General features: G+C 38.2%; 3 protein-coding genes across 4 annotated transcripts; 2 read left to right on the top strand and 1 right to left on the bottom strand.

The window, feature by feature from the left end:
- Nucleotides 1-3,167: 3,167 nt before the first annotated feature.
- On the bottom strand, nt 3,168-8,841 carry Tfpi2 (tissue factor pathway inhibitor 2). Of its 2 annotated transcripts, none has more exons than XM_076913060.1 (5): nt 8,546-8,841; nt 8,151-8,333; nt 6,592-6,636; nt 4,380-4,550; nt 3,168-4,026 (listed from the first exon to the last, which is right to left on the bottom strand). In XM_076913060.1, the coding sequence occupies exons 1-5, from the start codon at nt 8,631-8,633 to the stop codon at nt 3,959-3,961; spliced, it is 555 nt and encodes a 184-aa protein (XP_076769175.1). In that variant the 5' UTR covers nt 8,634-8,841; the 3' UTR covers nt 3,168-3,958. The 2 variants fall into 2 exon arrangements, with proteins under 2 accessions (XP_076769175.1, XP_034375266.1); XM_034519375.2 differs by having other exon boundaries at nt 6,454-6,636; nt 8,546-8,831.
- Nucleotides 8,842-29,899: 21,058 nt separating this feature from the next.
- Nucleotides 29,900-33,145, top strand: Gngt1 (G protein subunit gamma transducin 1). The gene is made up of 3 exons (XM_034518770.2): nt 29,900-30,046; nt 30,181-30,283; nt 32,887-33,145. The coding sequence occupies exons 2-3, from the start codon at nt 30,188-30,190 to the stop codon at nt 33,013-33,015; spliced, it is 225 nt and encodes a 74-aa protein (XP_034374661.1). The 5' UTR covers nt 29,900-30,046; nt 30,181-30,187; the 3' UTR covers nt 33,016-33,145.
- A 7,425-nt stretch (nt 33,146-40,570) lies between these two features.
- On the top strand, nt 40,571-45,200 carry Gng11 (G protein subunit gamma 11). Its single transcript, XM_034518804.2, has 2 exons — nt 40,571-41,085; nt 44,791-45,200. Exons 1-2 carry the CDS (start codon nt 40,990-40,992, stop codon nt 44,914-44,916), a joined length of 222 nt encoding a protein of 73 aa, XP_034374695.1. The 5' UTR covers nt 40,571-40,989; the 3' UTR covers nt 44,917-45,200.
- Nucleotides 45,201-72,089: the final 26,889 nt, after the last annotated feature.

Here is a 72,089-nt window from a genome sequence, read left to right as displayed (position 1 = left end):
ACCAAGTAGCCCTTCACCCAGTGATTTCTACCTCAAGAAAACAGAATGTGCATCTTAATCACTTGGGAAGATTCTATAATGCTTCATTTTTATTTTTGTCCTTTATTTTCTACAAACTATGCCAGGAATATGATAATACATTTGAAAACTTTAAAAGAAATCTATTAATTTCCTGTGTAAAACACATTCCTTAATAGAATTGTTAGGAAAATAATTCAAAGCAGTATTAGTGTAACTAGAAATTTGCCCTGTTAGCCAAGTTCTTGGGACAGATGATTATTGGCACTTTTGTATGTTTCCTCATTTTTTTTTCAAGAGACACATTTTCAAAGAAGCACAAGCTTGTAAAGATCAAGTCTTGCCACTATAATGGAGTTCAGCTGGGAGAAAGAGGATTAACAGACACCATTCAGGTAATTTTGTTTTATATCTACTTTTCAGGGTCATTCTACAGATTTGACCCTGTTGCACCATCTCAGGGATTTTTACAGCCCAAGTCCCTTACTGGATAAGATCATTAGCTAACGGTCTACAAGGCTTGGAGGCAAGATGGAGACCTGGAAATAACACAGCACAGGGAATTTGAAACCCTGTTTCAGTTTCCACGGTTCTCACAATGCTTGTGATAAAGGAGATAGGAGTCCTATCACAGAATATTTTAAATAAACACATAACACCTTCTGTTTGTGTGTGTCTAAGTGTGTATACGTGTGTGTGTGTGTGTGTGTGTGTGTGTGTGTGTGTGTGTGTGTGTGTGTTACAGAAGGAGACAGTCATCTATTCCATCTGTCTGCTGAAAACACTAACAGGGAATTTTTCTCAGGCTGACAGTGGTAAGAAGGAATTTCCCTTTGTCTGGAAGATGTTCCATGACTAATTTAACTATTTGTTTCTCATTTTCAAATTTAAAATTACTTTACTCTTAGTGTTTAATTGGCAAACAGCAGTTGTGCTTGACATGTTTTTAATGAAATGACAGGTGCCTGAGCTTTTAGAATGGCTGTGTGTGGAAGTTCTACTTCTGTCCAATGCTGAACAGATGTGTGTACATAGGCTCTGTTGGGCCCATGATCTCCTAAGGATTTTGCCTATAGGGGGATGTCTTAGTAGGGTTTTTATTGCTGTGAAGAGACACCATGGCCAAGGCAACTCTTATAAGGACAACATTTAATTAGGGCTGGTTTACAAGTCAGAGGTTCAGTCCATTATCATCAAGGTGGGACATGGCAGTGTCTAGGTAGATAAAGAGATGGAGGAGCTGAGAGTTCTACATCTTCATCTGAAGTCTGCCAGGAGAAAACTGGCTTCCTCACGCAGCTAGGAGGAATCCTACAGTTACACACTTCTTCTACAAGGCCACACCCACTCCAACAGGGCACACCTCCATATAGTGCCACTTCCTGCATCAAGCATATTCAAACCACCACAGGTAACAATGACCACAATGCATTAATTTTTCTATGGAGAATCTATGAGCTTCTGGAATTTCTAAAGACTCTGCATTACTCAGTCTACAATCCCAAAGCACAAATAACTCCTCTGTTTATCTTCACTTCTGAGGAGTTCCAAACACGGGCTTTTTATTCAAACATAACTTTTTAATAGCATGTTACTTTTTCTTGTTGGTGTGGCACAGACTGTATTTCCTAGCCCTGAAAAAACAAATGTGACCAACGGACGAAACCAGAGCATTTCATAAAACACTGGATTTGGTTTAATACTTTCCCTGGCTTCTGATGACTTGCTCATCATATTTCCTTCCAATATGGAAATTTGGCTGCAATCTTGACTAAAGGCCTCATTGTGTGTGTGTGTGTGTGTGTGTGTGTGTGTGTGTGTGTTGTATATGTGAGTGTGTGTATGATAGATATGCAGGTCCAATACATTTATATATGTCTATGTACTGAGATCTTTACTGTGATGCTCACATAGTCTCCTTTTGTGTTAGTGTGAGCTACTTAACGCTACTCTCCTGTGTATCTAACATGATTCATCAGCCTTCGATTGCTTCTTGAATTTTAGTATAATGCAGTCCAGGTTCCTCTGAATCGTTCTTGTGTCAGACTTGGGCTTGGGGACTTGTAAGGGAGCTGATTCTTGTTAATAACATACATGACTTGGAGAACATGAGCAAAGATCAATTGTACTTAGTGGAAAGCAGCTGTCATGGCTCTAGGGAGTTCTAGTGGAAGAAGGGACTAACATATCCTGAGAAACACATGGTCTGTGCTCATGCTAATATTTCTAATTCAAGCTTAAGCTTAAGGTTTTAAAGATTTCTGTTGTTTTTTTTTTTCAAAAAAATGTATGTTTCTACCTATTATTTCTCTTGGAACTAAAATTCTTGACTCCAGAGATGTCTCTAATTTTATTAAATCTATAATGCCATAAAATATCCTGTACATTGTAGGTTCAGAATAGTAACAGTGGCTGAGCAATAACCAATCACAGTTAGAGTACCTTTTAATACTTTCTCTGATTTCTTTAGAATTTTTAGACTCTTAGGTTGTATGTTGCTGAAGATTTATTGTCACATACTAGCTCTGAAAGCCACTGAAATTAAGACTCTATATTTGTGTACATATTCTACTATTCAATACCTTCTTGGATCCCCAGCTCCATTTGGTTCAGCGTTTTAAAACTGCCTAACTTTCTTTCTTTTAACTTGTTTAAAGTTATGCAAAACATAATAACATCTTCAAGATCTAGAGTCCTTTACAAAACTCGTTTCATAGCCCGTAACTCTTTGTTGCCTCCAACCTGTTCCAAGTTTATATCAGTGAAATATGTCAACGTTGTTCATAATGTCTGAGAGTGTGTGTGTTTATTCTTGTTGCTCTAGTCCGTTTCCTCACTGTCTTCCTGGGTCTGGTTATACACACACAAACACTCTGCTCACGCCCACGTGTCACTTCCTTAGCTGGTCTCATTCCCACATCCGGTTTGTTTCCAGTTTTCTGCATCAGTCAATGTCCTCAGGCATACCCATGTTTTTGAAATAACCATGCTAGGTTTTCAGATGAGTATCTTCTCAGGCAAAGAGTGGATGGACTTGCAATTTTGTTAAAGAGTTACTTTTAAATGTTGAATTTACTAAAATGATATGTACAGTTCTTTTCTTCATTTTCCTTTCACAGAGGGAAAAAACACTATTTTATTGCAATAACCACTTTTAAAAAGAATTTATTGGTGAAATTCAAGTCAAATCCTACATGCCTTTCAGTGCAGGATACTTCTTACATAGTACAAAAGATCCAGTAATTTCTGTTCTGCAAAACATTTTGTCTGAGGGAATAATGCAACACATAGGGTCAAAGAAGATTTCACTTGTCAAATATGGAAAAATGAAGAAACACAGAATTGAATATAAATGTTTTTTTCTAGGAAAAAAGTCTTTCTTTTCATAAATCACCAACAGTCTAAATCCATCCAATAATAATTATACCTTTGAAATAACTCCCCTTCTTCATAATATTACAATCTGGCAAGAAAGGGATGCAAGGGCACTTGGCAAGGTATAAGTAATACCCCAGCTGAATGATTGAAAACAGTGTTCATAGACTGGCTACTTGTGTCCTATAGCCTAAAATTTAATCCAAACTTTTAAGTTCATAATGAAATGGTTCTGCCATTCCCGTCGATGCTCATATAGGTTAAATCTGCACACTTAGCTTGTCTTCTGTTATTTTAGTAACCATTGTCTTCTGAAGTTAGTACTAGCTACCCCGTGAAGTTGGCTGAGTCATGTTCACATTCATATCTGATACACTGCAATGATTCAGTCTCTTAAACATTTGAACAGTACATTGAACAGTACATTGAACAGTACATGATAATTTCACATTTGGAAAGCAGCTTGGTATGAATAAAAACATACAGGTTAAAAATGAAGTAGCAAATCAGTAAAGTCAGAGGAGCAAATTCCTAATGATTTGTTTCCTTAAGTATGAGAAAATGCTTAAGGATGAAGCTTCCAAAATTTGGGCAGAAAATCACCTATCTTCCTTCTCTTGGGCTTCTTCCAGCCTAAAGACAACAAAAGAACAATTATCATAATGGCTTCAGTCTGATGTTCACTTTAAACCAACTTTTCTAGCATACTTCTGATCTTACCTCAGTTCATCTAACTTGATTCATTAGGCTCTCAGTTCTACTGTTCTGCATGTGAAACTGAAGCTGTGACCACTGTCTCCTACAGCTAGACAGTATATGCCTGCTGTCTGAGAAACCAAGGCAGCACACACCAAGGCGCTATATGTGTAGGATTATCAGAGAAGTGGCCATTTGGCACTAATAAAATGGATAAGGAAAATAGTATTTGCCTTTGGAATTATATTCCTTTTCTTTGCTTGATGACTGAATAAGAAAAGCTTTACTACCTTTAATGCAGGTTTGGTTGCAAGCATCCAGGTAATAAAAGTTATTTTCATTCCCACCGCAGCCAGTATAGGTGAAGGTCTCACAGGTTTTGTTTCTTGAATTAAAATAATAGCGGGTCACATTGGCAGAACACAGGCCTTCATCTTTTGGACTGGAGCAAAATGATGGAACTTTATGAAGAAGAAGAAAAAAGAAATTAGAAATACTGTAATGCCAAACTAAGAGACTGTGGTGCTCAGTGGTGTCTAGCTGGAGAAAATCCCACAGAGACCTCATTCTGAATCCAAAATACTGAACCATTCAAAACAGGTCTGTCTTAGGTTACAGGGAAGCTTACTTGCTGTATTGTTATTGTTCTATTTTTTATAAAATTAAGAATTTAAACTATATATATATATATGTATATATACACACATACATACATATGCATATGTGTGTGTACATGTGTGTATATGTGTGTGTGCAAGCATGTGTGTGTATGCATGTGTGTATGTATGAGTGCATGTCCTATGTTCTATGTTTACATCATTCCCCTCTCCAGTCAACACCTCCCATACCCCTCCTTCTCAATTTCATAAGCTAAAATAATGCCTTCTAATCCTGCGTATTTACACACTTTTCTATGTAAAAAGAAATTAAGCCTCCAATTAGACATACTGAATTGGGCTTAAGTTTCAAAGAACAGTTCGTGGCATGCTTTGACATTCTTGGGCTAGTGACATCACCTGAAACATTTACATACGTTCAGGATTTGATCATGTATACTCAACACAGTACAGCAACACAACGCTACCAAACTCTTAGCCAAAGAAGATGCTACGATTCAGTATTTAAAAAATCTGTGTGTCTCTGCTATATCTGATGGAAATGGCTGAAGAGATGGAGAAAAGCGAGACAGACAGAATATTTTTTTGTGATATAAGTACCAAAAAAATACGGAAATTTAACCAAGGTCTTAACCCCACATATTGCAATAACTCATAAACAACACTACTTTCATACGTTTCTGAAGTCTCGGCATTTATTGATGTATGCTATATTTTTATCAGTTACTTTAATTGGTATGAAAATGGGTTCCATTATATCAATTACTTGAAAATGGATTCCATTATGACATCTTCATCTATCATTGTGCATGACCCCTCCCCCATTACATTCCTCACCTCTCATTCCCAAAGCTACTTGTACATTTACTTTTCTCAAGAGTTTCTGCTCCCTATTTCACACACACACACACACACACACACACACACGAAAATACGAGAAAAAGCATTATGTCCCTCTCTATTCATTAGATCCCTTCCTCTATATTTTATGTATAAATTGAAGACATGGATAATAAAATATGAATATCACTGATCTAAACAGTACTTGGGACCAGAAATGTTTTCACATTTCAGGGTTTTCCAAATTCTGGAACATCTGAAGATGTGTAATGAGATATCTTGCAGATGGTGGGTGCTGGCATGCAATTCTAAATAAGTTCATAGTGTTCCATATCTACCTTCTATGCAGGGTTTGAAGATGGTGTAACGCAGTAATAGTAGCCTGCCTGCTTGTTTTTTACTGTTATCCGTCAGCTGAGGTCAAGCGTGGCGACTTTCATTTGGGAAGCAAAGACAGTGTTTGGAAGTTTCTGATTTCGAGGTTTCATATTACAGAGTTTCTAATTAGAGATGCTCAATTGATGTTCTCCAGGAACAAGAGAAAAAGTAGCAACTTTTTCTTAACAGGTTTGTCACAGTCCACCCTTAAGAATTTTGCACATCATTAACCTCCAGCTTGTACCCACACATGGAAAAATAAGGACATAATGCTTCCTGTAGGGCAGAAGTTGTTAAAGTCAACACACACACACACACACACACACAGAGAGAGAGAGAGAGAGAGAGAGAGAGAGAGAGAGAGAGAGAGAGAGAGAGAGAGACATGCTGTCATGCAGGCATGCAGGACATCACATAATTGTGTAATCACCAGCATACAAACTATTAATTTCAAAGCAAATTATTGATCTCCATGTAAAAAATTTTAAATGAAAACCTGAAATAGAAGTACTACAAGTAAAGTACTTACTAATTTTCCTTGGTTCACATAAGTCCTTACACATAGCTTCCTCTGGGAATACGTTCATTGTCCTGCTACACACACCAGGCCTGAGGGGCTCACACCTCATGGTGTTCAAGTTGAAGAAAAACTGTATATTGGGCTTACCACATGGATACGTTCTGAGTTGTAGTCGACAAATTGGAAGAACTTCTGGGGAAGGGAAAAGCAATAAAACATGTTATTCAAAGTAATTTTCTTTGGCTATTATGAAGAACAGAAACAATTGCAGTGAGGAGTTGGGGGCAAGAAGAACAAACCCTTATTCACACCCTGATGAGAGTAAATGGCTGTAAGTGAGTGTAGCCACTATGGCAGTCATCAGGGAAGGACTTCCAAAAGTAGAATGGTTCGATCACATGACCCAATTCTATCCAAGTCAAGAGTGTAGCTAGCAAGCTTTGAGTGTACACATCACAGAAATATCTGCATGTGCTTCTTTCTCCCTGTAAACAACAGCTGAAGAACGAAGACACCTTAATTGTCCAATAACATGGATTTTAAGATAAATTTGGCTGAATGTACAAAGAATGTTTTTTAGGCGAAGGTAGAGATGAAGTTGCAGTGTTTCTAGGAAAACGAATGAAACTGGAGAGTGTCATGAAAAACAAAACATGTAACACTCAGAAGGACAAGCAGCACATATTTCCTCTCATGTAAACAATCTAGTTTGAAGTGTATGTGCGATGGAAGTAGAAAGGTGAACGGGTGAGACGAGGGAGGAAATGGACGCAGGGAGAGAGGCAAAGAGAGTGCACAATGCGCATGCGTTATGAGAGCTGAGGCGTGACTACCTGAGGATAAGGACCAGCAAAAAGGGACAGAGGATGAGGAAGGTGCGGAGGGAAGGCAAGAAAGAACAGTGGTGTGTGTTTGGTATGCTAACACAAGAAACTAATAAGATGCTAATAAACATCCAAACAGCCTTCTCAGTAGTACATGCCTATAATTTCTGAAACTATTGGGGGATGATAACCTCATTTCATAATGGAATAGTGAACTCTGAAAATCTGACCAGTCATCTGAAGGTAAGATTTTGATAGACAGTGAGCATGTTTGACCTGGCTGTGATAAAGCTTCCAAGTTCCATAGTAAGACCGCTCTCCGATTGTTTCTGTATGAAAAGTTATTCCCACCAACACCCATTTCTTCTTAGCCGAGTTCTTCGGTAGCCAAAACCCCATATCATCTTTAATATATATAAGTATAAAATGACAAAGTAAAAGAAAACGGACTCTGGTGAAGCTTGGGTATCCATTCGTCTACACGAACCCAAGTGCCAGGTAACAAAAGTAAAGTCGGATAATGAGCTAAATCACACTTCAAAAAAATAAGAACCGATAAAAAAAATATTTCCTATGGATGGGTAATCAACAGGAGGTAACAGCGGTCTCAACAGCCATATTTCTGGAACTAAGGACAGATGCAGAAAAGAACTCAAGTCTTCTTCCTTATGGCCTAAGATGGGTTCCTTGCTTCTTTCCCACAGTTCACACAGGCACTGAGTTGCAATGGAATCTGGTAGTGAGAGGAACTGTGTTAGTGGTTGTAGATTTGCAGTTTCTTGGGAGAAACTTCAAAGCAACAATGTAGAAGGTGGACACAAACTCTGACACGCCCCTTGGTGCAGATGCTAGCCAGTTCTGTGCACCCCCGGGAACACTTACTCTGGATATTCCCACAAGTGTGATCGCAGAGTTCCCGACTGTGGAAATTGTTTGCATTGCCCAGGCAGCCTCCATACTTGAATCTGCGGCACTTCTGCTGGTTCCTGTCATAGTAGAACCTGGGGATGACGGCCTGACAAGGTCCCTTGTCCAAGGGCAAGAGGCAGGTCTCTAAGTTATTCCCTGTAAGCGGGTCAGAAGGGAAGAAACAAGGGAGACTGTCAGATTTGGTGCCTGGGAGGGACCGGAAGATCTGACCCCCAAAGCTCACCAGAGAAATTTCTGAACTTCTAGGGACTTGCCCTCGGCGGAGGCAGGGACCTAAAGACAGCCTAGCAAGGAAGCGGGTGCCTGGGAGACAACAAAAAATGGCAAGGGGGATCCTGGGAGGATACCTTGGGCAGATACTGAAGCGAGACCAAGAGCGGAGCCCACCAGGAGCAGCGGCAGATTCCACAGTCGCAGGGGCGTAGCGGGGTCCATAGTGCTGGGTGGTGGGTGCTGTGGTTCTCTGGACGGACGCCGGGAGGGAGCTCGCTTGCTCGCAGGAGAGCAGCTTTTAAGCTACTCCTGGACCCCCCACAGGGCGGAGCTGATTCACTCCTGAGGCCCGTCCCGCCCCCACGCCCAAAGTGTCCCAAGAGGAATTTCCCGGGAGTTGAGAAGTTGAGCCTGGTTCCCAAAGTTTTGCCCGCAGCCAAGGAGTGATGCCTGTGGAGCGCCTGTGTGTCAGTACTGGGAAATGGGCTAGCCAGAGGGAAATGACCCACGGAGGATTGCTCAAGCCTCCAATTTGCACCTACACCGCAAAGAAACCTGAAACCCAGAGCAGAAATATGAGAGATAGCGGAAAGACAGATCCATTGTTCTTATGGACTTTTGCTCAATCAGAAATCTATTCAAAAAGGATTCCACTCAGTAGTTTTAAGGTAGAGCTGATGGATTCTCCCTGTAAGAAGACAGCACCCTAATCAAGAATTACAACACAGTTGTTTCTTTTCGTTTTTCTTTTCTTTCTTTTGAGACAGTCCAATGGATCCTAGGCTGGCTTTGAATTCACTATATAGTCAAGGATTACCTTGAAATTTTACCCACCCCCCACCCCCCCCCGCCTCCACCTCCTCCTCCTTGCTGAAGAATTAGGCAGCTATCATCATTCCGCAGTTGATTTCTGTGTAGATACATACATTTTCGGCCATTCTTAAGTTTCATACGCATGAGATTTTAAATAAAGTACTATTTAGGTTTATGCTTTTGTTCTTTTAATTTTTTTAAACTTTAATTTTACTTATTTACTTTTTTTTTTTTTTTTTTTTTTTTTTTTTGCTTTTGGAAACAAGATCTAATGTAGGCCAGGCTGATTTCCAATTGGCTCTGTAGCAAAGGATAAACGTCAACAAATGTCTGCTCCCCCTTACTTCCCATCCCCCGAGGGGCCTGTGTCACCTGACTGCCTGATGGTTTGTGTTTTTTCTCAACTACTTTTTTGGTAATATGTTGAGTTGTCCGTAGTTCAAATTTTAAATCTAACATACAACTACCACAAAGTTTCTAGCTCGTACATATGAATGAAGGTGTGGAATGTGACTTTCACTATTCTTGCATAAATAAGTATTAGAAACTGCCATATGATTGTCGGAATGGTCATTACATGGTTTTACATCCTGGCTGCAATGATGACCTTTGCAAATGGAACATAGAAGTCCAGAGAGATCTGCCTGGCAAAGTTTGACGCTTTGGTCAACCCCTTCCTGAATATCCTAATCAGCACAGCTAATAAAGCCCACTATTTGGATATAGATTAGATTAGATTAGATTAGATTAGATTAGATTAGATTATGGCCAGCCTTTTGTGTATATGACATCAAAATCAACATTGAAATTTTACAGGAGATTTTTAGGGGAAATTGAGGGAACTTTTAAACTACTCTCTTGCTAAATGTGTCTTCCCTTCTGCCCTGTTTCATCTTGTTTATTTGACATTCTTCAATGAATAACTATCCTTGATTTTTCCTGAAAATGCTAGGAGTTTAAAGATCTCTTTTCAAGCTTCTGGAAGATTCTGAAGATTCAGCATACTGGTTCACAGTAGGTCAGTACTCTGGGATATTTTGTACATTACAACTTGTCCTGTTTTCAAGGCAAAGGGTGGAGTCAGATGCTGTTGGAGACTAGCCTGGTCTCAAACTGCTGTTAGCGTGACTAGATAGTGATGATAGAGGACATTCAGAGCTCCCCAAGCTTATCCACCAACTGGGTGGGAGAGAGATTAGAAAAAAGAATGGGGGCAAGGCAGTTGTCTCACTGATTACAAGTGCCATACATTGAAGGTGGCCAGTTTCCAGCCAGGCCTGAAGCTTCACCTAATGAAGAGTTGGGAAGAAGTAAATATAACCCATGAGCCAGAGCCAGCTCAGTGTATAAATCACTGAGATAGCCAGCAGGTTCTAGAAGTCAACCAACTCCCTCCCACATTCTAGGGAAAACAGGATTACTCTGATACTACATTCCATGCAGTATCAGAGAAGGGGAATTTTAGAGATATTTCACCAGGATCATGTTCAGAAAAAAAGTTAGCTCCAAATTTACATATTTACGCATTTCCTTTTGGAATACAGTGACATATCTCTGCAAACTGGGCTATGATAAGTTTCAAAACAGAGAGTTTTACTTCAGAGCCGATGACTGTTATTTTGTTGCCTTAATTTGAACTAGTGGACATGCTTTAGCCTGCTGCTCCTGGTTATTAAAAAAAAAAAAAAAAAAAAAAAAAAAGAAACCTTTTGCATGAGGGCAGCTATTTTTTTTTTTTTCTTTTTTGAAACTTAGATGCTGCGTTCGGGAGATAGACTTGGAAAAAATCCAAGATCAGAACTTTATTTCTCATTTTCTTAAACTCTCTGAGCCTCAAAGACTAATTCAGTAAGAAAGCTCAGTGCTGGGTCTGGATGTGTGACGCAGGTTAGATGAGAAGGGTCAAGTGTATGAAGAGGTTGTCAACTTCTTGCGCAGAGACCATTCACATCAGACCTTGCCAGGAGCCCACTGACAGCCTTGACAGACTACTTTAACCTTGTGGGTTAGCCTGGGTCAGAAAGCAGCAGTAGGGAATTGCCTTGAGGGACTGAAAGTTAGTCTTCTTCCCATCAGCTCTCTCCTTGGGGTTAAAGAGGGCACCTCTGTGCATAGAAGGAGTTACACTTGTCAGGTATCACTGTGCAGTGGTTCTTAGGGTATGAGCTTCTCAGCCAAGGGAAGCTCATTCCAACAGTCAGGACCCTCGGAGCAACTTCCAGGCTGGGGTGGAACTTTGACGTAAGAGACGGCTTCTTTATCAGTGATGTAGCATTCCCTTAGGCACAGGATAGAGATACACCACTGAGTGTGTTCATTTCTGTCCTATTTTCTGTGCCAAATGAGGTGCATACTGAAGGCTGCTGTGACCTGTGACTGAGGGAAGAAAGCCACATAAGAGGGGGAGGAACAATCTTGAGAGCACCAAGCCAGGCTGTCAGGGAGTCTCACTCCTTATCATCGAAGAACACTTGAGTGTTTTATATTCTTGAGAAGGACATCTCCTAATGTAAAGGAATTTAATTTCTGAGAGAGAGTCTGGCTTCACAGAACAGTTTGTGGGAGGAGAAAGGTGACTTTCACAGCCAGGTGGCATGTCACGTCCTCATCCTTAAACCTGTATCTTAGGTCAAAGGTTTCCACAAGCCTAAGGACTGTTCCTCTGCCAAAGTCAACAGGAAGAGAAAAGCTATGAGGAAACCGAGAAAATGTCTTCCTGATTGACTCATTCTTACCACAACAAGTGACAGTCATGGTGGCTGTGACTAAAGAGACACTCACAGTAGTTTAATGTCCTGTAAAATATATGTTACCGGGTTCTTATGTCTTCAATATCACATGAAACTAGAAGTATGTGTATTTTTCAGAGGTATATACTGAGATCTAGAATTTTAAAATACTGGCCCATGTTTATAAGCTGTCATTGCATGAAGAGCTCAGATTAAAACCTAACACGCTGGAGTCCCAGACCTGCATTCTTTCTAACTCTCAGGTTTGAACTAGGTGTCAAGCACTAAGTACTGAAATTCACTACGAAAGCTCTGCCGAGTCCTGAGCCCCTCTAGGCATACCTAATATTTGCTCTGGTTCTTCTCACATCTACCTTGGCCATAACAAATGATCCCAGAGGAAATCTGCATTGTATTAACATCTACAGTTTGCAGTCCTTCAGTGCATTGCTCAGTCCTCTAGCAGTCAAACAGGCTTTACAGTTGCCTGAGAACTTACAGGAAGAAGTGAGACAAAACAGTCTTCATTGTTGTTAGTCTTAGTCACCTTGGAGAAAAGCAACATGTCTAGGTCTCTAGTAAATAATTGGAATTAGTTGAACTGTGTGACTTGGCAAGGTTACATTTTATAGCTTCATTTTTAAGGAGTTAGATCGATGATTTAATTATCAAAAGGTCTTACTACCTGTTAGTGAACACTGTCAAAGGAAGATTGGAAGGAAGTCCAGCAAGCAGTAAGGACTATACACATCTGCTAAGAAGGGCTGATAATCTTCTTTGAAAGATGGGAGTCAAAAGGATTTTCTTAGATACAGCTTAGTCAGTTACACATTTTCCTAGTGAGTTGGGACACTTGGAATGTAGTTTCTCTAATGCACCCTCTTTGAGACTGCAAGTATATTTGAGAATACAGTGCTACCTGGATCTACCCATAATGATGTACAGACTCCATAACTAGTGTTTATCACTCTCTGCTTTCTCTCCAGAGCAGGAGATAACGGAGTGTATGTCTCCAACTGTGCTCACTGTTACAATTACTGAATAAAAATAAAATCGTAGTGTTTAAAATGTACCAAACTTTTACCTAGTTGTTTGGGATAAAGATTCAGAAGAAGCACTTTAGAGATTCCATGGCATAACAAGGCACAGAGATGATAACTATATAAGCAAGTTCAGTAGAGTTCTTTTCATAAAAATTTAAGAATATTAATGTATTCTAGGTTCCCTCATCAGTGAGTTGATTTTGTTACCTGTTTCAAGGGCTTTATCTGGGTATATAATGAAGTGTCTTGGGAATTGAACTAAAATGTAAACCCAAAATTTATTTTTTCATATGTAATTTGCATACATAGTAAGAAAGTAATTTCATACAATATTTTAGCATACCTGCATTCTAATTGTGTGTGTGTGTGTGTGTGTGTGTGTGTGTGAAGACTTTTTCACTCAGTTGAAATCACATAAGAGTTCTCAAGGTTGAGTGTTAAGTCATTCCAACTTTTATTCTTTGACCAGAGGAAATGGAACAGACTGATTAAGAAAGAGTTGTCAACTAAGCAAGGACAAATATGAAAATGTGACATCAAGAAAAATAAGAGAGATGATTCAACAATGAGAGGAATTTAATGTTATCAAACACTGGTTTAAAAAAAAAAACTAGAAAATACGTAGATTTTAAAGAGTAGTTGTGTGTGACCTTAGTGACATTTCTTTTGAGTGTCACATGTACTGAGCCATTCTTTAAAACGTCGTTGTATGTGTGGAGGAGTCAGGTATCAAATTTTCCACACTGGTGGAATTGTATCGGCGCTTAGAAAGTTTCATATTTGGGGGTACTTTGCATTTGGGATTTTAGGATTAGGGACACTCAATCACTAGGGCATTTGCTCATAGCCACTGATCAGTACCACGATAGCTCTAACTCAGATGTCTTTTACCCAACCATGAAGTTCACAATTCATCTGAGAGCAAACAGATAGAAACACAGTAAATATATTGCCATAATGCTCTAGAGGAACATCTGCCCAAAGTGATAATCAGATTAGTGGATTGAGAGAGGTAATCACCAAAGCCCTCATTTTCAGTGTTATATTTAGCATAAAGCAACAGACCTTGACCTTTCAGATGTAGACAGCTTCTCTAGCAAAACAATCGTCACTTTTATAATTTAGACAAAGTCTGTGTTGGCTATGTATTAATTACAAATGCTACATGCCCTCTAAATATTCATTTGTTTTAGCTTATGTGGGAAAGGTTTTATATCTTAAATTATACACCAGAGATAATCTACCATCTGTGTGACAGGGAGATTGTAGATGCCGTCTGAAAGGGATATACATCTCCCAGGACTGTCGGTGCCTTTCTCAGATGATTATTAACTGATGAAGAAACTGAGTTGAAAGAACTTCTGCATTGGAAGGAGCTGGGTATGCTGGCCTGCACTGCTTGTACTGTATCAGCAAGGGAAGGATGTGATGCTCCTGCCATCTACTAAGCAGCCTACCTTCTTCCATCTTCTTACAACGGAATCCCTGTAGTTCTCTGTGTATGGCTTAGGATTCCTACCTTCCTCCCCACACCCATGTAAGCATGGGTAAGCATGTGACTTGTGGTTGTCCTTGTTTAGCTCATGTTTCCCCAGGAAAGAACACACCTATTGATTATCCCATACCAAATGGTCAGCCCCCAGAACACAGATGCAAATCACATTATACAGACCAAACATGCCTTTATGTATTTAGAATTTACATGTATATACATGTAATTGTGCAACAACAGTTAAGGAAAGAAAAGAAGTCATGAATTTGAAAGAGAACAAGGAGGGGTATATGAGAAATTTTTGAAATGAAGAAAGGGAAGTGGAAATGATCTAATTATATCATAATATCAAAAAAAATACTCTTAAAAGAAGGACTACTCTGGACCAATTTGAAATCAATCCTTTGACTACTGTTTGAAATCTTTTCTTCTCTTGCCTTTTCAAAGGTTTGGCCCCTTGATTCCTACAAAAATCAGTTCTATACTTCTTATACTATTTAGCTAGCATCTTCCCCAGGTTTTAATATAATAGTTTCTTTCTGGATTCTCTCTCTCTCTCTCTCTCATTCTCTCTCTCTCTCTCTCTCTCTCTCTCTCTCTCTCTCTCTCTCTCTCTCTCCTCTCTCTCTCTGACATTTGCTACCAAGACTAAACATTCCTCTCTGACTCTATGTCCCAATAGAGCTCCATTTCATTGATTAAATTTTCAGACAAGTTTCAGGTTCTATCTGCCTCCACTTCCTTATCTCCTGCTTTTCCCTTCTTCTGCATTCTCTTCCAAATAAAGTTCCATTTTATAATAGGAGATGCTTTTATCAAAGACAATAGTTGTCACATTTTACAGGACTTCTCAATACATTCAATATCCCAAGCAGTTGTAAGCAACATTACCCAAGATTATATTTCTATTTCTATTTTGTCTACATTTTCACCACTGCTTGAAAATTGTTAGTCCTTCCTCATATTTTAAATGTTTTCCTTAGTCTTCATATCACCTTCTCCTGCCTTTCATCTACTTAGTCACCTCCTTCTCAGTGGATCTGTTCGTTTCCTCTGGCTAAGTAGGAGAGGTTGCGAGAACCCAGCCGCCAAGGCAAGGAGAACACTTCACATTCTAAAAACTTTGTACATACGCACAAATATACATGCCTACACCGGCATATAATTAGATATACTTTTTATCCATCCTTTGAATCATTAACGTTGCCTATGTAACGTCTTCACTTAGCTCTCCCACATCTTGAACACTCTATGTCTTAAACTGATGTTTTATTCGTATATCTCCAGTTTTTAAAAATAAATAACTGACACTTTGGTGAAGTCTCTAAGTATGTTCTCGTATGGCTTTTCAAAAGGTTCTCAGTACTGGCCACTCCTCACTCTATTCCATCCTCTGTCCTCTATCTTGCCCTCACATCCCTCCCATGTTTAATCCTGTTCTTTAAGCCCCAGTTACTTCTTACAACACTATACTCATCTCCCTTTCCTTGGGAGATCACACAGTCAGTCCCTTACTAGAGCACCAATCTTTGTGGCTACTCTATATTTAAGTAAACAGCATTTTAAAGACACAACAGAACAGATGCACATATGAACTCACAGAAACTTTGACAGCATGTGCAAGACAAACACAAGCTCGGGGCAGACAACATTCTAGCATGGAGGAGAAAAAAAATGGACATAACCTCCTGCCTCTAGCCAAGAAGCCATTTGAAAGTGATAGCTGCCAGGGAAGAGAAAAAGTAGTTTTCTTTAATGAAGTGGCATTTGTAAAAGTATCTTTTATTTGACTGATGCGATTGTCATCTGGAGGCTTACTGCTTACTGCCCCTCTCTGCCTGAGGCTTAGTCTTGGAAGCTTCTAACTTGTGCACAATCTAATCTAGCCTTACAATATTTTTTGCCTCTGAGACTTGTTGCTGAATAAGCTCACTCTTTCTAATTCTTTCTGAACTCGACTGACTGATTCAATTCAGCTCTTCTGGGTCAAAAACTTCTCTCTACATGGAATGATTCAATCTAGCTTCTCTCTTTTTTCAGCCTCTCCTGAATTGCTTTGCTTGGCCTGAAGCTAACTTTGGCAATGTGTTCTAATCTTCAGGGCATTCTGGCTTTTTTTTTTTTCCATTCTCTGGCTCATTCTGTCTTCACCTGTGTCTAGTTTGTTCTCTCCCTGAAACCTTTCTGTGTACAATTGTCCTGGTAAAACCGCCTCCTTCTCTCTTTATGCTGCTCTCTCTAATTTGCCTCTCATTCCTCTGTATTCTTTTAAGAGTCGGGCATATCCTAGTCTGTCAGATCTTTCTCTTTGACTGCCACTCAATTAGACATCACTTTCAAAAATGGGTGCTTCCTCCAGCAAACTATCTTTATCTTCAGTATTTGGGATTAAAGATGAGTACTTAGGGCATGTCTGTATTCCAGCCAGGGGGATTAAAGGTATGTGCTAAGGTCTGAGCCATACTATAACCAGAAGAAGGATTGTTTGTTTGTTTGGGTTTTTTGGTAAATAATATAATCTCATGGTCATAGTGTGATCAAATATCCTGCAATAGACACTGAGTATCTCAACCACACAGAAGACAGGTTCTATGCTCAGTAGTTGCCAACATAAATCAAACCTCAGGTTTTTGCTCGTTTTTTGGGTTTTTTTGTTTTGTTTTGTTTTGTTTTGTTTTTTTACAGTGTATTTTTTTTCGTTGAGGTGGACAAGGGATGGCCATCAAGGGGGCTAAAGGTAGCTCAAGATAATTGTATTAGCTCCAGACCAGCGACATTTCAACCTCTTCAAAGTCGCTCAAACTGTGATCAGCCACTGATCCTTATAGGCAGTTCAGCTAAAGGTGTGGGTTTGTCAGAACTCTGGCTCACGGTGCCCCATGTTGGCCAGACATCACAGTTTGTGCATGCAGGGGCAAATATTAATTGCTTTTGGCTTACAGTCTGGTCTGATGTAGATAAGGTTGGGTAGTAGTAGGTAGCAGAGCAGCCTTTAGAAGAGAAGAGTCTGTAAATACCTGAAAGAAGAGTAGCCTCTTGGAATGAATGAAAACTTTGCAGAAGAGTCACCTAGACTGAATAAAAACCTATGAGCCTCTACGATCCAGGCTTTATTTTGTTTTATCTTACTATTTTATACTTGACATTACATGGGGCATATAATAGAAATAATTTGTCTAAAATTAAGCTTACCAAGAACACTGTCTGGCTTAACAAAGTGAGGAGGGGAACATAATTTAACCAACCAAATTATACTTTTTAAAAACTTACTCATGCTATGTTTATAATTATTTGTACACATAATTTATTTTATTTTAGTTTATATTTTGAATATTTAAGTACATCTGTTATCTTATAGGGTATTTATAGCAATCTGATTTTATATCTATAACTTCATATTGAGTGACTACCTCTATGCTTAAGAAAGATTGGCCTCTGATACCCAGGTTAGTTTATACTTCTTATCTGTGGATACTAACTTGAGTTACTTCACGGGTATTGTACCAGATTTTAAGTTTGAGAAAGTAAATGAAAAAACACAGAAGTTGGATAACAATACGGATAAAAATTTAAGAAGATTTTTCTAAAATGAATATTATTAATAATGGTGATTGGCACAAGAGATTAAACCTGTTAAGATCAGAATTTTATAGACCTTATAGACATAATAATACATTTTATTCTTTTAATTCTTAATAAAAAAGAAAATGAGACTCCAGAAGAAGTTACTGTGCTATTATCTACTTTCTTTTTTTATTAATAAAATATGAATATTGTTTAATTAATTTTTAAAATCCTGGCTAGTTGAACTGTAGGATATCTCAAATACTCGGTCCAGAAATTCTAACTGTTAAGGTGTAGAATATTAAGACTATTGTGATTATTAGAAATTGGTGTCTTAACTGGAGATACTGCTCAGCTTAGTGGTTAAGAGAGATTTTTTTCTTCTTCCAGAGGAAATGAATTCAGTTTTCCAGAACCAATGTCAAAGGCTCACAACCTTCTGTAACTCCAGCTGTAGGGCATCTGGTGGCTATGGTCTCTGAATGTACCTGCACCTGTACATACCCAAATGCAGGCTCACACACTTACTTACACACAGTTAAAACAACAACAACAGCAACAACACGCACTCACGCACGCCTTGTGACCTGGTTAAGACAGTGCAGAGCTTCCTCCATCTTGTCTCCTTGCTGGATCCATGTCAAGTTTAACTAGAATTTGGTCTCCTTGAGGGAGAATCCCATGATTCCATGGAAAATTACCCAGCTCTCTTCTAGAACCCACAGGTCAGGATGTTCTAGCTAACTTACCTTAGCTAGAACATCATTGAAAAAACCAGACTCTGCCTTTCGGCAGCTATCAACCACCCAGAGCTCCTCGAGTAGTCAGGGAAGGGGATTTTTTTCCTGCCCTCTCCATCTATTCTGGGATTTTGTCTTACTCAAATTAGCTCAAGTCTTATGCATGCTGTCATAATAACTGTGCCTTCACATGTCCAACTGCCCTTCTGTGTCTAGAAAACAGGGTTTCCTTTGTATTTTTAATATCAATAGAAATATGGTAGTTCAATTGGTTAGAGCCAATTAATTTTTTTTTTTTTTAATTTAAAATCCAACTATACCCTATACAGAGATTTGGAGCAAAGAGAGCAATATTATGTTAATTTAAAAAATACATTTTAAAATTGTAATTCTACTACTAATGAGATCTTTTTCTTGTCTACAAAGTCAACGAAAGCACTTGAATCTTTTGAAACATGAAAACTAGATCATAATGTAGAAAGTCTTGGTAAGCAAACAGTCGTAATAGCAACATGATTAATGAGGAGACAATATCATTCCCTCTTAGACCATTTTGACACCAGAGTTAGCATTATTTTGATCACTTAGGAATGTATCCTTTGGAGAAGTAAGTACACTAAGCATTAGAGAACATCTGCAGTTGTAGTTACAAATGCCTGTAAGAAGCATAAACAGACTGAAGGCTCAGTTGATCGAGACACTTGCTTGATGCTGTAGTCACTGAGTGTCAGTCTGTGATTTTAAAGCTGATGACTTATGCTCTCAGAAGTCGCTACACATTGTTGCAGAATTCTTTAGAGAGTGGCTCCGTAACTAATTTTGAATTTTTGTACCGTATTTTATTACCTCTTGTAATGCATGTTGTCTCAATGCAGATGAATCATAATATTTTTTTACCTAATTTTAAAAAGGAGGCAAAAAATGTTTATTTTGTGTAGAGATAGTAGTTCTCTCTTAAAGTTGGGGTAGATCAGAGAAGAAAACCAAATCTTTAGTTAATCTTGATACAGTTAATATGATTTATTTATCTAATAGAGCAAATTTTATAAATGATTTAAAATAGTTGTCCAATTTGAAAATTATTTTTTACAAGAACTAGATAATTTGGCAGCAATGTCCCTAAAAAAATTCTTTTAGAGATACCAATGTTGAGACAGTGGCTATCCATTAATTGAAGTCTTTATTCATGGGAGAGTGTATAAAACATATAAAAGCAGAATATAATTGCAATATTTAACTTGGGGCAGGGGAGTAAGGATCAAATGAAGCCCTGAACTCTTAAGCTATATTTAAAATTATGTGCATGAGTTCAATACATGTTTATGTGTGTGGGTATATGCACATTACTGTAATTGGAGGCTACAGGCATCAGATCTTCTGAAGGTGGCTAGGGCCATGTGTGCTGCCTGGAAGTGGGTGCTGGGCTTGGAACTCAGGCCCTGCAGAAGACCCACATGCTCTCACCTGCTGAGTATCTTCTCATTCCCTGTGGTTTTCCCTCTGTAAACATCAGTAAGAATGGATCAGTTCTCAATAAGACCTGGTTATAAAAATTTAATAACCCTTAATTCTAATCAACTTAGTTGTAACCACATTCACTCTATTAAGGTTTATTTTTATGATATTTTAGAACACACCATTTTTATTTTAATCTATTTTCATATTGGAATAATCTTTATTTTACTATGTAAGCCCCTTCTCATTATAAAGCATTTTTCTTTTCTTAACCACTTTCAACAAAATATATCTCACACATATAAACTTTATATCTCTCTTTATTTAATACTTTAATTTCATCTTCTCATTATTTTGCTATTTTTACAAAGTTTAGATAGAATGTACCTTTTAAGATAAGACAACTATTATTAAGATGAAATAATCCTGAAAACCCAGAAATCTGTAACGAATGCACAAAAAGCATATGTACACACACACACACACACACACACACACACACACGTTATCTTAGATATTTAACATTTATAACACAGCTAAAATACATTAAAAGTTTTGTAGACTTTCTAGTGAATAAATAAATCCTCGGTTAAAGATGGAAGTCACACAGTAGGTGCTTTGAAATTGTTTGTGTTTTAACATTCACTTTTCATTTGAACTTACAGAACATCCAAAGCAGAATGAAGTTTGACATTTCTGCTAAATTGCTTATAACAGCAGGTGACAGAAATTTTCTGTCAGGGGAAGGCTGTATCCTGGAGCAGGACAATTATCTTAAAAACAAAAAAACAAGACTGTCTCTCAAGTAACAGGGAACTTTGAGGCTAACTTGAACCTGAACTGAGACCAGGGTCAAGCAGATGGCATTGTCGCCAGAACATTATATTTTCCCTTTTAAGTTTTTTATTTACATTTAGAAACTCATGTTTAGACTGTAAAAAATAGTTTTGTGATCATCTGACCCCCTTATTATTTTTTCTCTCAGAAAAACTATTATTTTTTTCTCTCAGAAAAACTATTTTTTCTTTGTCTTCATACTGTCTCTTTAATTTTCTTTCTTTCTTTCTTTCTTTCTTTCTTTCTTTCTTTCTTTCTTTCTTTCTTTTTCTCGAGACAGGGTTTCTCTGTGTAGTCCTGGCTGTCCTCGAACTCACTCTGTAGACCAGGCTGGCCTTGAACTCAGAAATCTGCCTGCCTCTGCCTCCCAAGTGCTGAGATTAAAGGCGTGAACCACCACCACCCGGCTGTCTCTTTAATTTTCATGTTGAGACAAATAGCCAAGCTTAATGAGTTAGCTTACTGAATTTGGGGCTTCTCCCTTTAAAACTGCAGTTACACTAGGAAAGAAAAAAAAATTGGTTTTAATACAGCAAATTGAATTTACATGAACACTTAACAACTAATATTATCTTGCTGTACAAACAATATAAAATCTAACCATGTGCTGACACAGTTCTACGTACTGTAGATTTTAAAATGCAGGATTTTGTTGTCTCCTTTGGGCTAGTAATCCATTGTTGATCCAACAGAACCAAACAATTAATAATCCCAAGTGCATACTTTCTTAGAACGGGGCAGAAAATGAGCATGTTAAAGACATAAGATATAGTTTGAGTCTTGATATCTTAAAGATACAGCTAATGTGATAACTGAAAAGGCTTAAGACTCAAGTAGATGTCCAATCGAAGTATAAAGTCAACCCAGTCATACCCACTTAGGTAATATCTGTCTCTGTCTGAGAATTGACTAGCAGACAACAGGTGCCTTTATTGAAGGAAAGATGGAAATGTCTTCCTCAATGTGAGCCAAAACTTTTTATTGTTTTAATATATAGTGATATTAACTTATATTTTCCATGTTTCCTTGTGTATCTAAAGGAGAGAGAGTGGGGAGGGAGAGAGAGGGAGGATGGGAAATGCAGATTTCAGATTAGACATCATTAACCAACCTAGCATGAGTCTGGGATATACTTCCCTTCCTAGATCTGGTGACATTAGCCTGGATTAAGCAACCCACAACATTTGGTCACTACAAATGTTCAATGTCTCATTTTCCCTGTGGGCATCTCTAAGGTTCCCTGGAGCAGAAATCATTCTTCTCAGTGAAAAAATAGGGAACTTCTGCTGAATCCTTGCCCTGAATGAGGCATTCGCATAAAGCCTGAATATATAAGTAGCACACTAAAAAGCTTATTGACAAAATAAGAATAGATGGAGTTTAAATTCATTTACTCTGACCTTAAAAATCATAGGGAAGTCTCTTCCTCAAAGATTGTCAACTGAATATCTAAAATTAAGGACATTAGCGTCTCACAGGAGGAAGTCTGGTCCTTCCTCCAGTACAAAGGAGCTTGTTGTGGAAGTTCCTCTTAGTTGAGGCTGTCAAACATTGAAAAGGAAAGGCCAGTAGAAAAGCCAACCTTACTTATGTTACTGTTTTTACAGAGAGTAAAGGAGATAGGCAGGAAAGAAAGGAAACAGACAACCTTTAAGTTTTTAAGTTAAAAACTGGATCTAACTTGGAAAAATATAAAAAAGAAACTTAAACGTTGGGGAGGTAGGAAAGTGGGGGGTCGGTCTGGGAGGAATTGGGGAATATAAACACTGAATAAAATTCTCAAAGAATTAATAATATTTTTGAAAAGATTTTAAGCTGAGAGAAAGTATAGAAACAATCACTTTTAATGTGTTTTGGATGCAGAACGTGTTCATTTTACAAGGAGCTATCCTATTGTGTCTTAGTCTATTATCTCAGAGGCAGGATATTGGCTTGGGACATCTGAGGATTCAGCCTTTATGTCAATGTCTCCTAGGAAAGCCATGCATTGTCTTATTTGACCAAGGGACAGGGTATGAATGAGTCTAGAAATTTTTATCTTCAATATTCATGCACTTGGCACAAGTTAAACGGAATTTTGGCCACAAACAAACAAACAGACAGAAAACAAACAACATCAACAACAGAAACAGAGGAACCTGAGGTATTATATAAGCCATGTTTTTAAGGAGAGTCTGGCAAACTCACTCACAATGTATCTAGATGGGTGCAGGTTTGTCAGAAATGTCAATTTAAAGGGACAGAAATTGCTCCATATTAGCAACCTAAGGGGCTTTCTTCAACTTTAAGGACTTCTACTAAGGCCAAACCAAAAGTTTTCTCTTTGCTCAGAAACATTTTAGGGCTAGTTGTATAATAATTATACTTTAATATCGGCTTAAGCATTAGGGTTAAGAGAAAGTTACTCAAGGAGAAAATAAGAGATACTCAAGTGTGGTGATTTTTTTTTTAAAGGAAGTAGCTTTTAAAGGGGGAATTCTTAATATAAAATGTCCTCTCTCTCTCTCTCTCTCTCTCTCTCTCTCTCTCTCTCTCTCTCTCTTCCCCTAGTTTTATCCTAAAACAGGCCATAATGTTTTATGTGATCCTAATTTTTATTCTCTTAGAAAATGAAGAGGAATGTTCAGAGAGAGAGAAAAGTTGGAGTTTATGTAAAATGTCTTTCTAGATTTTATATAACCTTCAAATATTAACATTTACCTTTTTAACATTTTAAGCTTACAGGTAGTTTTTAGAGCTCCTACAAATTTTTGTAAATTACCAATTTCAAAATTTCAATTACCAAAAATCATCATTTACAAAATGGTAATTTTTGTAAATTACCATTTTATTTTGGTAATTTTGAATTTTAATTTAAATATTTGTGTATGTATGATTTTCTTTGATTTTTGTATCTAGTACTTTCTGTTAACCAATTTAGAGACAGTAGATGTCCACCATTGAGTCAAATATAAAGCCAAAATACTTTGAATTCAGTTTTCCCTTTAAAACTTAATGTCTTCAGGCAGTAGTGGTGCATACCTTTAATCCCAGCCCTCAGGAAGCAGAGGCAGGCTGGATCTGTAAGTTTAAGGCTCACCTGGTCTATAGATCAAGTTCCAGGATAGCCAGGGCTACACAGAAAACTCCTGTCTCCAGAAACCAAAAACCAAAACCCAAAATCGAAAACTAAAAACCAAAAACTAAACCCAAACAAACAAACAAACAAACAAGAAAAACAAAACAAAAACAAACAAGCAAAAAAGCAAAAAGCAAAACCATGCAAGTTGAATTAATATACCTTTCATATATAAAACATATTGTGCTAAATCTGGCTTTCTTCAGTCATATTCTCCTCTTCTTAAATCAAATATGGAAGATACACAGAGGAACAGACTGAATGTTAGTGATTTAATGAACTGAAAGGTCAGAAGCCATGTCTTTAGAGGTCTGAAAGCCGATCCAAAACAAAATCCAGAATCGTTGAATAACAACAGGCTTTTAAAGCTAAAAAATAAAACTAGTATTTTAAACTAGATACACTGAACACAAACCAAAAAAGAAAATCTAACAGTATCCTCAACACCCACCTCAGAACAAACAACAAATGAGCCTTAAACCAAACCCAGGGACAGTCCCATCTCAGAAAGAAACAAAATCTACCTACGATAATTATGGTTCCATGAAATTGTTATAGGGACAAAACAAAAAGAGTCACTAAGCAAGACCACATTTCAGATATACCTGTGACAGCAGCAGGTGAGAAGATTGCAACTAAGTAGAAAAATCTCTAGGATATGGTTCAGATGCTTGTCTGATAACACTGCTAGCCTTTTGATTGGTGGAAGATAGTGGTTTGGTAACTCAGCACACTGCAAAAAGCTTCACCTGCTAGTTATAGTTTGACCTAGGGACACTAGGTCAAACACAAAGGTCAACAAAGGTGGCTCTTCACACTACTAAAGATTAACCCAGGGTAGACTAAAATTAGTCTCTGATATCTAGCTATCATAAAATCATCAGTGAGTCTATCAGCTATAGGCAGAGGCTTTAGCCAATGTTTTGGGGTGGAGGTTGTTTTGTTGTTTTTTTGGTTTTGGTTTGTTTGGTTTGGTATGATTTGCTTTGGTTTGGTTATGTTTTTTCAGGAACTTTCTTCATACCTGTTTGCTTAGTCACTCCTTGGCCCTCAGGTCATCCCTCTTTGATCACCTTTTGCAATGAAATCATTTCTGGCTCATGTTCTTCTTATTTTTTCCTGGTTTATTTGGTACTAGTTAAATGTAGATAATGTATTTTTGAATAGTATCATTCATCTATCTTGCTAGAATGTAAGTTTCTAGAGAGTAAAGTGATTCTTTTCCTTCTTACCTGGATTTACACTTAAGATTTTAGAATAAGTTCCACAGATAATAGGATCTCAGTACATCTTTGTATTTGTTATCAGGCAAATAAAAAGATGCTAGCTCTTATTATATTGCAAATACTATACGCCATGCAGAACAAAGGGCTTTTAAGCAAGAATTTGAATAATTTCTCCCTCTTCTAATTCTTTATAACAAATATTTTATTTATTTGGCATTCTTGTTTGAAACACACTTCTGTCTAATATGTTGAAACAAACAGAAAGCATGCTCTCTGACACACGAATTCTAGGAGAACCTCAATGGAAATTATGACAGATAGTAGTGGAAATGGGGTTCACACTTGCATAGTTTTATCCTCCCAAGATGTTTTTAAAGAAATGTTCTGAAAATGCCTCTCAGTTATGGTATAGACAAGGGAACAGTGGCCTTTGTTTGTGTAGCATTGCTCTCAATGTGAAATGTTTGCTTGCTTCAGTGTGAAAAAATATAAACCATTTTTTAAAACAATTCTCAATATATTACAATACAAGCATAGAAAACATCTTAATAGAAATGTTTTATGAACAGCTATACTTAACTCCTGTTTTCCAGCATGTAGCTTCTCCAGTAGTGCCCTTCAGATAGATGGCATTATTGTTGGCCATCTCTGGTTTTTAGTTTATCTTGGCACTTAAGAACAAGAAAAGTCCAGGTGACTGCTGCTTCCTTCCCTCTTCTGAGATTTATGGTCATGAATTTTGTATAACTCACAGTCTTATTTGTATAAGAAATATTTCATAGTGGCTAGGTAAAACCACCACTACGGTACTGGAGTTGTATTTATGGAATACAAAAACAGGGGCTAGTTATATGAAAAGACAAAACCGAAGAAGTTTTTTCAGGAAAAGACAAAACCGAAGAAGTTTTATTGAGATGTTGTATTGTGACAAGGCCCCCAGGCTGCTAATGTGTAACATCCCTGAAGACATGGTGCTAAATACAATCTATGACTATAATGGGTGATACAGTTTTCTAAAAAGTGTTGAATACTCTTGTACCATAATCTTATTTTTCTTAAAAATATGCATTTTATTACTGTAAAACATACTGTATCTAATAACCACTACATATTTTATATGTAGTTGTAAAGTAAAGTTAAACTCAAGTTTGAAATAACTATTCATATATTTTTATCTTTGCAAATGTTTGTCATTTGTTGGTAGTCAGTCTGGAAGTAGGATAGTTCATCTTATGTGTCAGAGTTGCATAACTGGTGAAACATAACTTGACTAGTTTCCAAAAAAAAAACTCCCCTAGAGAGCATGATTTCTTCCACTGAGAACCCATCTTCCCATGGGGTATATCACTTGGGCTTCTCCCTCCCCTTGCTTCTCTCTGCTTTGCCAGATGCTTTTGCACCAGCATCTTACAGCCTTTGATGGCACATGATGAAAGATGAGGAAAAGGAGAAGCATCTTCTTACCTGGAGTGTGGTCCTCTATCCCAACCCCTAAGAGCACTAGTCTTTACTTTACCTTTTTGAGCTTTGGTATAACCTGAAAGCTTAGACTAGGAGGGATGACGATGGATTTAGTGCTATCTGTTATCAATTTTCAACTACATTCTTGAGTATGAAGAAACAACTCACTCCTTTATATTGATTTAAAAGAAGTGTGTCAGAGTAGAATGCACACCAGACCAGAGGATGAGCATTTATATTGGAAACAACCCATCATTGTGTGATTATGGGTGTTTGAAGTCTGCACAAGCATTGCATCGCTGTAAGATGGTAAGAGAACGAAGTAGAAAAAATGCTCATATATATATATATATATATATATATATATATGCACATATATACATATATTATTTAATTTTTTACATTTATTTACTTGGGGGTGAGCAGGTATTAGCATAAGTGTGGAGATTCTCTCTTTCTAACATTTAGGTTCCAAGAATTGAAATCATGTTGTTAGGCTAAGTGTGACTAATACCTTTACCTACTGAACCATCTCACTAGCTGTATCTGGATTCTTTGAACCCTTAACTTCTATTTAACTCAAAACATTTGAAATCCCTTCCTCACACATGTAAGCTGTTTTTCATCTGTTCCAGTGTTCTTGAAGAGGTTGAAATTCGAGTTCCTTACTTTTGGTATGTGAGGTCTCTTTGAAAATTTTCAGATAGACCTAGGGCCTTCAATTTGCAAGCTTTCTAGAATTTTCTAAGGCCAGTCTCTAAAGTAAAAATGTATATAACATATATTAAATATAAAATTTAATGTTGAACCTGCAATTGAGAAATCACTTATTAAAAATGATGTTGGATAATTGTCATACTTTCCTATAGCAGGTGAATATAACCTAGGGTGGTGACTGTATTTCTATTAAGATATTTTCTATGCTTGTAGGTTTTATTTTTATTCTAGCAAATACTATGCAGAACAATGGGCAGTTATGAGAACTGAAATGTCTGACAAGTATTAGAATTTCTCAAAGCAGAGCCCAGATGCAGATTCTAGTTCAGATCACTGAGTCATCCAGGGGAGTACTCACGGAGAACCTCTAATTGGGTTGGGAAAATAGGATGGGCAGAAGATGTTAGTAAAAGGAAGTTTAGCCTCATGTTGACATTTTCTGGAGCTCTAGAAATTTTCAGTTCCAACCAAGGTTTCAACCAAGACATGAAAGTTAGGCTGATATGGCACCATGCTGGAGGGTTATCTGGTATATCCTCTGGGGCTAGATATGAATATAAACTTCCAGGCATGTCCTGGCAAAGTGTATTCTACAGTCAACCACCAACTTGGGACAAAGATCTATTCATAATAGTCAATAACCTCAGGAGTTGGTGGATGAATACCTCACCCTAGGAAAGATGATCTAAGTAGATCTACAGCAACATAGACATGGTCTCAAAGGAGCCAAATTATATGCTCATGATATATTTAAGAGTGTGTAAAGAGCTCTCTATCAGATAATGCCACATAAGAAAGTACAGCCTGAGAAACTGGAGGTACACTGCTAACAATTAGTGAAGGCTTATTATACCATCATCTATATTTCAGGTAAATAAGCCATATGTTTATTAATTGGTCAGAATCATACAATTGTTAAGGACCAGAGGATGGTCATTTGCTTTTGGTAATTCACTGGAATTTTTTTCTGGAGCAGAAAAACATCAATTGGTGGATCTATTCCAGATCCACTTAAGTCAAAATTCTTTTCATAGTTACCTTAATAAAGTTCAGTCTATCTTGTCTAAGCCTTAACAGTCAACTGTGATAACAACACACACTGAAATGTTTCTTGAACATACTGTGGTGCTATAGCCAGCATGAAAAAATTTACACAAATGATAGCATCAGTAGGCAAGAAGTCATAAAACATGTATGAAGTTTTACAGGCATTATGAGAGGAGAGGGAAGATGAGAATAAAACAGAGCCTGGGCTTCTACCTGCTAAACGCCAGACAGAACTGGATCTGTGTTGTATCACTTCTTAAAGAACAGAGTGGGAAAAGCAAAACCAACGGGTAACAGTGGGCTCCTTTAGCCAGCGTTGGTTGTTCCATTCTAGGTCTGTGTTGCATATGCAGAATTTTTATAAAAGAATACATGAATTACCTCTTTCTTGAGAAGCATGGGACATCTTAAGACTAGGAAGCATACAATAGTTCCCCAAATTTTTTGGACATGAAAACAACACATACATAAATGGTAATTGCTGTGATTTTGCTTAACAGAGTGTTTTCCTGTAAATGTACAATGATATATTGCCTGAAATAGTGTGTGATCTGAATAGTCAAAGTTTCATCAAAATATTTCCATATGAAAATTAAATTACAGGTGCAGAGCAGAAAAGGAGAGAGACAGAGGATAGACATGATGCCATTTACATATAACAATATGTCTGTCAAGCAGTTTCGGTCACACCAACAGCCATCAAGTTGTCTTCTCCATTATCAGTGAGTCTAAGTAAGAGGAAAATGTTAGATAAGGCCATTCTTCTCACAAAAGTTACATTGGTAGATCGTAATCAACAAGCAAGTTATAGCTGCTTAAAAGTCTTTGTTCAACGCACCACAGCGGTTACCTATAAATCCTAGGTATTGTTGAACGACATTTCTAAATTGTATTACAGCTTATTTCTGAAGGTTATTTACTATAGTCAGCTTCATTGGTTCACATTTCAATCTATTCTCTATGATATATTTAATAACGGCACTCTTTATAAATAGTCCTCTTTTAATACCAGATTAAATACTCCAGCAATTTGAGGATTAATGGGCAGTCCTCCAAATAACCTCTGACAGAACTAAATGGCATTGATTTGTTGGCAGATGACTTTGACACTAGAGAGGAGAGTTGAAAACCCAGAAGTTCATACTGCAAAAGGCCAGAAGAAAGGAGGTGCGTTGCTACTTTATATTACACGCTGACTAAACAGTCCCCTCCCCTCAAATCTCCTGGCAGGTGTTGGAAGAGAGATGATTAGTTTAATCATATTAGGGAAGATTATGAAGAAGCTTTAAAATCCTGAGCCTGGCATGTGGTATGAGCAGTGTTCAGAGAGCTTGTTCATGAGGGGCTGGTTATCATAGGCAATTTGAAAGAAAACCAAAAAACACCTTCCCTGGTGAGTACAGAGCAGAGAGATGGGCTACCTGTGGGCCGTGTGTGTGTGTGTGTGTGTGTGTGTGTGTGTGTGTTTGTGTGTGTGTCTGTGTACACAGTTCAGATGTATATGCTTACACTCTATCTTTATCGCAGACAGAAGATGCCAGTGATCAACATCGAGGACCTGACAGAAAAGGACAAATTGAAGATGGAGGTAGACCAACTCAAGAAGGAAGTTACATTGGAAAGAATGATGGTAAGTGGGTGACCTCTCGAATTCACTGTTAGAGACAGCTTGGCAAACTTTCAAACGTCCCAGTTCCTGTAACGTATACTGGAACAGATCAATGTATGTAAAAGTAAATTCTTAGTGGAAAACAAAATCAGAGTAGAAGAAAGGTAACAATTAAATTTATTTCATGCATTAGACTCTAAGCCCAAGTGTTAGAAAACTACTTTTCCTGGTACAAATGTGGCTCTTTGCCCGTTTTTGTATGGCCACTGAGCTAAGAAATCTTTTATACCTTTATAAAAAGACTAAGAAGAAGAAAATAGGGGAAATTTGAAACAAAGATGGTGTTTTACCTAAGCACTCAAATGAAACAAGGCACTGAGACATTTTGGTTTTGTTCCTATAAGTTGATGAGATATTCTTCCTTTTATATAATATTTTGATGATGTTGATGTATTTAAAAGTACAACCTCATACTCTTCAGCCCTGCCCTGGTGAGTTGCAAATAAATACATTCTAGTCTTCCTTTGCAAATAAAGATGATTTCAGTCACAGCATCTCACTGGTTTCTCCTAAAAACACCTGATAACTCTTGAGAATAGTGACCCAGAGTCTCAGCATTAAATGGGCTAGAAAAGAAAAGGGATCAGAAAGCTTTCACCAAACAGTGACTGAATCTCAAAAAGTATAGAGATGTGTGTTAGGTAAGTTCACTTCATTTTAGGAAAGTTAGCAGAACAAAAACTTCTCCATGAATGATAATAGCATGTAATTCATATGTATATATACATATATGTATATATGTATATATGTGTGTGTATATATATGTATATATATGAATTACATGCTGTTATCATACATGGAGATATATACATATATATATGTATATATGTGTGTGTGTGTCTACATATGTATGTATATGCATCCTTATGAAAACTGAGTAAAAAGAGTTTATATTCTTGTTATGCATTGCTCAAAACTTACTTCTAAGCAAATACATATAAGATTTTAGTTTTTTATAATTGCCTTCAACTGTCATGTTACTTCTTTCATAGAGACAAAATTTGTTTCGAAACAAAGATAAACTCAAATCTTCAATCAGCACAATCGAACACAAAATAGGTTAAAGTCCTTATTGTATTGATGAGGTCCTGAGTATCCTTTGGTCCACAATGGGGATATTTTCAGATTTATTAATCACCTTGGAGTTTTTATTTGGGGTAAACATGGCATACACCACCACCACTCATCTCTCTTACTATTCAGAATATTCTTGCTTTTGTAAGTTTAATAATATTATACTGTAATCCTTACTCACTTCTCTGTCCTGTGTTGTCTTCCCCTTCCTGTTTTGTCTTCCTTTTCTTCTCCTACCTCTTTCAATACAGATTTGCAGTAAATTTACACGCACACGCACACACACACACACACACACAATCACAACACACAGACATTCACATACTCATTGTATCAGTCTATTCTTGTGGCTGTAAGAGAGTAGAACAGATTGCATGCTTTTGCACAAGCGGCAAATCATTTTGAAGTTATTCTCTACAGTTGCGGAACTGTGCTCACCCAAGTCCAAGGCATGTGCCCTCATTCCCAGGTAGTTCCTTCTCAGTGTGCCCTTACAGGGTAAAAACAGATGAGGGAAAGACTGTTGTGGTGACCTTTCCATCTCTGTGCTAATGGTGATCATGAGCTAACCCTCAGGGTGAAAGCAGTTGTCAAAGGCTTCATCTCCTGGCATCATTAGATTGGGCCTATTTCCAAGGATAGAATTTAAAGTGTACACATATATTTATGCATGTATACACATGTACATGAATGTGTATATGGCATACAATTTTATGGGAAAAAATCACTAAATTACTTACAAAGCTTTCAAATTGGTCACTGTGTTGTCAAAAATACAGATCTATGTTTCTGTAATAAAAGGCATTAATTGAATATAAAATGAAACTAAAAGCCATGAATAATTTGAACTCTTTCGAATACATACATGTGCATATCTCTTACATAGATACAGCACTGAAGCCTGGTTGTTTTCTAAATCATAATTATAAAGCTATAAATGAATGCCCATTTCAGCACACATTAGCTTACTGAACATGAATTCAGTACAGGCTCTGTTCTAGATGCCTGGGCTATACTAACAAAATAGCCAAAGTCAGTGACCTCTTGGAGCATGTGCCACACACTATTACGAACAGCCACTGTGGTTGAATTCAAAGCTGTGTGTCTGTACTTCTGCGAATCTGACACTAAGAATGAGCCAGGAACTTAGCAACTGTTCACGCTTGTAGATCTTCACACTAAACACGAAGGAAGAGAAAGGAGACTTAACTTTGGAGAAATCCTTCCCCTGTATTTCCTTGACAAAGCTAGAGGAAAAGCCCACTAGGAATTGTTAGCTGAAGGGCCAGCTTCTATCCTCTGGAGACATTTAGAAGGGAATTATGGGAATGATTTTTTCTACCCTGGAAAATACGCATGGACTGTCAGAAAGCAAATGGAATCATCTTAAAAAGCTGCAACATAGAAATGTATTATAATAAATATATTTCTGCCGTCTGCAGATTTCTGTTTTAAAACAAATGAGTTATCTCTGTCTCCTTTCTTTAAAGGTTTCCAAATGTTGTGAAGAAGTAAGAGATTATATTGAAGAAAGATCTGGAGAAGACCCTCTAGTGAAGGGGATTCCAGAGGACAAAAATCCCTTCAAGGAGCTAAAAGGAGGCTGTGTGATTTCATAGGCGGGGGGAAGTTTTCTTAGAATATTTAGAATTTTAATGATAATGCAAACTGTTCTCCTATATAATTAAACTTGCATATGTTGTTTAAATTTATACACTTTAAATTTTAATAAAAGTGAGCATGCAATAATATGTATACTCATGTTTTTGATGAAGTACTTCACATAAGGTTTAACAGATAATTAACTGTAATACTGATGAATCCTGCTTTAGAAGCAATGTATTCTGAATTGCCTGGGAAGTTTTATATTTATTTTCCTTTCAATATTAATGATATACCTCTTAAACTTTCAGAGTTAAACATATTTTATTCTCAACATTTCACTTGGTCACAGGAATCTATTGTTTTTAATACACGGATGATCTATCTTGGAAAAAATTATATATATATACACATATATATATATACATATATATGTGTATATATATATAATTTATATATATGTATATATATAATTGTAATATATTGTATATTATATATATTGTATATTATATATAATATATTAATTCTTGAAACTTTATCGGTTGTTCCTTTTTTTCTCACCTCAATCAATAGAACTATTGTTAACATAGTCTTATGTACATTCTTAGTAAGTTCTATCTATCACTAATGATGTGACTTTTTCCCAGAGTGCCAAGTGGATTAAGAGTTTAGTCTACGGTCACAGAACACAGTGAATTTAACCCACAACTGAATAAGTTATGAGCACAGGGTTTGGAGACAGAGAAGTCTGTCTTTGTCATTTTCCTGCTTAACAGACTTTGGTTATTTCCAACTTTTTCCTAAAGCATGGTTTCTTCTCTACAAAGATGAAGATAATACTGGTTCTGGCTACAGCCGAAACACTCAGCGAATGTTGTCTGACACATGGTGAGACACAGTATCTGTTAGCTATGAACTATCAGTAACTGGAAAAAGAACTAGAAAAACACTTTCAAAATGTTGTCAGTTATAACCCTTTCCATCCCGTTCCCATAAAGCTCTCACTGGCACAGTGCATACCCTGCTGAGGGTGAGCCACAGGGACAAGCGTTGCGGCCACCTTGTCTCTGCTTCTGTGAGAAACGACAGGTGGAATTACACAAAGCAAAGCATTTTCTTAGCATCATCTCCTTCCTGCTACCTCACATGGACAGTGAATTTTGAGCGCTTCAGTCATCAGAATACCACACGACAAAGTGATGGTCATCCTTTGGAGATGGAAAGCAAACTGTGCATTATTTATTGGTTCTGGAGGACAGTCTGAAGGTCAGCTCAGTGCTCTTCCACTAGATCATAGAAAATACTCAACCCAACCCATTTTTTCCCAAACAGGCAAACTATAGACTCAGGACACCTGGCAGACATCTGAGGTCATGGCTCAGGATCATGGACTGAGGACAGCTACATCCTTTTCTGCATGTCTTCATTTGAGAAACCTTATGTCATTAAAAAAAAAAAAAAAAAAAACAAAAAAAAAACAAAAAAAAAACAACAAAAAAAAAAAACCCTACAGGGTAAATTATGCAATCTCATCAATTTTTCCTATGGAGAAATTACTTTTCTCTTATTTAGAAGTACAAACGCCATCACCCCACCAACTCCAGCATTTTCATCAATCTTCCTCACTTTCTGTTCCTCTGTAGCAACATCATCACCCATTGCACTATTACATAATATTAATTATAATTATGTATTATTTACTGTCTCTAGAGGTTTTCCACCTGCAAGTTAGTGTTCCATATTTTCTTTTTTTTCCCTAAGGTAATGCAATTTTTTTTTATTAGGACATTCAGCAACAGACAAAGCATACTGTAAATGAATATCTCTAGTTTGAATCCTACAACTTGATACAGATGTTGAAGTCTGATGGTTTAAAGTTAAAACCTCAGCTCTTCCCCTGTATTGAGAATTTTGGAAAAGTAAATCCAACTCTTAGAAATGTCATTTTGAAATGTATAAAAATGAATCAAGGGTGATCTTTGTTTGAGTTTTGTAATCTCTTAGCTCAGAAATAGTCACTTAGAAGGCTTAATAACATGCATTGTTGTAATTTCCGTAGAATTTCTGTACAGATAAGAATAGTTGTCAGGGTACCCCGATCTTCCCATTGAAATCTGGTCATGTGATTGTCACACCTGAAATGTCTCCCCACTCCATTTCAGCCCCTCCAATGCTGTCTTTCCTGAAACAATTTCTTTTACTCCCTCAAGATCATATTTGTATACCTCTGAAGTCATTTAATATTACTTTATTTAGAAATGTAATTTTAGAGTCTTCATTTCAATACTATATCATAGTTTCTCCAAGCCTAAAGTTTGTAACAGCCTAACCTAATACAAATTGTTACTAGAATTAGACTGACCTCATTAATATTTAGATCAAGTAAGCGCACTTGAAAGTACACACTTGCCATATGTTTGTATTGGCCAAGGCAGAATTCTTATGGCACTACGTTAAGTTTATTACTGATACATATTGTATTCTCAGTAAGCGAGAACTCAAAGGAGAGAACAGCAGAGAAAGATACCCAGAAAGAAGGAAATGAAGCTGTGGTTGTTCCCCCAGACAGCACAGCTGCAGCTGACAGTGACTCTGTTTTCTTTAAAAACTTTCATTTCAGAACCAGGGGTTACTTGGTTCAGGAGAATTGGCTAATACAGTTAAAAGCAAAACAAAAAACAAAGAACAACAAACTCTCCTAAAATGTCTCACAATTTGACTCTTCAACAAAGCCCGGTGACATAATAGTAATAATGAGTAATTATGTAATGTACCACTTGCATCACATATGCTTTGAGGTGCAAGCATGTAGGTGAGTTCATAGTAAAAGGCAGAGAAGATGGAGGATGAAGAGGAGGAGGGATGAAGGACAGGAAGAGTAGCAGAAAGGGGAGAGAAAAACATCCATAGTTTTATTTGGACTGAGTTGATTTTAGTCAATTCTGATCTTAAGTTCCATCCGTTCCAAAAGTCATGATATGTAAAAACTGGTTAACTTTAATAGTCAGAATTATTATTTGTGATATGGTCTTAAAGTTTTATATGAACAATGTTGAGGAAGGAAACTGGCTGATATATATAGTGAGTTACAAATCGCTATGGAGGTGTTTAGAAGATCAGATTCAGGTCATTCTGTGACTTGCAGGCATCTATGTAGAAAACAGGAAGCTCATGCAAATGGTTAACCTTTAATGAACATACAGTTCTAGAAGTTGTCCTGGGATTGCTTTTATTAAAATCAAATTCCAATAAATATCAAATGAATCCAGAGTAAAACAAATATGTGCTAAAATACCTTTCTTAAAGAAACCATCATTTTAATAACCTATCCAATTCCAATTATCATTTATTTTTATGATTTTAGGAGGCAGATTTTGGAATGTGACCTAGTTTAATTTATAAAAGAGAAGCAAAAAAAGAAAAATGTGGGGCTTTTTGTTCTTTTTTTGTTTTGTTTAGTTTAGTTTTGAGACAGGGTATCTCTGTGTAGTCCTGGCTGTCTTGGAACTCACTCTGTAGACCAGGCTGGCCTCGAACTCAGAAATCTGCCTGCCTCTGCCTCCCAAGTGCTGGGATTAAAGGCATGTGCCACCACTGCCCGGCCTTTTTTTTTTTCCCCATGAGACTCGGGCGGAGACAAAATGGATGGAGCGGGATTCGAACACGGATAGAGAGAGATGGCAGAGGGTCCCGCACCCTCTGCAGGCGGATGCCTTAGCCGCTGCACCACCGCTGGTTCGCTTTTTATTTTTTATTTATTTATTTAATTTTTTTTAACACACATGATAACATAAGGTCAGAATACTGTTCCAAGAATTCAAGTTAGCATTTTTTTTTTTTTACTACAACATAATTTCTTTTGGTGTTTTTACAAAGAACTTCCTTTGTATGATTTTTAACAATAAACTTGATAAATTTGGAAAATAATTTTGAAAAAAATGGAAAATTTTTAAATTTAACTTCAAGATAATGGTTTTTTATAGTTTAAATGTGCAAATGGTTGCTTTCCTGTCTGTGTGTGGCTGTGTGTGTGTGTATGTGTGTGTTTGTGTGGTGTGTGGAGTTTATGTTTGCTTGTATAAGTATGTAGAGACCAGACATCAACACCAGGTATCTACGTCTATTCAGCTTCACTCTATTTTGCTATTTTATTAAGATAGTTTTTGATAGTTTTGTACATGTATGTAGTACATTCTGATCCCTCTCTCTACACGCTACCTCATTTCTTTCTCATGTTATCCACAATCAAGTTCCTTTTCACTCCCAAGTCCCTTTTCAAATCCAAGTCTTATTGTTTCTTTTTGTGACCCATGGGCTTTAATCAGGGCTATTTGTCAGCCCACAAGTATGGAACTGGAACTGGAACTGTGAACTGAAGCCTAGAGGGATTACCAGTGGGGAGAGAACTGAAATAGTAACTGTCCTCCCCAAATCAATCAGTAGCCAATAGTTCACCAGTAGCGTTCCTGAAGCCACTCCCCCATTCATGCTTGACAGCCAACAGACTCATTCTTGTGTAGTCTCAGTACAAAAATTAGCATCTACTGTAAGTTTATTATTGCGCTGGGCCAAAAGTTGGTGTTTGCAGCCATCCCCCCCATCTTACACTCTGTTCACACCACATTGTCTACATTTCCCAGGCCTTTGAGAGGACAGCATAGATGTCTTTCTTAGGACCAAGAAGCCAGGCTTCGCTTATTTTCAAATTCTGGAGCAGCTCTGAGTCTCTGCATTCACCGTCATTCACTGGAAAATAGATCATCTCATCAAGACTGAGAGTAGCATTTGCCTATGAATATAAATGGTTTTTTTTTTTTGGGGGGGGGGGAAGGCCATTTGACTGTATACCAGTTTAGCTAAGTAATATTATTAAGTTACCCTCAAAGACTATGACCTGGCCAACGACAACAGTTTTGTTAAAATAGATTTAGACTACCTAGCACGAATTTCCTCTTGTGGAGACAGGCTTGAGTACAAGCACTTGGTCACTCCCCAACGCTGGCACCACTACCACACAAACGCACATCCACCTCACAACGCTGGTACTTCTACCGCACAAACGCACATTCACTTCGCTTTTGGGGGATGGATTCTTAAACAGAACCCAGAACTCCTCAACTGGCTAGACTAAACTATTTGGCCAGGCAGCTCCAGGAATCTACTTACTTCTGTCCCAACCCTCAGCTTGTAGCCCTGGATTATTAACAAGCTCCACTACTTTACGTGCTTATTAGGGATCTGAAGTGAAGTCCTCAGGATTTGAGGGGCCGACACTTTCACCAGCAACATCATCTGTCTACCACTGTTTTCATTTATTAAGCAGATTACTATAGATTTTGTCCAGAAGGCTGCGAGAAGCATAACGAAAGTTTATTTTGTCTACACCTATAGTTTCCTTATGGTGTGACTTACATATCACAGTCAAACTACCCTGTAAATAATCTTCTCATGGAATAACGTACAGTATAAAGTTGTAACCACAGCTGAATCAGCCAGTACAAACTTAATTTATTTATTTATTTTTTTAACAAACTATACTTTTTAAAAGTTTACTTACTCTGGGTGCGGTATAGGTGATTCAGTTCTTGCTTAGCATGAATGGAACACTGAGTCCTCGGAACAACAACGGTAACAGGAAGAGAAAGAAAAGCATTAAAACAAATGGCGCTCCTTTAGAACACTGGCCATGGAGCATCTTTATAAGGACACTTGAGAAGTCTCTCACTGTGAATCCTCTCTGGAAGGGGAACTCAGGACTTAAAGTTAGGTACCTACAGATTCCTCCAATATTCTCTAAAGTTACAGGATCACTTTACCACCTAAAACCAAATAACAACGAAACATTTTCACATTTTATTCAAAAAGATATGCAGTGAATTTTCTGAGGATGAAAGCAAAAATATATTTAATATATAATTTTATATAATATATAAATATATTTAATATATAAATATTAAATATATAAATTTTAAGACTCATATACTGAGGAAAATGCTCATGAATCAATATGGATTTATAAATATGTATCCCTGCATGCAACTAGCTGATTAACAAGAAGAGATTTACCAGCCAAATTAGTCTATCATTTAAGGCAGACATAGGTACCTTAATTTTCTTCTCCAAAGTACTTAATTTTGGTATAGGACCTGTTTACTTTAGCCCACATTCAACTAAGTTCCTTTCACTGGCTTACTTAAGCTATTTTTAGCCAGCCTTTTAACGTTAAGAACCAGGGAATTTAAAACAACGACTGGGCTCTTCAGACAGATGTGAGTTTGTCTTGACAGTTCACTAACAAGCCAAACATCGACAGACAGTCCAACTCTAAACTTGCGAGATTCTGGTATTTCAAATACAGAAAGTGGGGTGCCTAAACATGTCCTTTGTGAAAACGATTGAGCATATTTAGATACTATTAGAGACACCACGTACCCCAGCAGCTCACTCCCTTCCCTGACTTTGTAATTTTAAAATTGGAAAACAAAACTTACAAAACTTGAAGTGACTTTCTCTACGATGGCTCTGGCTCGGGGAAGAGTTGGAAGGACTACCAAACAGCACTCAATAAATAGCCCATTGTCCTTTTCATCTTAATATATTCAGTAAAAACAGTCAGCAGAGCCTGGTGAGAAATTGCACAAAGCTTGTGCTTACTAAACAATGACGGGTATCTAAGGTCGGTCGGGTACCCTGAAATATTCAGTTAATGGCCCCACTCGTCTTCCAAATTTAACTACGAGTTGGGAGGTTGTCTCTGAGAAGAACGGAGAGTGCTGTACTGAAAGGCAGGTTTCCTATATAGACATTATATTTTACTTCTCGTCTTTGAGCAGTAAGACCAAGGGAACCATTGAAGGTTGACATTGCCTGCTTAAATATTTCCCAGTAGACACTTTGTTGATGATTCAAGGCTGCACTTCATGAACCATACTTTCCAGAATGTAGGGAGAGCTCTTCTAGGTAACCCTGCTGCTTCCATCCAGGAAAGGAAGCCCGCCAGAAATTCAAAACTTTAAATAAAATTAGAAAACTGTCCCTTCATGTAGAGGGTTATTCCCAAGCCTTGCCGGGATGGAAGAAACTTTTGGAGGGGGTTTTGAGGCTCTGTTAGACTTCTCCTGTGGTGTCTGTTCTCTTATCCTCCCAGGGTTACAAAACATCTTCCTTCCCCAAAAGTGAAAACTCTATTATTGAGAATGCAGATGGTCATTTAACGACAGGAAACACCCGCATCTCAAACCACTTCTTCCCTCCAAACATATTTTTGTGAAAGGCCTTTTGAGCTTTTAGGAAACCACGTGCAATGTGTCAACACGATTCTAGTGTATACTTCTGAGACCTAGCTAGGTTCCACATTATTCTTCTTCCCCCCCCAACCCCCTCCACGAATATTCACTTTTCCCCACTACGTGTATGGAAAAGTTATATGCTGTATATTTTTAAAACTTGGAGAGGTGAAGGACCGTTAGTTATTTCCTGCTGAGTAGTGTCCTTTTCCTGGCTTTAAACAAAACCCGGATGTAAGTTGGACACACACACACACACACACACACACACACACACACTAAAGGAACAAAAGTAAAACTTTTGTCTCTAGCCCAGCAGCTCCCCCGGGCGTGGCAAGGGTCCTGCACCAGCCCTGCCCAGTGTTGAGACCTGGTCCAGCAGGGTTTGCAGCCTGCCCTGAGCAGCCAGAAGGATGTCTTATACTTAACCCTCAGCAGGCTGCCTGGCTACAGGGCTGGTAGGGCCTGGAGAAGCCGCCCTGAGGTTGCTTGGAGTCTGGGAAAGGCCATCGAGAGCAGGCTTGGGCAGGAAGCCGAGCCCCCGGGGAGCTGGGAGCTGCGGTTCAGAGCCAGTCAGCCAGTCACGTCCTGTGCTCAGGGGGCGGGTAGCCTGGACCCGCGGGTATTTGGGGAAGCGTCCCAGTTCTTGGCGCTTCCAGTGACTCCCTTGCACAAGTGACTTCTGGGCCCAGTTCTGGTGCAAAAATGCCTGCCCTTCACATCGAAGATCTGCCGGAAAAGGAAAAGCTGAAGATGGAGGTTGAGCAACTTCGCAAAGAAGTGAAATTGCAGAGACAACAGGTAGGGTGGCTGGCTATTCTAGAATTTTCGCTCAGAAATGCACCAAGGTCAGGATTACTGGATTAAATGATGGTGGTGGTGAAATCTTCTTCTGAGAGCTTCTCTTTAAGGGGGCTCTGATAGAGGCTGGCAGCTGCTAGATGATGTGGGGAGATCGCAAAAGGTGAGAAGAGCCAGGAACTAATAAGGAATATGAAGCCAAAAGTCATTATGACAGAGTCCCAAACAGGAGAGACAAACAAATCCCGAAAAGGGCAGCTAGCTTTCATTCTGGAAAGGATAGTGTATGAGAGAATTTTTCTAAAACCACATCTTAAAATCTCCCAACAACTTTAGCTGAGTCCACTGGGACTTGGGAGCAAACTGCATGAGTTTCTGTTCTTCGCAAATTGTATGCAGTTTCCAATTTGTCTTGTAAATGTGTAAAATGATTAAAATGGTGTTTTCTGTATTTACTTATAAACATGTAATTCTATTTATACTGTACGGCATATGGCTGCAAACTAAAATAATTAATTAATTAATTAATTAATTACATACCGGGTGTGGTGGTACATGTCTGTAACTCTTAGTCACTTAAGAGGTGGAGGCAGGAGGGTCAGGAGTTCCAGGCCACCCTGGCCAGAACAAGAAAATAATCAGAAGTCTTCACTGAAACTCCATGGAAAACTTGGACTTTTTACTTCTCCTTTTTTGTTTTTGTTTGTTTGTTTGTTTGTTTGTTGTTGTTTTCTGGGAGTAGGAGCTTTCATTACATTAATCTTCTTTTACCACTCTCTCAGGCAACCTGTAGTTTAGAAAAAGGCTTTTGGATAGTTTGTTCACTTTGAAGAGAAGTATTTTTTCTCCAGAGCAAGAAAAATTTGGACTGATGTTATTTTATTATTATTACTTTTACTTTATTGCAGTCCTGTCTTTACCTGATCCGGGTTGGTCCGCCCTCCTCCCACAGTTCCACATCCCATTCCCCCCTCCCCTGCCCCCAACCAGCCAGGCCTTCCTACTCCCTGGGACCTCAAGTCTCTTGAGGGTTAGGCAATCCTCTCTCACTAGGGTCAGATCAGGCAGTCCTCTACTGTATATGTGTTGGGGCAGGGGTGGGGATGGGGTCTCGAACCAACTGCTCGTATGCTGCCTGGTAGGTAGCTCAGTGTCTGAGAGATCTCAGGGGTCCCGATTAAGTGAGACTGCTGGTCTTCCTATGGGGTCTCCCTCCTCAGCTTCTTCCAGCCTTTCCCTATGGACTGATGTTATTTTTAATAGTTTGGGGTTACTAGGGCCAAACTCCGGTCACTGTGTATGTGGTCACCTCTGAGCCACACCCAGGACTCTTTGACTTTTACCTTCTGTTCATACTTTAATATTTGAAAAAAAAAATGAAGGAATAGAAAAGAAACAAATGATATAAACAGGCTCCAAATGCATGCATGATAAGACTTAATACTCTTCAGTGGGAGTATTACTGGGAGATGTTGTTTTTGAGTTTTTCATTTATATGCATTCCCCCCTCAAATGTAGCCCTTTGCTTCATACAAAGTCACACTCTTCCTAGATTTTTCAGTGGGCTATCCTATTTTTCCTGTAACTTTAAGAATTCATGTGATTAGAGGAATAAACCAGCTGATAGGACGAAAGGATAATGTTGTTTCTTGGAGGGGGGCTGTTTTGGCTGATGACAGAGCCCGGAGTTTGGCCAGTGTCAGCCAGAGGGATTGTACATTAAACAGCGTGGTGTATGATATGTGCTGAAATAATACTTCTTCGCCTTTGCAAGGCTGGAATGTCTAAATATTTAGCATCATTGTGTAGAAGTCACAGGGTAGAGGAAAGGACAAGTTCCAAAGTTGACATCAGGCAGCCTCCTGGGTGTGTCAATGTAAAAAATCAAGCATCCTTGTTTACAGTTTTCCCATCAGCCATCGCAGCCCTGGAGTACACCTTACATCACAGGTTTCCTAACTCGGAAAATTCTAGGTGTCAGCTAGGAAGACAGAAAGATTCAGAGTGATTCTTCCTGGACACAAAGAGGATTGTGGACCTCCTTACCGTTCCCAAACATTTTTTTTTTCAGTATGAGGTATAGAGGGTTACAAGCACTGTGGTGCTTGCATTTCACTCAACCCCTCACTGGAAAGAAGAAAATACCCCTCAGTCCAGAGAAGATAACCAGTTCCTCACTTAAAGCCACAGAGAACCATAAGGCAGGTACTTCAGTAGTCTGCTCTACCCCCACCCTGCACCCTCCAGGTCAGCCTGTCAATCCTTTGTTAACACCAGAGCTCTGTGCTCTGCTCACTCAAGGCAAGCAGACAATTACACAGGTTATGTCTGGCTGCAGCTAATTAATTATTGGTCAGATGTGTCCTCTCGATCATAGAAGGCAAAATTACCCACTTTTGGAGATTATGGATCTTTTCAGAACCCCAGTGAAAGAGGGTCTGCAAGAAGAGTGGGGACTGGAATGGTACCCAGGTGTTTCACTGGAACCGCAGACTCTAGATTTTAACACTTGCTTATCAGCATTGAGAACTCCCTTAGAACATACACACTATAAATGCCAGCAATAGTTAGATTCTTGGAATGATAGTTTTTATTATCATATTTGAATTCCTGTAACTGTTTGAACTAGTTTTAAATTTTGGGTCAGTGGGTTCTACACACTGCCGTGCAAACTGTACTTTAAGGTACAGGAAGGAAATAATGAATCAATGAGATTCCAATTTCTGTTTATTTTTGAATGTCACTTTTTAATTACTAGTTTATGTTTTATAATTATGCAAAATGTATTAACACTGTGGTATCTGTGCATGTCTCTAAATAACAGTGCATCTTCGGAGATACACATGGAAACATGTTTAGAGAGATTCACTCAAAGGCTACTTTTCATCAGTCTCTAACTTTTACTTTAAACATACTACTTGCAAAACAGACCCTTACGAAGACACTCAGCCTTGCTCCAATTTATTCTCTTTAAAATAAAATAAAAAACAAAAAAAACCCCAAAAAAAACAAAAAACAAAAAACAAAAAAAACCTTAAATCTGCAACTTGCCCCTCAAGGACAGACTCTCTAGAGAGTCGATTCAATCCTGTCCCCTGAGAAGAAAAGTTAAAGCTGACTCCCTAAACTCCAGAATCTCAGGTTACCCTGCTAAGCCTCTAGGGAAGCTTTTAATATAGTAATTGTTTCATACATCAAAGGAGTTTTGGGGCAAGACTCAGAGTGCGATGGACAGACAAATCTAACATCCGTTGTCAGCCTTTCCTTGCTGCTTCTATGGATATCACTGTGACTCCATGGAGCTCTGGAGTGTGACATACTTCTTTCTGTAAGACATGTGGTGGGACACAACCACTAACACCTGGGACTGCCTCATAGCTGCCTGTTACAAAGAGAATTTGAATTTGGTAGATTTGTTATATTTGCATTTTATAGAGTAAGGAAATCATGGGACAAGCATGAATAAGAAAACTTTATGGGTGAATTATTAATACAATGACTTTCAAACATTTGTTTCTCGAACAATATTTTTCTTGTAGATTATATGACATATATAAATGGGATAAAATAATGATCTTAGAGTAAGAAAATAATTTTTTTTAAAGTATGGTTTGTGAAACTATATGAACCTCACAAAAACCAGTGGCAAAGTTCAATTTCCTTGACATAATTTATTTCTTTTGATCTTCTTTCTCTATACTCCAGGTGTCTAAATGTTCTGAGGAAATAAAGAACTACATTGAAGAACGTTCTGGAGAGGATCCTCTGGTAAAGGGAATCCCAGAAGACAAGAATCCCTTCAAAGAGAAGGGCAGCTGTGTCATTTCCTAAGTCACTCTGGGGGAGGGAAACTCTGTTCTCAGTTGGGACAGGTTCTTCTTTTGTTTAATTTTTGCCAAATGAAGCCAAAGTGTGTGTTGAAGAATTGAGAAAAATGAAATCAAGAAAAAGACTGTCATATAAACATTCTCCAAGTAGTATGTATGAAACATTACCTGCTTCTCACCATGGCTCCCCACATCCCCTCTCTCAGAGGAGAGCATCTGAAGGCATGTCTCCCCCCCTTTCAGTGTACTGCTTGCTGTCTCCAATAAAGTTTTATCTTGGAAAAATCAGTGGTGATGACTTAAGACAGTACTTTTCATTCATTAACTCTAGAGTTTCCTTCTAAACCCTGTCCAGTGTTTGGGGGTTTATATCTTAAGATTAGGAATATAATGACATGTTTTCCAATCCGGCTCTCCCTGATTCATGTGTTTACAATGCCAAATTCTGACTTCTGGAATGTGTTTGATCTAACTTCAACTATTAGGGAACCCAGCGGGTAGAATTCCTAATGACATTAACAGGAGTCAGGCGGTGAGTCAGGAACTTTGCCAAACCAAGTCTATATTAGCACTTCCCTGGTTTGTGATGATTTAGTTCAAAATATCCCTGCAGCAGGGTCCTTGGGAATGGTACAAGTCTTCGAATGGGAAAGGAGAACCCACATCTCAGAAGTGCTTAGGTAGCCAAGCATGGATGCCAGGGCCAGCTCTTTTGTTGACCTAGAACTGAATATTTTGTTCTGTCCACAATGGGGATGGTTCCTCTCTAGTTCTGTGGCCTCTGGGAAAATGTTTGAATATTTTTGAACCCACTCTGAGAGCCCATTGTAGTCACAGTTAAGCATGCCTCCTCCTCCTCTTCCTCCTCTTCCTCTTCCTCCTCTTCCTCCTCTTTCTCTTCCTCCTCTTCCTCCTCTTCCTCTTCCTCCTCCTCTTCCTCCTCTTTCTCTTCCTCCTCTTTCTCTTCCTCCTCTTCCTCCTCTTCCTCTTCCTCCTCCTCTTCCTCCTCTTCCTCTTCCTCCTCCTCTTCCTCCTCTTTCTCTTCCTCCTCTTTCTCTTCCTCCTCTTCCTCCTCTTCCTCTTCCTCCTCCTCTTCCTCCTCTTCCTCTTCCTCCTCCTCTTCCTCCTCTTCCTCTTCCTCCTCCTCTTCCTCCTCTTCCTTTTCCTCCTCCCCTTCCTCCTCCTCCTCCATGTCCTTTCTCCTCCTCCTCCTCATCTTCCTCCTCTTCCTTTTCCTCCTCCCCTTCCTCCTCCTCCTCCTCCTCCTCCTCCTCCTCCTCCTCCTCCTCCTCCTCCTCCTCCTCCTCCATGTCCTTTCTCCTCCTCCTCCTCCTTTTCCTTTGTCTTCTTTTATTGATTGTTTTCCTGTCATTATGGAAGCTCACCAGGTCCTCTGTTCCTCCTCCATTGTTGCTGTGTATTACACGCCCCTCCTTCTAATCAATGGCTCCACTTTCCATGGTGAGGTAACCTTCTGCAGTTTTAGGCAGGAGATAGAACAGTCCAGATACAATTCCTGATGAAGTCCTCTATGAAGACACCTGTGACTAAGACAGCAATGAAAGAGACCTTTCTTCCTCCAGAAAAAGCTTTTTCCAGTCCCCCCGTCTCTTCTTTTAGGGCTTGCTAGAGATTTGGAACGAAAGTGAAATAAAATATTGACAAATAGGTTCTGATTCAACTAGGTCTGGTTACTCACTTGCTTTATAGTGCTAAATGTGGCCCCCAAAGCCTATGTTTCTCGTCCAGTGTATCTTTTCTCTGGGTTAGGTTCACAGGTTTTCTTTCCAAGCCAAGTCAGAGGGTCTGTGCCTCCAACAGCTTCCTGAAGTCTGTCAGCCTCCTCACTTGGGAAATCTGTTTTTTTCCCCTGTCGACAAAGGAACAGGATACTCAGGCTTTTGAAAAAGTAATTATATAAGACTTAACGCAGGGACTGTTTCCTGCCTTTTTCCAAGTGATGACATCAGTTGGGGTTACTGAGAGCCCAGGGATAATTTTAGCTCAAAGCACCGTCTACTGTGGGGTGGGTTTAAGAGTAGTCAGGACATATTTCTTCCAAGCACCATGGAACAACCTATAATTAGGGGATGTTTCTGCTTTTGATACTTAGCATTTAATGTGCCATGTGCTATTGGTATCTTAGTGCTTATTAAGTTGTATTCTAATAAGCTGGTTCATTTTTTTCATAGTTGTCTATCACATTTTCTTTTTTTGCATAAGGAAGAAAACATATTCTGGTTACTCATACTGCATAACCAATAATATTTTATGAAGGTCAAAACAAAACCTTTACTTAACTACTCTCAGAGCAGTGCATACCAAGCCGGATTCTGTATTTCCATCCATCCATCCAGCTACCCATTCACGAGAATTCCACATTCTACATTTTGTTTCTTATGTCTCTTTCAGCCATATAATCAATCATTAGTTAGCCAACTTCTGTTTTCCCAGTAAATACCCAAGCTTGTAGGTGTTTTTACTCAATATGTTTTTGTTCTGTTTCACCTTTGTAACTTAGCCAACAAAGAGTAGCATAGTATCATGTGTTTCAAGTGATAAATGAAAACTTGCAATGGGAAGATATGAAAAAATGCTTATTTGAATATGTTATAGAAGAACATTTAGCAAGTGAAAATTTATTAAGTAGAATTTAAATCATGCGTTCAGTTCCTTTCAACTATATGATTGTGTAATCAATCAGCATTAGACCACAAATGGTTGCTATGTTTTATGCATTGAGTGAGTCTCAAAAAATCTATGGATTCATGACAATTTATTAATTTCTCCTCTTATGAATCATACTTTTGGTGTCAAGTCTAAAAATTATATGTGTTCCTAGCCTTATATACTTTTTCCTTCATTGTTTCTAAAAGGTTTGTATTATAAGTCTCTAAGTCATTTTGAGTCAGTTTTCATGTAAGTTGTATTGTTTTGATAGAGGTCTCCCTTATTTACAGATTGCTGTGAGAATCACTCCCTGCTCCAGCACCCTTTATTGGAAAGGCTATCAATCCTTCTTTAAATAGCCTTTGCATTTTTGTCAAAGTTCGCTAGTACTATCTCTCTGTTCATTCCTCATTCCTGTACTTTTGTGTGTGTGTTGTCAGGGCTCTGCTCTCTTCACTGCACAGGAACAGTGGGGAGAGAGAAGCCTCACATGGTTTCTACTTGTTTTCAAATCTTGAACATAGAGCTTGGACAAGAACATAGATAACTGGCTATGGGGAAATCCTTACAAAATGACCACACAAAATTTCTACCAGAATATGCAAATGGTGTATCCCCAAATCCCAGGGTTTGGGGAGGTAATAGCAAGATGGTTAGTAGTTTAAGGCCAGCCTTTGCTACATAAGGAGTATATAGACAACCATATGGACATGCTTTGTTAGTTATGAAAAGGGTTTGTAGATTCCTTGTGGTTTCTATGTAGTCATAATTAGTTTTGTTTTTCTTTCTAATCTTTATTTAAATGCTGTTTGGCTTCAGTAACCAGCCATTTCAATATCACATTAAATTGCTATGAGAAGATTATTCTACAAATTAGTCAACAAGTTAATTTAAAACTGAGAAATATAACTTTAAAAATCACTGTTTAAAGGGTAATGTAAACATATGAGAAAAGGTTAAACATTTAATTAAGATCTGTAACTATTGATAACCTCCAAGTAGAGAAAATTTTCATAAATTATACATACCCATTTAGGCATATGCCAAATTAAAATAAAAATATACAGGTGAAAACATAAAATTCTATTTAGCTACATTTAAGTTTATTTATTTTGTAACCCAAGAAACTGATTTAAAAAAAAAAAAAAAACCCAAGAGCTGATGCTAGTATTTCTCATTCCTTCTCACATGACACCAAGAAGCCCCAAGAAGGATAGGCAGCAGCACCAGTGTACCTGGGCAGATGTGATTAGCATCATCCGAGCTCTGAAACCCAAACTGCCAGGCACCAAATTCATGTAACTAGATAAAAACCTTGATGGGGTGACTGCTTGGGGAAATAGAACAAGAACAACAGAATCGTTTCAGAAAAACTAAAATGTCCTTGAAATCTTTGTCATAAGAATCTCAACAAATCCATAATTTGCTTGTAATAAAATAATCAACCACTGTCAATAACAATGAGATCAGATGTCAGAACCACTCAATAAGAACTGCAAAGGATGCCAGGTGATGACACTTTAATCCAGGCAGACAGAGGCAGGTAGATATCTGTGCAATTCAAGAACAGCCTGATCCATGTGTACAGTTCTAGGACATTTAGGTCTACACAGAGAAACCCTGTGTTAAAAACATAAACAAAAACACACAAGAATTTATAAAGCAAACCCATGATAAAGTTTTAACATCAATTATAAAGTCTCTTGAGGTCCAAAAACAAACAAACAAAGAAAAACCAACCAAACAAACCAAAAACCCCAAAAGATGAAAGGAGCAAAAAGAGAGCCAATTTTAGCTAAGTAGTAAAAGCTATAGGAAAGTTTTTCATAGACTTTATAACATGTCAGTCTTCTTGTGTAATCTCGATGGTAGTGTAGGGAAGATAGGATGGAAGCAATGGGCTTAAAGACAGGTCTTCCTCATGATGAACTTCAGAAGATGAATAAGAAACAAATTCATAAGACAATAACAAAGGACTGAATTGGTATTTCCAAATGATAGAAACAGAGTGAAAAGTGTAGATTTGACAAATCAGAGAGAGAAAATGATAGTAAATGCAAGCTTCTGAAAGCACATATAGAATAATGCTATAGAAATATGCACAAGGACATGTCATAATTGAGTAGCTTTAAACTAAGAAACAAGGAAACAATACTTTAAAAACTTACATTTATTTATGTATATGAGTATTTTGGCTGCATGCACTTATGTGAATGCCTTGTTGTCCAAGGAACTAGAAGAAAAAAAAAAAAAGCACTGCACTGGATCCCCAAGAATAATAGATTGTTTTAAGCCTTTGTGTGAGTGCTGGAAACTGGACCTGGATTCTCTGAGAGCAAAAAGGGCTCTTAACCACTGAACTATCTCTCCAACTCCATGAAAAAAAATCTTTAAAACCATACGTAAATGTTACATTTTACATTAACAAAAAATATCTTGAATTAAATAAATTCATCCTTCGGAACAATGATCTTTTAAATGCCAGAAAAAAGAAACTGACCCTATACCTGTGAAACTGTCTCCCAGAAATGAAGAGTAAATGAAAACATTCTGAGATGAAGGAAAATTACAAGAAATTGTACCTTACTGAACTCTTAAAAAAATAAAGGAAGTTCCCCAAAGTACAAGAACATACAAACAATAACAAGAAATGTTTACACAGTAAAAAAAAAAGAAAAGAAAAGCTAAATTAATAGGTTAAAACTGTAGCAGATACCAACTTACAAAAAACATAAGCTTCAAAGAATAGTCTAAAAACATGTCAAATTAACATACATCATTGGAGGTGTAGTCTGGTGCCAATGGACAAATCTAGGTAACACATTGAAAAACACAGTGCAAATGCAATTACTTATTTAATTTTTTTCACATTAAAATTCCATTGTGCTCCCTATATGCTAGGCACTGGTTTAGACCCAATGGATACAGTGACAAGTCAGACAAAATTTATAACACCAGATAGTTATTCATTTATTTATTTATTTAGACACAAGGGTTTACTCTGTAATCCTAGCTGGCCTGGAACTCCCTATGTAGACCAGGTAGGACATAAACTCACAAAGATCCCCTTGCTTCTGCCTTCTGAGTACTGGGATTAAAGATATGCATCACCAAGCCCAGTTATACATCAAAGACTTTATAAAAATTATAACTTCCTCATGAATTTAGTGACTGATTAGACAATGTCTTTGAATTCACACAAATTAGAACTAACCAGATGCCATTATATCTTACAGACTATGTTGTATCAAATATAAATCAGAAAGTAATTTTTGGTATTTTTAATGATGAGTATGCTAGCATATCCATATATGTGATTTTTTTCTCAGAATTGTAATAACTTTGTTAGGTTGATTATTTCATTTAGTTCTTGAAAGGATTTTATGGGATAAGATGCAGAATTTTCTTAGCCACGTAGCAAATCAAAGCAGTAACCTGTTCTTTCAAATGCTTTGCAGTATTGCCTTCCTTGCAGGTGCCAATGCTTTTGAGGTCTGAACAGACTATTAAGTAACTGATCTTCTGATGTGTCTTCCAGCATAGATATAACTGGTTACTACAGCCTAGAAAAGTTTGACCTTGGTGCTTGATGTAATGTTTTAAAGTGTCTCATTTTAGTTGTCTTGGTTGGTTGGCTCACTGGATTTCCATAATCACAGTCTAATACAATTATAGTAATTTTAGTCTGTGCCAATTGCATGAATTTGGCTTTCACAAAAAATTTCACTGCTCTAAATTACTTTGACAGTGATGAACTCTAATTACACATCAAATAGCTATTTCTCACTTGTTGAATAATACAATTTCTCATTTTAACAACAGAAGTTATCTGATTAAAGCTACATAAATTATGTAGATTGCTTATAAAGATTTTCTTGAAAATCGCCATTTATTAAGGAGTAGTTAGCCACCCTTAGAGAACTGTTTATAGGTGACACAAAATCTCTTCTATAAAGTGATCAAACTCATCATTTGCAATAACTTGGTTTTGCTTAGTCAAAGTAACTATGGGCTTTAGCGTGTCTCACTTCAGCCTGCTCTTGCAATCTGAGACAGAAGATGCTAAGTGATAAATTTCAGTCTACATTTGGAAATGAATGAGTCTAATTCCCTGGGCTGTGACTGGAAATGTTAAGCCCAGTAAAGCACTCATGGCTTGATGCTTAAAGCTATTTATCAGTATGCAGTATCAACTTTCTATAGAAGTAACCAGACTGCATATAAGTATATATTAATGATTCCATAGCAAGGATAAATTCACTCAAACTTCCATAGTTCTTATAGTATGTAGAAAAAGAAGAAAAGAAGTTTGGTCTTGCTTCCTTGAGTATTTTAAAATAACAAAAACTTGCTTGTATTTTAATCCAAGAGAAGAAAATTCTGATACCTGGTATAGTTCTGTGACTGCCTGATAAAAGTTTAACATCCACTTTTAATTAAATGATTCCTTTAATGACTGCAGTTCTACATTGATGCCGAACATATTATCATGAATGGCTTGTTCTATAATTTTCAATATCCAGACCAGAATTTTTGTTTTTTCTTTTATAAATCTTTAAAAGAACACCATACTAAATTCTGCTTATTTGTATTATTGGAATATATGTGCAAATGTGAGTCAATGAATTAATATCTCTCAATATTTAGTTTTTTCAGTATGGTAATGTGATGGTTAATCTGGTGTGTGTGTGTGTGTGTGATGGTTAATCTTAACCACAAAATTAATAAGCTTCAGAATGACTATGGAAATATATCTGTGGGCATCTATGTAAAGCATTAACCAGAGGATGTTGTCATGGGGAGATCCACCCAGATGTGGCTTGTAGCATTCCCTGAGCTAGAATCCTAGACTGAGCAAAAGGGAGAACGGAGCTGAGTGAGCATTCACTGAGCATTTGACCAGCCTTTAGTTGCTATGCCTTCCTGACATGATACACTGCAACCCCTGGACCTGTAAACCTGAACAAACTCTTCCTTCTTTAAGTCATGTCATAAGGAGGAGGAGAAGGAGGAGGAGGAGGAGGAGGAGGAGGAGGAGGAGGAGGAGGAGGAGGAGGAGAAGTTAAAAAAATTTAAAACCATTCACTTAAATTTGATTTAACAGATGACTAACGAGCAAAAGACCTATAAATACAACACTTTGTCATCAAGTTCACAAAGCATTGTTCACATGCTCTCAGAACAGACAGCTGCAACAAATGACAGTGACATTTATCAAATACTAAACTCATTTCATTGTAGATTGTGCTTGGGAGGAATAATAAATAAATTGCTAGATTAAGTCTAGGACATTCTTGACTTTTCTTCTTGCAATAGTTCATGAAAGAGAAAGTAAGTAGCAGAAGTGAAAGGAGGAAACGTATATTAAACTGAGAGGGAAAATGTTAATGTATCAAATATATATTGGTTCATCAAATATATAAAATTCATATATATAAAATTCAAATATATAAAACTTCATCAAATTTATATAAAAAACAGAAAGAATCTACTGGTTAATTGGGTGTAATGTGATTAACAGAACCTTTTTGAGGTACTATTTTAGCTAATGTAGGTAACAGACTATTTCAAATCTGTGATTTAAAACAAGATATTTATTATTGTTTACCAGCGCACCAGTAACTTCTCTGGCTCTGACTCTGTTGGCTGATTTTACTGGATCATCTATGTTTAGTTGGTGGATCAGTTGGAGATTGTTTGTTATTGGACATTGGCTAGATGTTAACTGTAACAAAGTCGATAACTAGGTCATATAGCATTTAACTTCCCTCAGAGTTGCCTAGGCTTCTCTAGAAATGAGAGACTAGAAGGCAAAAATGTAGCTAAGGCCTAGGATGAGAACTGACACCATCCCTTGCCCTGTACTGAATTATGCAGAGAAAGACATTAGAATCTACCAGATTCAAGGAGAATATAAACAGGAGCCTTTTTTTGAGAGTTAACACTGCAGAAAAACACATGATGCCAAGCATAGAGACAAAGGGGAAGCAAATTAAAGCCATTTTACAATTTATCTGCCTAATTGGCCAAAGATTTTAGGTTCCATTTTGTTTACAGTATAATGTCTGTGGCTGTGGAAACCAATCAGAATAAACCCAAGATATCTGTGGGACAAAAAACTGTATGTGGATAATTTGTGAAGTCTGATGTCAAGAAGAAGACATGGAGATGATCAGGACAGTAATTAAAACAGGTGGAAGGAAGGAAGTCAGCACTGCTGTGTTGTGAAAGTCACAACACGAATTGGAGTTTTAGAATTTATCAATGCTCATACTTTATGTGGTATTGTATGTGTGCCATGTCAGAAATACAGGAGGTCATATTTTGTCTTTCCAAAATGTCAGAATTTATTGAATAATATTAAATTTACAAGCTATATTGGTTTGCTTGTTTGAAATTTGCCAAGGATTCCAGATTTCCCTTGATAGATGGTTGTTGGCAAAAGCAGGTTCTCTTAGTCCAGTCTTAAGAAATACCACTAACTCTCAGATCACACATCACACAGAAATACCAGTATATGTACATTTGTAGGTTACATCATATGTATACCAGTCTTTCAAAGGACATACAGAGGTAAAGGGGCTTAAAGGAGCTTACACTGGAAATAGAGGCAAAGGCTGATGAAGATGTGAAGAGTATCTCTCAGGGATTACATATAGAACACACCATAGAGTCCAACTGCAGGATCAGAATTGAGCCCAGCATCAAGGCTGAATCAAGCTGTATAAAGGAGGTCCAAGACCGTGGAGGCAGCAGATGTAAAGTGCAGAATCTCATTCACTTGGATAAATGGGTGGATAGCAACTTGAATAAGCTACATCATCAGAGGGACCAAGAGAGATTGAGTCCTTAGGGGTAATCAGAAGTCCTGTGCCTATGGCCCTTGGCACACACATTTAATGGTCATATGACAAGAGACTGTATCTGTAGCCACCACAGTGCAAGGTTTCTTCTGCTTTGTGGGGTTCAGATAATGGGTTTGCACTCTTTCCCCAGACTGGAATGTTTTATATGGAGTCTCTGTAGTTCTTTGTGTATGGTTGAGGTACAGTGAGATGGTTGTTGGCAAAAGCAGGTTCTCTTAGTCCAGTCTTAAGAAATACCACTAACTCTCAGATCACACATCACACAGAAATACCAGTATATGTACATTTGTAGGTTACATCATATGTATACCAGTCTTTCAAAGGACATACAGAGGTAAAGGGGCTTAAAGGAGTCAGTCCGTGTCAAGTATTGCCTTGATCACTGTCTCAGTTCTGTCTTTGAGAGGGCTTCAACCAGAAGGCCTTATTGCTAAAGTAGACATGCTGACCCTACTCCTTGAGGGTGCCACTTGTTCCTTAAGACAATTGCTCTTTTCCAGGTGTGGTCGGTCTTGTATGCTGCTGCTGCTGCTGCTACTCCTGAAATCAAAGTGTCTGTAAGCTTAGGACCTGGCAGCAGAACTTTGGGTGCTTTGTATGAGTGTCAGGAGGGAGTGGCCGGAGTTTTGGAGCTGTAGAGCTGACAGTATGAATGTCTTTTGACTCCCATCTTTTTACCTTCAATCACAAGAAGAAATGATATAGGTTATGTGTCAACAGTTTCTGGGTGGGGCTTTTCTTGAGTGGTTTATATTATTGTATGTAGGGGTAAAGCAGGTAACCCCAAAGTAATAGAAACAACACAGAATGTAGGTGGAGATGCAACATTTTATCCCCTTTTTGTTATCTTATGGGTCCAACTGAGGAGTCAGTGCTTTCTAAGTGCTTATTATGTGCAGATGAGAAAGTGAGTGGCCTTTTGAAAATTAATTTTACATGACTATTAGGCTTATTAATTTCTAAGAAGCTGAAAACTGAAGAATCTGATTATGTCTCTTTGGCATGCTGTATAGTTAAATATCCTGCATTGTGGTTATCTTTTCATGCAGAGGGACTCATCATTAATAGAGTGAAACTCAAAGGAAGTCCCAAACTTCCATTTCTGTTTCACCTCTGATCACAATAAGAGTATTGGCCATCGTAAGCCAATCGTATCCATACATATTCAAAAGCTAATATGCCATGCCTCTCGGTCTTCACCCCAGTCCAGCCCAACCTGTGTGGCAGCCTGAATAGCTTTCTATGTATTTCTTCATACACAATCGAATTCAGCAGAAAGAAGACAGGTACCCACTAACTTTGAGTTGACTGTATTTGTATTCCCCATTTCCTGCATTTGCTCCTATATCAATTCTTCTACTTGATGCAGTTCTGGACTCCAAGAGGTCCTGTTAGTGTATCTGAACCAAAACTCGTGACTTTGGCTAGTCTTCCTTTGAAAGAGTTAATCAGTGCCTGGGATCTAAACTGTCTAATAGTTTGTGTTAAGCGTGTTTGTGTTAAGGAGGATGGAAAGGTTTAAGGTTATGCTTTTGGGGTACACTGGAGGAGTGTAAGGTAGCATTGCAAATGTATACTCCAGAGGTCATGAAAGAGAATTTTGAAATAGGCCCAAACTAATAAAAATAACAGGGCCCTGATTCCATTCATTTTCTCTAACCTAAATAGTTAAAAGTGCCTGCCAGCAGGTTTGGGCCTAGTTGATTAGTTACAGAGGAGGTGGAGTTACAAGACAAAGGCCTGTTAAGAACATCTCAAACTGACTGGCCAAGGGAGGAACTACACCCTGCCCCCATGGTACAGCCTGCTAGTGTTCCAAAAAGTAAAACAACCAATCGTGTGCACCCGCGAGAAAGTTCGCTTTTCCCCCACCCCGCCCATATATAAGCTCTAGACCCCTGAGCCGGGGGTCAGTCCCTCTATCCCCTATGTGAGATATGGGGATATGGGCTGGCCCAGAGCTCTGATTTAATAAACCACCTGATGTGCTTACATCAAGACAGTCTCTCGTGTGTCCTTTGGGTGCATGCTATCCTGTGACTCGAGTGGACCCCCCTTCTGGGGAGTCCTGGACCTTTCAGTCATAAATCATAATGGTACATAAGTTTAGGGATTGCCTTCCCCATGCCCACCATGGGGAATAGCCAGATAAGAAATAATTTAAACTTTGCAAGCCAGTATCTCTTGTAGTATGAAAATACCCACAGGTAAACGATAAGCCAGTGAAGGTGGCTGTGTTCTAATTGTACTGTTCTGGTAGAGTTGGGTTTATAGCACAACTGTCAGCAACTTTCTAGAACCACCCTTTTCATAAAACATTTTAGGTATGACCCATTAGGGGTTGATTTAGTGGAATAAATTCAGTAGTTTGATTAAATTCATTTGAAAAACACTGCAATAATCACAATAAACAAAGCAGAAAGATATTCATCTGACAATGTGCATGTGTAATATAGGTTTAAATCCATACAAAGAATTCATCTCTAATCGTAGACTTTAGCTAATAAACGTTTGCAGGCTGCTGGACAGGAATGTTAGGGCTGAAAGGCTAGCTCTTCGCAGTATACAGTAATGAAATTAACCTTGATCAAAGAGAAGTCTGCCTGTTACTCCTGGGGGTTGTCATCTGTAAGCCCTTTGAATAATCTGCCAAAGGCAGTCTCTTTTTACCTGGGGGAATTGAGCCATGCCAGGAAGTCTGATATGCAATATCAACTTGATTGCCACAGTGTCTGAAACATTTAGCCAGTGGATCCTGCAGCCCCAGCAGACTCTGTTTAGCGAGGCTGGGGTGAGCTTTTCTTTTGAACACACTCAATGTGCCTTGTGACATTTTGCTTCTAAGAGAAGAGGCTGTCCATGTTTGCCCTGGAGGAGACCAGATGGCAGCTTGTGCCTAGAAGCTTCTCCAACTCTTCCCCGTGTATCAGTTTGCTCGGGAACTTTTTATTGGTATTCTTTAGTTTTAATAAACTATATCTGTAAGTCTACAAACTTTCTCTATGTTTTGAGTCCTGTGAATTTGGGACTCTAAGGGTGTGCCTGGAGGGAATGTTGAACTTGTAATTGGCATCAGAAGTAAAGTCAGTCTTGCAGACTGTGTACACTTGAACTTCTAAAATAGAGGAGGAAACCATGAGATGGTGACCTTTATAAAGGTCATGCAGCAAATTAATGGCAGAGCTACAATGAGATACAGGGCTTGTAGTCTCCATGTTTAAAGGTTTCTTCCTATGGCTATGCCTCTTCATGCTCCTCGCCAACATTTGCCCAGTGTATCCGACCGAGTGCCAAGGGCCCAGTACACATTAACTTACTTTAGCCTCACAAAGTCCCTACACAATTTGTGCAAGGATTATTCTCCTTTTATAATGGCAAAACTGACACTTGAAGAGCTTAAGTCAACTTCCCTCTGTATGAGTTTTAAATAGCTGAGCAAGGATCCAAAGCTGGGGCTTCGATTCAATCCAAAGTCTTCTATGATTCACCAACTGTATTATTTCCTGTGCTGTGGAATATTCCACCCTTAAAATAAGTCAATTTACTGTCTTTCACTTCGCAGGCCTATTGGTATAGATAATGTGACAAACAGTTACATTATTGGGTCTTTTGTACATGACATAGTCTTTATAAAGAGGTCAAATTAATCAATGAGGAGAAAAGTTGTAGAGCACAGGCCAAAAGCTTCCTTAAATCAAGATCCCTTAACTATGTTATCCTTGAGTAGATGTGAGTTAAAGGAGTCAGTTGAGTTTCTGAAATATAATTTCTTATATATTGTGTACTCTCTCCCAAAATGTACTCATAAGATAATCTACCTTTTATGTAATTATTGAATAAAGAAAAAAAAGTGGTCTGGATCCTCTACCTTAAGAGAAAGTGTGCCTGTGGGCCTTTCCAATTGGCCAGGTATTGATTGCTATGGGCTATTAGTTTGGGTAGTTGCTATTTCACTGTTAATCTCAGTTGTCAACTTGATGAAATCTAGAATCACTTAAGAGATGGGCCTCTGGGCATTCCTGTCCAACATTATCATGGGTAGGTTAATTGACCTGGAAAGGTCCATCTACTATGGATGGTATCATCTCCTGGGCTTGGATCATGGACTGTACCAGAAAGACATCGCAAGCATCAACCACTTTGCTTCTTGACTGTGGAAGCAATGTGGCCAGCTGTTTAAGTCCCTGACTCTGGAATGTCCCTGTCATCATGGACTGTGCCCTTGACCTGACCTGTCATGATAGACTATGTCCCTGATCCGAGTAGTAGAATAAAGTCTTTTCTCTTAAATTGTTTTTGTCAGATACTGGTGAGTGGCGGGGGGGAGGGGGACAAAGTACATGTGCTCCAGACCAAAAAGGCTCCATAGCTTGGTGCATTTCCCACACTGCCTAAATCTCCCTTTTACTTTTCACTAACCAATCAGACCCTCCTTTTCTTCACACCAATGTTCCTATAATACCCAGAGCCTGCTGCTGTTTCCACACACTTCACTTTATGAGCTGAACAGCTGAGTTACACAGCCTTCACTTGTGAACCTGTGAAGTTCCTGCTGTTGGCTTTGGCCACTCTTGCCTCTTTCCTGATCATACCCATGCTTAGCTCAGAGATTTCAGCTCTTCCTTGCTACCTATCCCTTGTCAGCTTGAAGGTCTAAGGGTCGATCCTTTTACAATTTAACATTGACTGTATCAATCTCCTTACCTGAAGAAAACAGGCACAATTCCTTAAACTGCGTTAAACTCCAGTACGAGCAATGCCAGTTCCATTCCTCCAACATTCTGTAATACTATGCAGCATCTGAATAGCAGTGTTTTCAGAGCTGATCACAAGATTGCACAAAATGACTATCTTTTGAATACAACACATGACTGCCATAAATAAAGATTATAGTTACCCTGTAACATGAATGAAAGGGAAATATGACATGGATTCTGGGATATAGATAGTATTTTGGCATTGGGTGGGGTCCTTGAAAAAAATAGTTGTAACAATCATTTATGTTTAATATTGTAATCGCTGTATATTTAGTGTCATTTCAAAGTATCCTGCCCTCATTTCTCCCTTTTTAGTTATTTAGAAGCCTTTTGAGATTTTTCAATTTGCTTTCCCTGGTTAATGATATACTCAGTGCCCTCCCTAACAGTTTAGCCATTCGAATTCTCCAAAGCCAGTTTGTGTTGTGTGTCCTAAGGTCCATGATAGCATATTCTTTTAAATTGTGGGAGGAAGGGTACTAAGGAGTTTGGGAGATCTCATGATAGGGGATTGTGGGAATACAAGGAGTCACACAGGGTGCCAGGTCACTGCCTCGCCTCGTTCCCATGGCATCTCTGTAGACTGATTAATGATGCACTTCCCTCTCATTCCAAGTCTGACAATTGTCAGGGGCCTGACCCCTGGTGCTCCTGGATGACTTATTTAAAACATGATTTTTCTTTATCAATCATCAAAGCCAGAAGGTCAAAGGCATCGCAGGCCTAAATCCTGACCCTCTTCCAGAGGGAGCAGCACCTTGGGCAGAATATAGAGTATGGTGACAACCACATCTTGCTTTATGATAAATTATTAACACAAATACCAAAATGGAATTAGTGTTCTTTTATTTCTCTGTACGGGCACTCTTTGGTCTCTTTAATCTTCCCTTCCTGTCTAGCACTGTCAGCACTGGCCTGACTTAAACTTCTGCTTTGATTAAGCTTGCTAATTCCTAAGCCTCCATTTTTTCCCCCGCGTTTTTCCTGTGCAAGCTTTGTCTGTATCACATTCTTTCACCTTTCTACTTCTACCATATTCTCCTCATTTTTGATTTCTTTGTACCCCCCATTCCACAGGACATGGTCAGCCATTTTAACCTAACACTGATATCACTCTAGTGTCAGATAATATCACACTGTCATTCAGGATTTATAAGGTTAGCATTCCTAGTTCCCTTCTTGTTCAGAATTCTATTCAAATTCCTCCTTTTCCCACTCACCTCTTACCTCTTACTTCTTTTCTCTCACGATTTATCCTTGATTCTCCAATATTGTTTGCATAAGGAGGTTCTACATGTCACAAATAATTTATGAAAAAGAGCTGATAAGACAAAAGTGGAATTAAAATTAGATTGAATATCAGATGTCTCCATCCATGATAGTAATGCATGTAGGATCTTCCCAGCCATACTCTTTCCATTCCTGATACATGGTTCTCGTCCCATCCTGATTTTCTACAGCTCACTCCCCAGTTATGGTTGATTTTTATTGTAATTCAATCACCCGAAGTAACTTGTTGTCATTTCTACTCATCTACATTTATGAAGCCATTTTTCTTAAGACAACTCTTTCCCTAATATGAACCTTTACCCTTTCTGATATAGTCACTACCATTGTTTTTAATCTTCATTTACTTTTTCAAACAAATCGTTTTCATTTTTTAAAAATTTATAGAGAAATGTAGCTATACAAATATATATTTCTAAGAACCATGAATAAGACAAGCCGTTTCAAAATCTAACCTTATATATTCATCTATAATAAATATCTGCATTCAATTATATATGTTATCTCCATTTAAGATAATTCAGATGTCTTTGGTTTTAGATTTCATTGGCACTACACACCTCTAAGACTGCTTTACCTTGGTTTGGTTTGAAAGTCTCTTTAACATGCTTTCATCTCAGCTTTGCATACTGGAGTTTTACCTGAGATTTTGCCTCTTCTTCAATATCAAGTCTTTGGCACCAATTCCTTTCTGGTACACTTTTTGGACCTGTAGCATTTGTTTTATTCTATCTTCAGCTTCATTTCTTGCTAGGTCAACTCATGTCTAGGAGATTGTCTTTGATATATTTTGCAGCAGCCCTTTCTTTTTTTTTCTTTTTTTTTTATTAGATATTTTATTTACACTTCAGATGGCATCCCCTTTCCCCATTCCTCCCCCATCCCCCCTTAGGAAACCCCTATCCCATGCCCCCTTTTCCTTTTTGCATTTATACATTTTTTAAAAATAATGTTAATCATAGGCTTTATAAGTTTGGAATTGTTCAATCAGAGGTGTAACCCACTGACCAACCTAGATATAACAACTATCTTTGACTGGTGGAGATACTTGAACCTCTGCCTCCCTGTCTCCCCCCTCTTTCTCTCTTTCTTCACCTAGCTTCTCCTCTCTTTCTTCTTCTCCTCTTCTTACTCCTTCTCTTCCTCTCAGTACTCCTCCCACCTTAGCTCCTCCTACATATCACCCTTCCTGTTAAAATGAAACTTTTCTCTCAAAATACAATTAGAACATAATTATGCTGATTTGTACCAATGAGGTACAGGATAGTCCTAATACCCAGTCCATCCTTTTGTTGACTAACCAGCTCCTCTGTCATCTATTCTAACTAAAACATGTAGTTCTAAACCTGGCTTTAGGATGAATGTCAGCTGACGACCATCCACTCAAGTTTTTTCTCTTAAGGTCAATAGCTATATGTTTTCAACCCCATCAGAAATCCAGAATGACTGAGTTAACTATAATTGTGGGAAGCACAAAGCATAGCTTCTAAAACTTAGCCAATATATAGAGACCTCTGAACACCTGGACACTCGCTCTACTTCAAAACGTTGGAGCATCTGTTCGTCTGCCTTCTGGCCCAGGATCATCTGACAGACCTTAGTGCTCCAGAATTATTTAGGGCTGATTACTCTGTCTAGGCAGATATAATCAGTCGACTATTCTGCAAGTGTGTCCTTTTCTGAACAGTAATTTGTCTGTAGAAGGAAAGTGGCAATTCTTACCTAGTGGCTGTCTCACCACAACTGAAGTAACTCCAAGGATGCTCGATTTCTTCTTAGAATTCAATATAGGAAGCTGTCCAGAGCAGACAGGTCTCTAATGAAAATGAATATTAATACTGAAATGTTTGTCATGTCAATTCTAAGGATTTCTGATGTTTTGAAAACCAGCTATCCATGTAAGGTAATCTGGACTGTTGCCTGTTAACTCCACTCAGCTATTTCTAAATAAAACATAGAGAACACCCTTATAATAAACTCCAAGTCATGAATTTGCTATAGTCCCTTAACTCACAGGCTGACCATCTCAAATCAGTTAAAAAAAAAAAAAAGGTTAAAGAAGGACTGGGTCTAAGCTTTGTATTCCTAAATGTGTTATACTGGTACAATGCCTATGAGAGTAACAATATTCATCTCACTCTTATATCACTAAGAAGCTCATGCCAATGAAAACCTTAAAATTTGTAAACAAAGTAAATTGGTGCCATTTAAGAATTTATATCTTCATCTTGATATTAATTGTACAGATTTCTACTAATAGGTTATGGCTATGCAATAAACCCTAGCTAATCCTCTCTATTCCGACAAAACCACTACCTTTCCCTAGAGAGACAGCCCAACATTTACCACCTTAGTCCCCAAGCCCAGGGAATAGGGGCGCTGACTCATCATTAGCTTCTTCAAGCTGATTATGGGCGTTGAGATATTAGAAGAGGAGGGGCGGGGGGAGAGCAAGTTGACAATTCTCTGATGCTGTGTCTTCGCTACCTCCAGATGGAATTCCCGGACCTCAGAGGTTTGAGCAGGTCTGCCCAGCTTGCTTGTTGAGTAGATACATCAAGGCTGGTCATTCTGCAATATACAATTCTCAAAACAAATTTTAGTATCAAGATAGTTTTGTTTTTTTTTAAAGAGGGCTGACATTTTATTAAGAATGTTGGTTCTAACCGCTTTTCTATTTTTTCCCCTGTTTTATTGGATATAATATTTACATTTCAAATTTTATCCCCTTACCATATTTCCCCCACCACCCAGGAACCCCTTATCCCATCCCCCCTCCTCCTGCCTCTATGAAGGTGTTTACCCACCTACTCCCAGCCCCCCTCCCCACCCTCAGATTCCCCCCCTCTGTGCTCAGCCTTCAGGGTACCAATGATCTTGTCTCCCACCTATGCCCGACAAGGCCATCCTCCCCTACATATACAGCTGGATTCATGTGTCTCTCCATATGTGCTCCTAGGCTGGTGGTTTAGACCCTGGGGAGCTCTGGCTGGTTGGTATTGTTGCTCTCCTCACGGGGCCACCAGCCCTTAAGGTTCCTTCTATTTACTCTCTAACTCCTCCATTGGGAACCTTTGATCAGATTAATGGATAGCTGTGGGTATCTGTCTCTGGGTATGTCCGACTCTGGGGGACCTCTAAGGAGATAGCCTTATCTGGCGCAGCAGCCCTTTCATGGAGCCAATCCGATCCTCACCTCTGCTTTTCATGCTCCTCTGTATACCTTCTCTCTATTCTGTAAATCAAAGTATGTTGAATGCAAATCATGATTATTAAATTGTCAAAGACAGAAAGATGATTAAGAACATGTCTACTTCCTCTGTCCATTCAGTTCACTGGAAAAAAACTTAGGTAATTTACAGAGCTACAGAGCTGGAAGAAGTCTTCACTGGTTGTAGATAGCAGTGTGCTATTTCCCTTTTCCTTCAACACATTTTATGTATATATATATATATATATATATATATATATACATATATATATACACATATATATACATATATATTTCATATATATATACATATATATATATATACATATATATACATATATATTTCATATATATACATACATATATACATATACATATATATGTATGTGTATATATATACATATCTCCCATTGATTCTACATTCATAGTTTTAAAATGCCATATATATCCATTGATTTTATATTCACAGTTTTAATCAATCAAATATCAAAAATGTAGTCAGATTTTGTATTATCATAATCTCATACAACAGATATTTTTATGTTAAGACATTGGAGAAGTCTCCCTTCCATCCTAAAACAATGAGACTCTTAAGAAAGTTGGTTCAAGCCTTTCTGTCAGCTTTGGACCCCAATAAGAAAAGTCAGAGACCATCCTTACCTCAAACCTAACTGATCCAATAGATCTTTCCAAAATAAAATAGTTTTGAAGAAATTTTGTTTTGATCTATTTGAGCAGAAGTCAGGTGTGTACTTCTGGTACAAATCACTCATGAGTGAGGTACTATATTAAAGAGGTCATAACTTTCATGCTTCTATCTATTTTCATACCTCTTAGAAGTAGGTCATTCGTTGTTTTCTCTCACTACTAACAAATCTTTGAATCTTTTCTTTGAACTCTTAGACTCTGTTTCCATCCCCTGTACCAAAGTTCTTCCTATGACTTGCCATCTTCCAAGTCCAGTGCATTCAGATCCTCTCCCACAAGTTTGCTGTGGGAGCCTTTCCAGGGTCTTAGGGGCGTGTCACAGCCCCTGATAATTATGCTTCTATTCTAAGGGAGATCTCCATCCAGTCATACACTTCCTTTATCATAGACTCATGATAGTTTTGCTTTTCCCCAAAAGCAAAAGCAAACCACTTAGTATGTGGTGGCTGCATGGTCAACACCACACAGTTTGAACCTGCTACTATGTTATAATTCTCTCTCTTGTTCTGTGTACAAATGTCTTGAGGGAAAGGGGTGTGTGTGTGTGTGTGCGCGTGCGCGCGCGTGTGCGTGTGCGTGTGCGTGTGTGTGTGTGTGTGTGTGTGTGCTCACACACTCATGCTGCTGATCAATAGCCAAGGAAGCTAATCAAAGCTTAGAAAAGTCTACCAGTCACAACGGTAGTGTCCAGTCAATCAAAAACCCTGTCTTCTCTCCTCTCATCCTTACTTGTCCTGGTGGTTCTAAGGTCAGGTCAGAATACAGACCAATCAAGAGCACAGTAAACATTTTTGGATTACCCTAATATGAAAATTATTTACCAGCTGTGATGGTTAATTTTGGTCAACCTGTCACAAGTAAAGGTCATCTGGGGGAAGGGGAAATCTCAACTGAGAAAATACCTTCATCAGATTGTCCTTGAAACAAGTCTGTTGGGCATTTTTTTTTTTTTTGATTAATAATTGTTGTGGAAGATTACAACCTACTATGGGCAGTGCCAGTCCTAGGCATATGGTCCTGGGTTGTATGAAAAATCAATCTTAGGAAGCCATGAGGAGAAATCTAATATCAGCTTCTTCATGACCTGTGCTTTAGTTTTTGCTCCTAGTTTTCTGCCGACTATATTATACACTATAAGTTATAAGCTAAAGTAAACCCTTTCTTCCCCAAGTTGTTGCTGGTTGTGGCATTTATCACTGCAACACAAGGCAATCTGGGAAAACAGCTATGATATCTTGATATGCTTGCTATTCTTACCTTCAGTTTTTCTCTTTCATCCTTTTCATGAGTTACCTTTATGTTTTTCAGAAGAAAAACATTTAAGTTCTACTCTGTAGAGATGTCATATGATTTTAGAAACCAAGAATGTATAAAAGCCTACAGCATTATCAATTCTTTTTTGTAGGGAGGGTGAGACAGTGTTAGCATCTGCCCCTCGCTTCCTGGTTTTTCTCTTTTATTGAGATCACAAGCTTCGCTGTGTGCTGTGCTCTGCATTAGGAAGCCTGTGGGTGGTAAGCTGTTCATGACACTGGCAGTGAAAGCTCCATCATACTGTTGATGGCTTCTGCTTAGACAGTAGGAAACATCTGGTCATTCTCTGATATTTATCAAGACAGGGCTGTGTTTCCTTTAAAAACAGTTTCTCATGGACAGTACATTACACAATGAAAGAGGAATTTTATAACGAATATAGAAGACAGTAATATGGCTCTTAAAGATAGAAATTGCTTTGGAAATGTTTATTAGAAAGTTACTTCTATTCTCAAAGTTTACTTATATTTAATTCTCAAAAGCTACTTATATTTCCATGTGTGTATTTTCAGTATATTTACTAAGGAAACAGGATTCTTGATTTTTTTTCATAGAGCATATTTTCTCTCCAGTGAATATTTATGCTTTGAAGCAAATGTAGACACCAACTGTCTCCTAGCCACATATGCTGCTCTCTTCATCGGCGACTAATAATGGTATTATTGATGGAGCTGGATGCTCTGAAGGATGCTCTCCATGTTGACCTTATGTGCTCTGCCTCTCTGTACAAGTTCCTTTGCATAGAGACATATTCTCACTCTTCATCTTACCCCTATTATATTCTATTTTAACTTACTTTGAGATCTTTAAGATCTAGGCTGCAGTATTTTGCTTCTCTTAAATGAGTTGGAAAAACATTCTGGGATGGACAGGATGTTGGTATTGGATACTTAACCTTTAAAGTTCAAGTATATTTACAAGCTAGACTCAAATGATCTTGGGTGAAAAGACTTTGAAACCAGAACACAGATTGATGAGTAGAATCTGCTTTTTCTATTTCAAAACTCAACTCCCATAAGTCCCAAACCTTCAGATAAACAGTTTTTAAGGAAGATGGTTCTTTCATGCTTTTCCACTTTCATGTAAGCCTGTGATGGATGTCTCAATGATGCCTTGCTTCTGACCTGTATATCAGAAAATGAGACTCAATAAGTTATAGTTATGGCTTCAGAGTTAGCAAATATATCAACCTCTTATGCTTGGACCAAAGTAAGACATTACTAATCGATCTCAAGACTGTCTCCTGCTGTGCTAGAAGGGTTTTATAATTCTTCCCAATAGCCCTGCAGATTTCATATTGATTGAGTTGATAAGACATTAAATCTATTTGCTTTTTCCAGGTTTAGGCTTTTCTGAATATAACAGATAGAACAACCATCTGGGTAAAGCAAAAACATTAGTCACTTTCTAACAGGAAAGCTGAAAACCTACTTTGTCTAATAAGTGACTCCTTGAGGAGGGCATGCCTGCACGGGATGTGAGTCTTTCCTTATCTCTCTTTTGCAGCAGTTGGTACAAACATTATCTCACCTGGTTTGAATAGACTTGAGTAGACTTCTCAATGTACCTTTCTTGGGTCTTCACAAGCAATCTATTTCCAACCACTATGTATCCTCTGCTGTCTAGCCAACTTGTCCTTCCTTTTCTCTGTGATTTATATCTCCCTCTTCCCTCCGTGTCTTCATCTCCCAGTGTGTCAATCATTTAATCTTCTGATCTTGTGTTTCCTTTCTCTGGTGCTGGCATCCTCACTATCTGAGGCTGGTATCAGTTTTTCCTCCTGCATAAACAATACACAAAGTTTTCACCAACTCTGCTCCCGACTGACTTATTTTAGTATGCTGTCACTCTATGCTCACTAGCCAAAAGACTTCTTAAAAGACTGAGGACTTACATCCATTTCCTCTTAGCGCCTTACAAAGGTTGACAAACCCTCAGAATCTGCCAAATCTTTTCCTGTGCCCTTGGCTTCCCAGAAGTGTCTAGACACATTCCCTTCCTTCAGCTTATCTGATGTTACCTGAATGAAATGCCTTCTCTGCTTGCAATCTTTGAGTTTGCTTTGGTGACAGTTTGTTTACATACTGGGTTCCTATTCTTGAGCTTCTCCTCTTCTGGATATGCTTCTCCTTAGAAACTTAACTTCAAACACCTCTCTTTTCTCTCCTTATGACTTTCAAATTAATTTCAGCCCCATAGGCTTCTCTCCTTGACACTGGTTTTGTGTTTTAGCTCCCTGTTGAAATAATAAATACTGGCTATTCTTTTTCTATTTTTTTTTCAGTAGTGTGTGTGTGTGTGTGTGTGTGTGTGCGTGTGTGTGTGTGTGTGTATGTGTGTGTGTGTGCGCGTGCAGGTGTGCATGTGCATTTAGAGGTCATAGTATAACCTCTGGAGTTAGTCATTAGTAACATTCTTCCTTTTGCTTTTGAAACGGGTTGTCTCGCTAGCCTCAGGCTCACGAATTAAGCTAGATTGGCTGGACAACAGGTGCTGGGATAATCACCTGTATTTACTCCTTCAAAGCTGTCAGTACAAATACATGCTAGCAACTTCAGCTCTTATTAAACATGAGGTTTGGGGAAGATCAAACTCAGGTCCCAGTGTTTGCAACGTGAGCCTGATGGCAGTAGGGCCTTCCCTTTAGGCCCCCCCCCCAAAAAAAAAAAAATTTAGCCTGAATTTTAATCTACTAGGTGTTTTCACACCAAACCTAGTTGCTAATTTTAAAGTATGTTTATTAGGGCCATTTCTGCCAAATTGCATTTCCATCCCATCTTGTAAAAGTCATTACCATCTCCAAACAAAATGTTTTAGAGTAGTTATGTTCTAATTTTGTATCTCTCTCTCTCTCTCTCTGATAGTCTTTTTTAAATAAAACCATTATGTGAAGGTGCTGTGGTTTGTAATCTTAACAAGACATGTGTCCTTGTTGAAAACTACTATGACATGTTTTCTCTTGGATGGGAGATTGGGTTACTGATCCGACAGTTCAGTTTAATTAGGAGTCAAGTGAAACCTACCCTCAAAGCAAATGTCAATCAGGTAATTAGCAAATCTCAACATTCATTGCTTTTCTTTCTCCTGACTATTTATTTCACCACTTTTAATTTCTGTATTGATTCCCTCTACTTCTATCCTCTACACTTTTTGATTTTAACTTTTAACACCAAAAGAAAACAATTCTAGCTTTTCTATTGAAGCAGAGGTGTGGCCAAGTCTACATAAGGAACTAACCAAGCAGGGAAAACCAGGCAGCTGGGAGAAGATGCCTAAGGTAGATGCACACGGTACAACAGAGATAAAAATGGGAATTAAAATCATGGGTTGCTAAGAGAAAGACGTAGGAAAACAGGGTCTGTGAGTGCAAGAGAATGAGGACCTAAAGAACATCAAGAAGCTGTGCTCAAGTGAAGGAAGAATGTTGGGGAAAAATTGACACTGTACAATGAAGGAAGGTTTTATAGAAAGACATTAAGTGAAAGAAAAAGGAGAATCCTTCCTCTTCTTCCGTAATCCTGAGTACTCCTTAGAGTGACATACTTGCCACTGTGACCTTAGTGGGGGTGATTTTGGGCATGTGCTGAAGTTTCAATATAGATTAGCATGCCGATTGGAGATTAGGATTGAAGGAACAGAGATGAATAAATATGGAAGATGCTTTTGACAGTTTGTCAGAGTTGCAAGGGATGAGGGCTTAGACTTTTCTTTGGGAGAGGCTGTGAACAGCTTCAAGGTTGTTGAAAAGCATTCATGTTTAAAGGGAAAGAGGAAAAAATATGCTTTGTGTAAAGTTCTCCAACAGACGGGAGAGGAGAAATTGAGAAACTGTAGCTGAGAGCTTTGACCATAGCAAGGAGGACGACACCAAATTCTGTTGGAAAAAGCGGGCATAGCAGTGGGTGAGGAGAGAGGGAGAGTGTATTTGTTGAGCCAAGGCATGTATGAGGAAATTCACAGGTCAACTACTGACAACAGGGAAGTATGAAAAATATGAAATATAGGGTTAACTATCCAGTGAACATTCTAAGAAATCATAAAAGAATTTGGAGACAATCATTGGCGTGCTGGAAGAGCAAGCAAGGAGAAAAACCAATAGCAAACTTATTTGTTGCTAGTGTTCTAAAAGACTTGAGTGATCAAAGTATAGGGTCATAAATATATGTAGTATGCTGCTAAAGCACTCTTGGGATGTTAGGGATGTTAAGAGAAAAATGAAAAGAAAAAAATAATGCCAATTAGAGGGAGGAAGAACTTGTAGGTGGGCAGGGAAAACTGAGAGAAATTCAAGACTGGTCTCCATGCCCAGTTTTACTACCCCAGAGGAAAGTCCTCTCCATCTAGAGCCACCTGCCAAGATCACTGGAGCTGTATACCATCCAAATATCAACTCCCACATACCGTCATACTTATATATGCCACCCTAGCTTCTGCAGATGGCTTGGTGGCACAGTATGCATGTTCATATGCATAACCTTGTCTGCTGGGCATTGAAAATCTCAATACATGTTTGTTAAATGAATACAGGAAAACAAGAAGGACAGAAACATCCAAACAAGGACACTCGGGGACAATGTACTGCCATTTGCTTTCTGTTCACGGGTTGTCCAAATGTGTCTTGCTGAGTCCACTTCCTTTTCTCGTTAGGTTTAAAAGTTAGTGGAAGGTGTTTTGTTCTTTTATTGATCAAAAGATTGGAACATTAGATTAGGCCACTCAAACTAGCAAAAACAAATGTGTTAGCTGCTCATTAAGCATGCATTTGTTCCTTCTTTTTATTCACAACATGAGGCAGAAAATTGTGAAATTTTCCAGCAATTACGATTCAATTCAGCAGGCCAGTCTGCAAATGAGTCACCCGCTTGTCTGGGCAGTGAGAGGCCATTATTCACGTGGCTATAGCCTGTGGCTTTGCCTGCAGATGACCATGAATGGTAGAAAATGTCTGATTTTTCAATTTCTTTTTAACTTCCTCCTTTAAGAAGAAAACAATTTAACGTAATAGGGCAAACTGCATTGAATATCAGTGCTGATGGTGGGACTTTTTGAGTTAGCTGTTATTTCTATTACAGTAATAATTAGCACTTTAATAATTACTAGTCATCACCATCCATTAGAGTATGATTTTTTTTTCAACTCAGCTCTTAATCTGTAAAGAACCAGAACAAATGACTTGCCTAGTGTTAATTTTTGTGGCAAGGTATTAATACCTTTCAGTCAGGCAAGCCTCTCAGAATTTGAAATAAGCAGTTTACGGATTTTCATGCTGTGTCAAAGACATGGTGAAAACCACAAAGTTGAAGAAGTAAAAGAAACAAACACCTGTGAACTAGATTCTGAAGTGCTGTTTTAATGACCGCACTGAATCAAAATGTGTTGTTTTGTAACTGAACTGAGTGAATCTTTCACACAAGAGGCTAATGGCCTAAGGGTACTAAGAAACATCCTGTCCTGTGAGTAGAACTTTAGTTCCTTTTTTGTTTTGTTTTGTTTTGTTTTGTTTTTAGCACTATTCATCACAAAATCCATCATCATTCATCAGCCCTCCTCCTCATCATCATCCTTATCCACTCAGGTATCTCAGACTGTGGATGTCACCAACAGACGATGCTGTATATCTCCTTATAAAAAACATTCTTTAAAAAATGTAATCAATTTTTTTTTGAAAATTTTGAACAATATATCTTACTATCTTGATCAAATTTATTCTCCCACCTTCCCACAACTACCCTCGATACACTCCTTCTTCTCTGCCCCACCTTCAGCTTCATGTCTTCCACTGTTATATTATTTTAGAAGTGATCATTTCAAGCAGCTGCCCTGGTCCTTTGGTTCTTGCTAAATTATATTATTTTACATTTACTTATAAAGTATTCTTAAAGGCCTTGTGACAAATGTGATGTGGTGCATAATCCCTGAAGGAGCAAATTTTTCACATTGCTTTCTTTTTCTTCTTGGAGTTGTGTGTTAAGAATCTTGTTTTTCAGCCTGATTATATAAGAACTCACCATGGAGACCAGGCTGGCCTTGAAGCCACAAGTCCTTCACATTAAGCCTCTTAGACCTGCAATAACAGGTGAGCATCACCTCTCTCTCTCTCTCTCTCTCTCTCTCTCTCTCTCTCTCTCTTGCTTGCTCGCTCTCTCTCTTTCTCTCTGTCTCTTTCTCTCTCTCTCTTTTCTCATTTTTCTTTATTCCTCACTGATTTTCCTCAAATTGGGTTCAAATAATATTATATAAAAAGAGAAAAAAGAAATACCCTTGAGAAAGACACACAAATGAGGAAACACAAATGGATCATTACACACTCATTCTCTTTCGAAGACTGAGAAAATGCCATTATTTCATATCATCACATCAGTTT

The sequence above is a fragment of the Arvicanthis niloticus genome, chromosome 15, assembly GCF_011762505.2.
Source record: "Arvicanthis niloticus isolate mArvNil1 chromosome 15, mArvNil1.pat.X, whole genome shotgun sequence".
Lineage (NCBI taxonomy): Eukaryota > Metazoa > Chordata > Mammalia > Rodentia > Muridae > Arvicanthis > Arvicanthis niloticus.
The sequence above is the reverse complement of the archived record's forward strand: the minus strand, read 5'-3'. Positions and strand labels throughout refer to the sequence as shown.

Bases quoted from the DNA above. Each gene is read 5' to 3' on its own strand.
- Tfpi2 (XM_034519375.2), bottom strand. From the start codon at position 8,633: ATGGACCCCGCTACGCCCCTGCGACTGTGGAATCTGCCGCTGCTCCTG. The intron at 6,637-8,150 runs GTAAGTGTTCCC...TCCCTTCCCCAG, and splicing joins CACTTGTGGGAATATCCAGA to AAGTTCTTCCAATTTGTCGA. The intron at 4,551-6,453 runs GTAAGTACTTTA...TTCTTCATAAAG, and splicing joins ATGTGAACCAAGGAAAATTA to TTCCATCATTTTGCTCCAGT.
- Gngt1 (XM_034518770.2), top strand. From the start codon at position 30,188: ATGCCAGTGATCAACATCGAGGACCTGACAGAAAAGGACAAATTGAAG. The intron at 30,284-32,886 runs GTAAGTGGGTGA...CTTTCTTTAAAG, and splicing joins TTACATTGGAAAGAATGATG to GTTTCCAAATGTTGTGAAGA.
- Gng11 (XM_034518804.2), top strand. From the start codon at position 40,990: ATGCCTGCCCTTCACATCGAAGATCTGCCGGAAAAGGAAAAGCTGAAG. The intron at 41,086-44,790 runs GTAGGGTGGCTG...TCTATACTCCAG, and splicing joins TGAAATTGCAGAGACAACAG to GTGTCTAAATGTTCTGAGGA.